Source organism: Panthera leo, chromosome A3 (genome assembly GCF_018350215.1).
Source record: "Panthera leo isolate Ple1 chromosome A3, P.leo_Ple1_pat1.1, whole genome shotgun sequence".
NCBI classification, from domain to species: Eukaryota; Metazoa; Chordata; class Mammalia; order Carnivora; family Felidae; genus Panthera; species Panthera leo.
In genome coordinates this window covers 139007256-139077117 of record NC_056681.1, presented here as the reverse complement: position 1 = coordinate 139077117, position 69862 = coordinate 139007256, and the positions used below count along the sequence as shown (strand labels likewise).

Here is a 69862-nt window from a genome sequence, read left to right as displayed (position 1 = left end):
TGGAAGTGCCCGGAACGTGCAGCCGGACCCACAGTTGAGCACTTCAGGGTGATTGCTGGTGTTCACTTATGTATATTTTATTCAGAGAATAATTCAGTCACTCTTGACTCATTCCCTCTAATTTCAAACTCAGGGTGTAAATAATTTGAGTGGTTGTCTCTATTTTTTTTATTATTATTAATAAGCATCTTTAAGTTGTTCGAGAGCACAGGGAACCTGGTGGCTCAGTCGGTTGAGTGTCCGACTCCTGATTTCAGCTCAGGTCATGATCTCATTGTGAGTTCAAGCCCATGTCGGGCTCTGAGCTGACAGCACAGAGTCTGCTTGGGATTCTCTCTCTCCCTCTTTCTCTGTCTCTCCCTCTCTCAAAATAAATAAATGTAAAAAAAAGTTATTTGAAAGCAAGAGTCAGCAAGCCACAAGCCGTGGGCCACATCGGATCCGTGGACAGTTTTTGTAAATGTGGCTTCATTAGAACATGGCTGCGTTCGTTCATCTGGACCTTGGTAACCCGGCACCATCGGCTGCGGTCTCAAACATGTTCTTATTCTGCCTTCCAGCCATAGCATTCAGAAAACATTCCCTGGGCATTTGCTGTGTACAGACATGCTAGGGGCCGGGGACACACAGGTGCCTGGAATGTGGCACCCTCCCTCATCTGTGGAGAGGATGAGTATCCGCTCGTTATTCCCAGCATGCTCGTGCCTCCCATTCCAGGCAGAAGGCCCCGGTAGCCCAGAGAGGCTGTTCCGCGCTCTGCCCTGCAGGATGTAGGGGTGGGCAGGGGAGCTGGCAGGTACGGTGTCCCCAGTGGAGCACGCCAGGAAAGCAGAGATCTTTGGGGGGGCAAGATGCGTGGACGGGGCTTCAGGTGGCTCAGTCTCGGGCTACAAATCCCAGACAGGCGGGGAGGCCAGGGAGGGGCCCAGGAGTCAGGGGGTAAGTGCGGGGACTGCTGGGCTTCCTTGGATGTCATGTTGTCGTCAGCCCCCTCGTTCATCCATTGGGCTGTTCAGCACAGATTTGACCACTTTCTAGGCTCGAGAGTCTGAGAGCTAGAACTCACATAACACAGTCCTTGCCGTCCAGCCACGGACACGTGGGGAGAGCAGGGCAGGGGGCCTCAGAGCACAGAGTGGCCGGCTGGTTCTTCCCGCGGAAGGGGACTTCCTAAATCTCACCGAGCCTCACGCGTCCCAGGAAGAGTAACTCCCCTTCTGAAATGTGACCTGCACGGGAGTGACAAGTAGGTAGGAATGTGCAGAAGTACATGTGAGAGGGGTGCCTGGGTGGCTCAGTCGGTTAAGCAGCCGACTTCGGCTCAGGTCACGATCTCGCGGTCCGTGAGTTCGAGCCCCGCGTCGAGCTCTGTGCGGACAGCTCAGAGCCTGGAGCCTGTTTCAGATTCTGTGTCTCCCTTTCTCTGACCCTCCCCCATTCATACTCTGTCTCTCTCTGTCTCAAAAATAAATAAACGTTAAAAAAAATTTTTTTTTTTAAAGAAGTACATGTGAGAGAAAGACGCATGAAATTCTGGGCACCCCGGGGGTGGCTCGTGAGCCTCTGCTTGCCAGGAGGGTGAAGAACACCTCTGTGTGAATCAGAAGTTTCTGGAAGAGCTGAGGGCCTTACACCCCTTGGACAGGTGGAGGCTGAGTAGACTGTGCCTCGGCGGCTGGAGGATTTCTGGGGAATTTAAGTGGGAATCGTCCTCGTCTTTGAGGGCAGCACACTGAGATCCGAGCGCCCCGGGCATGACTCAGCACAGACACTTGGCGCTGACTCTGGAAATCCAAAGTGTCTGGGGTAAGCGACATAAACCAGGGGTATTGGATTTTGTTCAGAGTGAAGGCCAGGAGGTTAAACAGGCTCAGTGAGGGGGACTCTCAGCTGGTGTGACCCCAGCCCCGTCCTGGGTGCGGCATCCACCTGTGGCTTGGCCAGGGCACACCGATTCCTGCACCCGCCCTCCAGCAACCATGTGGGACAAGGGACAAATCTGAGCCAGAAAAGAGGGATTTAGGGAACACCCCAGATGCTGTCCTTGGCAGCTGTGACACCCTTGCCGGCGCTCTCTGCCGGCCTCAGCCACCATTGCAATCGTGAGGGGGCAGGGGAAGCCCCCTCTGCTACATCTTCCCTTTGGTGCTTTTCCCGCTTCCAGGCTTCCTCCCCCCAGCAGCCCGCACCTGCCTGCGCCTGCTGCGCCTGAGCCCACAGATCTTATTTTTATTTCCACGGGAGCTCCTAAAGATGCCTGTTAATATTGCAACTTTCTGGTCAAGAAGCTCACGTCTGATAAAGAGTCTTTGGGCCACGGTCTCTTAAGTCAGCCTAAGGGAGTAACTTTAAAAGTGGAGATACCAGGCTTCATAGAAGTCTCTTCAGGGGCACCGTGAGGGCCGCCTCACGCTCGCTGAACCTCAGACGCTACGTCTTGAAGAACAGAGTCGTGGGAGTCGAGAGTTGAATCAGCAGCCTGGGCTCATAGTTTGTTGACAAATTGATTCTGTAGAGACGTCCAATGTGAATTCGCGAAAGGTCAAGGAAAAATCTGTTTGTTTTTCCATTTATTTGTGAACACTCAAAAGTAATTTTTCCAAGGGAGGAAAGCCTGATCTGTTCCATGACTTCCTCAAGGGCGCCTCGTCTCACCTGAGACAAGAATAAATGGCCGTGTTGGTCATCACGCAGTGGCCGTGACACTGTATCTGTTCATCCTTACCGTCACAAAGGTCACAAAGGATTCCTGCCTGTGCACCTGAGCACAGCATCAAAGGAAACTAGTTGATTCTTCCAGTTTTATTCCATGCAAGTTTCAGTATTTACCCCAGAACTCCAGTCCCACAGCCAGAGTCCCAGCTGCACCAGGACATACCGACTCCTCCTCACAGGGTACCCGGTTCCATCTGGGAGACAGATCGCACTGGGAAGAAAGCGTAATGTATCTAGACAGATAACTTTTTTGGTAATTTGGTTATTTTGTGTAAAAGCCTGAAGTCTACCTTTTACATACACTAGTAAAATTTTACAGTGTACTAATGTCTTCAAGCAAGACATGTCAGCCCACAGAGGCCGACATCATGGCACCCTACAAGGTGAGCGAAGGCTCTGATTTGGAAAATCACATCCTTGTCTGAGCTCCGGACGTGGGTTACGGTGTGTGCCTTAAAACCATGCAGAGTTTGAGCCCATGTTGCAGGGTTAACGAGCTGCACAGCCTGGAGTAGATGACCTCTCTACACCCCGGTGTCCTCGCTTAGGAGGTGGGAGAAACCACAGCTCGGGCCCGTCTGTTCCAGAGCCCGAGAGCCAGGGCACAGGGCTTGGTGCTTCCCCGCTGATGGGAGTCCCGCATACGCCCACCACGTCACCTGCAGGTGGCGGCTGGAGGTGCCAGACCTGAGCAGCTGCAGCCACGAGACACCTTGAACCCAAACCCGGAGGTTAAGCCGCATCAGCCTGGACCACAGGTTTGCTCTGGGCATGGCTCTTCAGATCAGACACCAAGGCCGGAGGGAGGTTGGCCTGTCTGGGCAGTGAGCCGCGTGCAGAAATGGGTCTTTTCCCAAACTGGACCTGATAAATGCCTGACAAGACCTTGAAGAAAAGTGTCAGAGACGTGAGGGTCCCATAATAATTTAGTGAGTGTGGAGCGTGTGCGCTCGGGCGAAGCTGGAAGGCCACAAGGGGCAAGTCCGCGGCAACCACACCGTTAGAGGGTTGACTGGCACACACACTGAGCATAGCACCCCATCACAGGCGGCCTGTTTGGTGTCGACATGCTCTGTGAAGCAGCCCAAATTTGGAGAAATCTATGCTTACTCACCCCAGGCCTTCCCTGTAAAACACTCTCAGCGCCCGTCCTGACAGGTGTGGGAAGCAGCCCAGAAACTCATTTCCAGAGCCTCCCACCAGGAGTGCCTTGCACCAGCCCCCAGAGTTGTTATCTTTTCTCGCTCAGCGTCAGTAATATGCCAGCAGAAAGGTCAATGACCTCTGTCTGAGAGGTTTTCTTAGAAGAAACAGAATGTTCTGGAACACAGTGACGACACGGAAAAAAGAGTGTGGTGCCACTTGGCAGGTGGATGTAAGCCAACCCGAGGGGGGCATGGGGCACTTGGCATCAGTGAGCCTGTGAGTGGCTCTCATGATGGAAGGTTCCGGAAGCTTCCAGCACATCCGATAGAGTGGGTGGATTCAGGAGGGGCTGGCGCCTGGGTGGCTCTTAGGGGCCTGCTGTAAGCCACGCCACGGGAATATCGTCACCCTGGCCAAAGGGCTGCCCCCAACCCAGGAAGAAAGACATTCTTCAAACCGATACAGGCCCAGCGATGCTTCCGAGAGTTTCCCATGTGATTTACCACAACCGTGAAGCTTGTGGAGTGCAGGCGCCACTGGCAGAAAGCAGTGGCCACACATTCCAGCCGGGAAGCCTGCACCTGACTCGTGGGGGAGGCCGCCCACGCCCAGCTCAGGTGAGGCCAGGACAGCCTGGGACAGGCTGACTGGGCGGGGGCCTCTAGGTGGTGAGGCAGCACAGAAGCGCAGTGAGGACGGAGAGCAGGAAGCAGAGACCACCGATCCTGGAGTTTGTGATCGTAGCAAAATACACAAAACACGAACTTTACTGTCTTGACCCCTTTGAGCCTGTGGCTGCCACCGTCTGCCTTCAGTTCATGCTGCTGCACGGCCATCGCCACCCTCACCGCCAGGCTGGTGCATCACCTCTGCTGGACCGCGCCTGCCAAGCGAGCCACCCAGGAGCCCCTCAAATATAAGCTACTTTGAAATAAGACTTGCCCTACGTTGAAGACCCAACACCGACTAGGTCCCAGCTAGTGGCAGGAACTTAACGCATTCCTGAGACTCAGCATTCCCATCTGAAAAAGGAAATGGTGGCACGTGTCCTGTAAAGATGTCATAAGGACTTCCTATGACCACACAGGTGCCATGTGTCCTCAGTGTCTGTTGATAATTACTGTTCATGTCTGGGCACCTTATCACAGAGGAACCCCACTACCCCTGTATCTTGTGCAGTATGTTGTCCTGTAAATTCTCTTAACGGGGGGGTTGTTATTGCTTCCTGAGCGAGTTACCCCATTTTGCCACAGGGAAGCAGATGGCTGCACCACAGGGCTCACTGGGGCGCCCTCCCTGCTGGACACACAGCCCTTCAGTCCTTCAGGATGGCCTGGGCCCTCAGCATTGTGTCCTACGCTTCTCACACCTAGAAAACTAATTTTTGAAATATTATCAAAACTCGGCAGGGAGACTTCTGAGTTACAGAGGACACGCGATGCCGTAACGGGCTATTACGTAACGACCAGAAATATCTGTGAATCAAGTCTGCACATGTCTCAGGGAAAGAACTTCTCTGTCACAATGTGTGAAATCACCAAGCAGAGCAAGCGAGAAAGCAAATTGCACATTTGTGGAGCCGATGCGAGCTTTTATTGTAGGTGTGAATTTACTCTCGATTTTTAGCAAGAATCAAATATTCCACATTATCTTCTTCATGTCTTGGCAAGTCAATCAGTAACGACTAAGGCTACAGAAGATCTTTTTTTTTTTTTTTTTTTAATTTAACGTTTATTTTTGAGACAGAGAGAGACAGAGCATGAACGGGGGAGGGGCAGAGAGAGGGAGACACAGAATCTGAAACAGGCTTCAGGCTCAGCTGTCAGCACAGAGCCCGACGCGGGGCTCAAACTCACGGACCACGAGATCATGACCTGAGCTGAAGTCGGCCGCTTAACCGACTGAGCCACCCAGGCGCCCCCAGAAGATCTTTTTAAAATCCCTTTTATCTTTTACAAAAGTATAGATTGTTTTCTAATACATAATCTCGTGGCAAAATTTCAAGCCGTAGAGGTAAAAAACAAAGCCCTTTGAAAAAGTGTTCCTTTTCCTGCCCCTTCCCCCGACCCTCACACCTTGCACACCTAGAAATGGCTGTGGTCTCATTGCTGTCTGCAGACGTCATTCTGGCCCTTGTCTGAAATGCTGAGGGCAGCGTGGCCGGGTGCCTTCGAGAGGGGCCAGGGCACAGGTGAGTCAGCAGTGGCCTCCCCCAGGCAGTGAGCCCCCCGAGGCCGGGCCTGTGGGTCTCCAGCAAAGCTGAGACTGCAGGGAGGTCCCCCTGCCCGCTGCCCCTGCCCCCTCCTGCTGGCACCCCACGCCCTGCCTGGGGGAGTCGGCCGCCTGAGGGCACGGCTGCACCACCCGCCCCCCCAACCCACCCTCCACCCCGACCGCCACTCAGGTCATCTCAGCCCTTCCTCAACGGATATCTTGCGCGCACACGTCTGAGTATTTGTCACTGGGATAAATTCCAGATCTGGGATTGTGGGTCCACAGGTGTGGGCTGGAGGGTTGGGAGCCGGGAGCCCAAAGCCAACACTTAACCCAGAGACCCCCGTGGGGAGCAGTGTGACAGACGATGCCGCCTGTGTGAACAGGCCAGTAGCGAGGGCCCGAGAGCACAGGCGACTTGATACTCCTGATGCAAATCGAGGAGTGCAGGGCGGACCCGGTCACCCGGTCTGCCCTTGGTCCTGTCTGCACTAAGTGGGCACTGGGTGCTTTCGCCCGAAGGGACCCCTGGGTGTGGAGGACCCAGGCCTCACCCGGAACAGATGTCCCATAAAGCCTGGTTCCGCCTGGGCCCGAGTGGGGCCAGAATCGGGTGGGGCACCCGGTGACCCCGAGTGCGGGTGGACGTCGCGGTGGCCAGGCCGCTGGCCCCTCTGACTGGCCAGTTAGGAGGAGAGGCCGGGCCCCGTGTGGACCGGCTGTGCGAGCCGCCTCCCTCCAGAAACAGAAGGGGGGAGGCCGGGGGAGTTTCCTCCCCTCCCCAGCTGCTTGCGTGCCTCCGATGCACAGACGTGCGGCCAGCTCCTCTCCGCAGAGCCGTGCCCTCCTCTGCCTGCGCCGCCTCTGCGACGGGCTGTCTCCCACGTCCGTGGCGCACTGCTGCGGTTTCGAATTGTTCCCGTGCAAACGGCATCTCTGTGCGTCTCACTGGCTTTTGCAGAGCGACAACAGGACCCATCAGGAGGCAGGGGTGACTCCGGGTGGAGGTCCTGTGACCGGCACCCAGCTGTCACTGTGGAGACAGAGAAGCATATCATCTGCGGGGCCGGCGTCCGTCCCCACCAGGGGCCCACCAGAGCCCGAGTGGGGAGCTGCCCGACACTCCGGTGGCCTGGACGTGTTTCGGCCACCCTGGGATTGCTGCCTGCGGCTGTGCCCCGTAGACGGCACGCCCTCGGGGAGAGAGCGGGTGCGGGCGAACCCCGGGGGTGCAGCCTCGCAGACCACGGGAAGACCCAAGGCGTGCTCCACCTTCCTGCCACCAGCCCCCTCCTCTGGATGCCGGAGGTCAGAGTCCCTGGGCCTCTGCTCTCTGCCAGGTGGAGGCGGGGAGAGTCCGGGGACCTGCCCTGAGCAGCGGGAATATGTCACCCGCAGGCGGAAGTGACAGGAGTCACAGAGTGCCCATCCCGGCAGCCTGGTCCTGGTGACGGTGAGCAGCAGGGCCCCCGACAGACCTCACGGAGCGTGGTTAGAGCAGTGGAAATGGGGGCCGGGTGTCAGCGCAGCAGAATCTGGCTTGCCCTAATTGCATTCCGTCCCTCTGTGACGCCTGGCCCCTGGCACGTGTAGTTGGTCCCACCTTCCCTCGGACAGGAGAGTCTAACCTGCCTGCGGGTCACGGGAAGTCACACGTTCCACGCACAACTCCTGCTCGAAGCGGAGTGTGGGTCACGTGTGCTTCTGGAGGGAGCGGGGGGAGGGGCCGGGACTGCGATGCCCGGTCCCCACCTCCCGTCCTCCGCGGCCAGCGAGCTGTACTCACCCGACGGCACCCGGGCGAGGGAGGACCTTGCTGCCCCTCGGTGCAGCCAGTTGTGGGCTAAGCCATGTCCCCTCAAGAGTCACCCGTCACAGTCCCAACCCCAGCACCTCCAGATGCGCTAGAGACAAGGTCCTTGTGGGGGGACTTAGTGCAAGTGAGGTCTTCAGAATGGGCCGCATTCCCAGTGGGGCCGCTGTCCTTATGGGACTTGCTGTCGCGGACGGACACCCACGGAGGGACCTCCACGCGCAGACGGCCCAAGGAGACGCGTCAGGGGCTTCCTGCCCGCACCCAGATCGCAGACCTGCAGCCCCAGGGCCGAGAGGAATGCGTCCTGTTGTTCAGGCTGCCACCCTCGGTGACTTATTACTGCCGCCCCAGCAAACCAAACCAGACTTTCCTGCCTCCCCCCTTCAGGCCTGCTCGAACTCAGTCCTTTCACTGAGTCCGTCATGAGAACACGTAAGGTCCTTCGCAATCTGGTCCTGATTTCCCTTCCAGGATTGGTTTTACGAGACTAGTCTCCTGGCCGCTCAGGAGATCCAATCAGTTCTTCACATGTCACGCTCCCGTTCCGTCGTTCATCCACACATTCATTAATTCCGCTCATCCATCCGCCCGCCCGTCCTCCCTCCATCCGTGCATCCCTGCCTCTACCCTCCCTCCCATCGCGCATCCCTCCCTCCCCCCCCCCCCCATTCATTTACACTTACTCATGGTAACGTATGCCAGGCTTTTCTGGGCACTATGGACAGAACCAGAAACAAAATCGACTTCTCTCAGAGCCCTCCTGCTGTTCCCTTTAGCCAGAAGTCTCTCTCCCCCAGATGGCTTCCTACCCGCGCATTGTCTACCGCAGCAAATTTTCCTTGTCACAACTGCAGTCAGATACCCTCTTCTGTGTTCCTGAGAGTCACGTCCAGGATTCTCATAGAGAATGTACCACACTCCACAGAAATGATACTCTCACGTGTCTCCCTAACCAGATCAAACCTCTGGTGAATGCAGGGAGGACACCTTACTTCTGTTCACACCTGCCCAGCGTAGAACTCCGTCCTAAAGATGTTTGCAATGGTTAATGGTTAATCCAAGAATAAATGCATCATTTATTTAACTGAGTCAATATAAAAAATTCAGCTGTACTGTATTCTAAATTAGGCCTTCGTTTTTGTGACCTTTGCAGGCTTTTTTTTACTATCATCATACACACACATGCACACAGACCAAAACTAGCTGGAGAGGCTGTATATTCTCTCACACTGGAATTTGGTCAAAACGACATTGAATATGCAGTTTTTGTTCTGTTTTGTTGTTTCCCTAAGTTGATTGAATTGACCGTTTTGCCCTCGTGTGAGCTGTGCCTCTAGGTCAGTACGAACAAACACCTCATCACTTTTCCCGAGAAAAAGCCGTGTGCTTGAAGATCACTAGTTGCTGATCTTTACATCCTCGTCTGGAAATCTTTCAAGTGCATTTATTGACCTTCAGTGCTCGGATTAGAGAAATACACGTGGAGAGGGAAGGTGTGCATCTTACTGCGTATGGATGCCAGAGCCTTTTATATAAGCTACTAACTCTGAACCTGGCTGAGCCGTTGTGTTCACCAACGCAACATTTCTTTAAAATTCCAGCGTCTTTCTTCTCTATCTCCAGGGAAAGTGTTCTTTTTCACATGAGGAACTCAGCCCAACAAGAGAACAGGCCACACCTGATAGTCTCCCAACCACGTCCCTCCTGTCCTCAGACAGGACCTGGCTTGAATTCATCACCTTTCCTGTGGGCCCATCTCTCTGCAAGAATGACGGTGACAGAAACTCCGATGTGCTCTCCCCACACAGCCCTGCCCGCCCCGTGCTCTACAGTGTTACCAGCACAAGGACGTGGTCTGTCCATCCCCTCTTGACAGGGTAGCAACAACGCTCGCAACAGGCCGCGGGTCATTTTGTACGTCACCCTCCTAATGACCTCCGGCAAGGGCAGGCGTCCATTTTTTTTCTGGAATAGGAAGCCAAGTTGCCTTCTGTTACACTGGGGAGGGGTAGGTGTGACCGTCCAAGATCCCAGGGTCCCGGCACCTGGTGAGCTGCCTCTCGCCCATGGTCGAGGGGACGGGACCTCTTCTCAGGACAGAATCATTCTGAGATCTTCGTGAAGGTGGGGACCTGGAAGGACACTGGATGCATTTGATTGTCCCCACCCGCCATTCCATAAATGCACTACATGTGACAGGGACAAATCCGCTGTGCCACACACATTGTCACTGAAGACAAGCGTAGGTCAGGAAGCTGCACGTTGCAGTTATTAATGTGGCAACACGTTCGCACAACCTTCGGAGACTTTGGGATGCCTGTTTCTGCTGGATCGTTCTGGGGCCTGATTTCTACTCAGGTCAACATTGGCAAATCATATTTGCACCATTACTTTCAAAGTACCTTAGAAAGACTTCATGTCAACAAAGTGCATTTCCAAATTCCAAAGGCCCTCACAGTCCCCAAAATGACTGGGCTCTGAACTCAATGGGAATGTGGGGGTGCCACGTCTCATTACTCAGGGTCCTAGAATATTCTACGTGAACACTGACAACACTCTTGCCCTGGGGCTCCCAAAGACCACTAAAAATGATCTAGGGCCTTTCCAACCTCACAGGGAGGCCTCTCTTGTTGCTTTACTTTAACAAATGCCAAAGTGTTTTCCTTATTGCTTCTTCAGTGTGTGATGCACGATATGAAACTGAGTTCCTAAGAACATTTAACAAACCAGAAAACCATGGTGCCCCCTTAACATCCACTAGTTGTTCTCTTATCCCCGTAGCAATGTAAATTCACTGAAAAGTAGGAATAATTCTGCAACCTTCCCGTGTCTCTCCTCTCTGGGAAGATTGTTTGTCTGACACCAGCCCCCAGGACAGGGCTGTGAGGACCCAGCTTAAAGCAGGTGCTAGTACGTGGGGAGAGTCCAGCCCCGGTCTGCGAAGGTCTAATGTTTTTGCTGAACGTGATGAAGCTGTGAATACCCCCAGGAGAGCTGATGGGGAATGACCATTAACTGGAAACTACTAGAAGGTTCAGCGGACCGCGGACCCTTCTTCACCCTCCGTGCGGCATCTGCGCAAACTCCACAAGCCTGACGCCAGATGAGGCCTCGTGCCAAACGCTGCAGCCACCCAGGCACCGGTTCCTGCCTCAGAGCATCTCAGGCCCTTCGCAGACGCCCTGCACATAGCACCTGAGCTGTTCACTAAAGCAACAAATTACTTACTGAGCCTCTGTGCCTCCTGTGCACATCCTCACTTCCAGGGCTGCAGCCAGCTCTGGGCCCACAGACGCCGACCATCCGGCCCCAAAGTCCTAGATTCTGCTGCTGCTGCTGCTGCTGCTGCTGCCCCGTGACGCCCCCACAGGAAAGTGGGACCAGGCCGGGCCCCGGCTCAGAGCCCGCAACTGGAGGCGGCCACGCCAGGGGTTGGGGAGCGTTGGCACTGTGCCTGCTGAGCGTCTCGCGCTGAAAGCCTCCTGTCCCCACCTGGTTTTGCACGAATTGTCAGGTGACCCGCTGACCTAAACTTAGGTTTTAACAAACTTGAATAATTACTCAAATTTTATAAGGAAAATTAACTGAGTCTGAATCACAGAATTTTCTTTTCTTTTTATAAATGAGCTTATTCTAAAATGATTGTAGGTTTACATCAAAGTTGGAAGACGGTCGGAGGCCCCCGTGCCCATCTCACCAGCCCCCCTGGGGCCACTGACAGGCCTGTGGAAGCCGCATCCTACTGACCGAACCACGGAGCCGCTCTGCTTCCTCGTCTCCCTCAGCGTCCTTGCTGGGCCTCAGGACCCAGCCCCACACCAGGCTGCAGTGATGCTGTCACTGAGTGCCCTTGTCCCCCCCCCCCACCTCGGGGACAGTCTTTCCTTTAAAAAAGACTAACTTACAAGTTTATAAATGAAAGAACACGCAACACAACACAACTAAAGGTAAGAGGCAAGAATGGCACTCGGTTCGCAGCAATAAAGGGGGTGGGTGGCTTTGAACCCAGAGTCAAGGTGAAGGTGGCCTCAGGGCTGGTGTCTGGGGGCTCCCCTGGGCCCGGAGGAGGGGAGCATCTCACTGCCAGCAGAGCTGAGGACGGGCAGACAGAAGGGTTGCAGGCCTGGTGCGAGGATGGTCTTCAGTGGCCTGATTCTTTGAAAATTAGTGGTCACACATTCACTAAAGTATCAATCAAAGCCCACCCTGTTGGATAGTTTGTTGACACCCAAAGTACAAATAATCGCCCCAGCACAAGTCAGTAACTCGTACGTGAGTTTTCTTAGGACACGACGAGTTCGTTGATGACAAAATCCACAATCTTGTCTTCTGCAAGGCACAGGATGTCCTGTGTTACCCCAGAAGTGCACACGCATCGCGATGACCGTCTTCCTGTTGGGCACAACGAGGGCAGCTGCAGTGGGACAGGAGCAGACACGGGCTGTGGCAGGCCACGCCTGGATCAGGAAGGTCTGGGATGTCACACAAGATGCAGGGAGCTCGGCAGGGGCAAGGAGACGCTGAGGAAGGCTGTCTGCACCGCTCTCCTCGCTATCACACGTGTGTTGTGCCAGACACAACGTACTGACTGCACGCCTGTGTGTGTGTGTGTGTGCACATACAGCTGTCTGTGAACATGCGTGTGTGTGTGTGCTACTGGCTGCACGCCTGTGTGTGTGCGTGTGTGTGAGCGAGCAGGTGTGTGTGTGCTGTTAGCTGCGTGCCTCTATGCGTGCAGGTGTGCATGTGCATGTCTGTGTGTGTACAGGTGTGTGCTTGTGGTTTGTGTGCGAGCATGCGTGTGTGTGCAAATGTGTGGATGTGTGAGCATGCAGGTGTGTGGGTGCATAAGCGTGTGTGTGTGTGCACCCAGGTGCGTGTGTGCGTGCAGGTGTGTGATGTGTGTGGCACAAGACATTGGCTATATTTAGAAATGCGTAATCTCAGAGTTTCAGCGCTGACCTTGGGGGACCGCAGCTAGAAAGAGGTGGGTCCGGGACCAGAGTTCCTCTCTGACTTCATAGTCAGGTTGTGTCCTCTCTGCATGCGAAGACCACTGAAAGTGCACCCTGGGAGAGCAAGGGGTGGGTCCAGGCCACAAGGAGCCACTGTCGAGAGGTGGCAAGGGGACCTGGCCTCCTGGGCGTGGCAGAAGCCAAACTGTAGAGCCAGCGAACCAAGCGGGCGGTGCAGACCTCCGAACTTTCCTTTCTCACCTGCTGTGTCACACCCCAGCCCCAGCCAGTGTCGCCTCCTGCCACCCCCAGGCTCCAGGGTCCAGGGTGATTCTTCCAGCCACAGGGCCTCAATCCGAGTGACCTTTGTCCTGCCGTCTCCCTCCGGCTGTGACCTGAGGATCCGCAGCACCATGTCTCTGCCCCCAGAGCCCCGGCTCCAGCACTAACTGTGCCCACCGGGCATCCTTCCTGGCGGTAGTCCAGCACAGACCCCGAAGGCAGGGATGGCTTTGCAGACCCTCGTCCCCATGAGCCTGGCAGACCTCGGTCCTACTCCCACACAGGCGATGGTGCCCATGATGACAATGACAGGACCCACGCCCAGAGGGTGCAGTCTCCTGCCCCACGTGTCCCTGCGTCCCATGGCTTTTGCACCAGAGGTCAGAGTCACCCATAGTACGAAGGCATGTGGGCTCCAGAGCTCGGGGCTACACCCGCCTCACTGGCATTCGTCACTTCTGGTTTGCATTGTAATGATTTATGTGCGCGTCTTATCTCCACTTCCAGCAGCTTCCTTCACTATGTCCTTGTAGCTTCAGAGAAAGATACTTAGATTTCTTTTTGATAGGAGGGGGGCATTTGCAGAGTAGGCCAGTCGCTGAATCCAGGGCCTCGTGTCCCCTGAGGGTGTGACCCTAGGCCAGAACCCACTCCCACAGCTACCAGGCATGAGCGCCGTCCGCTCCTCCTGGATTTTATCACTGAGTACTTCCTGCCCCTGAGAACAAGGCCCAGGGGCTCGCGCTCACGTCCCCAGCACCTGTGGACGGGGCCTCAATCAGGTAAGAGTGGGTGGAAGGAAATAAGGCAGGTAGCGTCCTCTTCCAACGCCGTTATTTTTGGACCCGCTCAGTGTCATCACTTTGGACTAAATACACTGACCGTGAGAACTGGTCCTTCACAAGGGGAAAATCTGGTGGGTTTTCATTCTGGCTGAATTTTTCACTTTCTGTCAAGTCAACAAGTACAAACCCACAGGCTGGATAGGAGGCAATCTTTGTCATTCCTGTAGGGGCCCTGGGGGCCAAGGGCAGGCCGGCCCAAACCCCCCACTCGGGCATATTGCTGTTCTACCTAGAAGCTAATGAAGACCGGGCACTCGGACCCCCCTCTGCCCCCTGGAAGCAGGAAATACGTGTCCCAGGTGAGGGGAGCCCCCTGGTCGCCAGAAGGGCACGTTCCGGCCCGAGAAGGCCCGTGAATGACTGGCCCTGCCTATTCATACGCCCCGGCAAGAACCCCTTCAGGGACCCGTTCAGGACCACCCCGACCCCCCTTCCCCAAACCCGTTCAGGGCCCCGCACAAACTGAGCTTCCAAGGCTGAGTGCTCCCTGTCTGTCAGCCCCTCGAAGATTTACTGTCATAAACACTGCCTGCCTCGGTCACGTTCTGGGTCTTAAGTTCACTGCTGGGCCTCCCTGCACAAGGGGTAAGATTCTGGTACCCCTCCTGTTCGTCTGTCTCATGCCGGTTTAACCCTCCGTCCCGCTGGCAGACCCTAAGGGTGGAGAAGACTTTCTCCTTCCTATGTCCAGAGAGCCAACTTTTCTCGACCTGATTTAAGTCCCCTGGATTTTTATGTCATCTGAGAATTCGCTCCTCGAGCAACATGGTAACTCAAGTGTGATGAGTTCCCCGGTAACATCTCCAGGCCTGGTTTCTCTGCCTCTGTCCACTCTCACATTCCCCTTGAGCCCCAGGCACCACTGTCTGTCAGAGCCTCTCCTGCGCCCTGTGCTGGTCTCCTTGGTTACAACAAACTGCCACACACTTGGTGGCTTCCAACAGCACGAATCTGTTCTCTAACCTCTGGGGTCCTAAGTCCAAAAGGAGCCCGTAGGGAATAAAATCAGGCTGCCTCACCACTGGGTCCTTCCGGGACTCCAAGGGAGAGTCTGTCCCTTGCTCTTTCCAGCTTCTGGGCACCTGCATTCCTTGGCTCGTGGTCACATCACTCCAGCCTCTGCTGCCATCGAAACCTCTGTCCCCCAGACTTTCCTGCCTGCGTCCCGTGAGGATCCTGGGATTGCTCCTTGCCATCTCCAGGTCGTGCACTCAGTCACGTCTGAAGAATCCCAGGTTCCAGGATTTGGACGTGACGTCGCTGGGGACACGGCAGTCCCCACTATGGCTCTAGAGGTGCTGGTGCCCAGAACCTTCCCGTGTCCTCTTGCAGACGACCCCCGTTATCACTTATCCCAGTTATCCAGCTGCAAATCTATGGCAACCACCCCCAGATGTGTCCCTCAGCACAGACTCCAGCCCAGGCCCCAAAGGCGCATTTGCAAACCCTACTAGCTCACAGCCTGTGTGTGCATCCCACACCCCAAATTCCGTGTCCAAACCTGAACCAGTCCTCTGTGGCTCATGCCTGATTCCCTCCTCCCCTGGCCTCCCAGGGTCAGCGACAGGATGTCCGGGAATCAGGCCAGCAGGCTGAGCCTGGCTGGCCTCCCTGCTCTGCCCAGGGAGCCCAGGACTCTCCTTCTGAAGAGGGCCCCCTTGTCCTTCCTCTACCAGGACTCTGATCATCCCAGACCGTCAGGGTCTCTGTCGTGTTGATCTTGACATTCTCCTGCTGCAACCTCCTGACACACTGACATCCAGGTCACCTTGCCTAATGGCTTCAGACTTCAGTCTTGGCCCTCCTGGAGAAGCCGCGGGCCTGCTTGAGTAGGTCCTAAAGAAGAAGAAAGGAGAAAAGGAGAAAGAAGATGGTGTTCACATAGTAGGAACCCGAGAGACTTCCATGGGAAACAGAGTGTACATCTCCATTAAAGCACCCAGAACAAAGGTCATGACGGTGGTGTTATCGTTAGCGGGAGAGAACTGCTGCGGACACGTGCTGGGCTGAGCACGTTCGTGCCGAGATTGGCAGCCTAGGAGGAGGCCAAGCGCCGAAACCCTTCCTCCCTCACCTTCCAAAGGGAGCGGCGGGCACACAGGTCAGGTGCCTGTTCGGGCAGATCCGCCCGCGGACGGGGTGGGGGGGCCCCGCCTCCTGCACGGATACCCCCTTGGATGGGGTGGGGGGCCCCGCCTCCTGCACGGGGACTCCTTGTTCACCCCACCCTGGGAGAGGCGCCCGTTCACCTTCCAGATGGAGGTAACGGCCCGCACCTGCCAGGCCTCAGCAGCCCACCGGACCACACGAAGGCCTCTGAAGGTCAAGGAGAGAGAGGAGAGAAGGGGATGCCAGCGTCATGAGGGGCTGATTGTAGCCGGCTTCTTCTTTCTCCACACGCTCACCCTCTTTGCCTTTCTTCCTGGCTCGGGGCCAGGGGCTCAGCCGCACGAGGGCCTGAAGGAGGGAACGAACGCTTGTTTCTGACGGCACAGGAGCCTGGCGCAAACCCGAGGGCACAGGGGCCGCTGCGGCTCCTGACGCTCGAGTGGGCACTGGAGTGTGAGAGGGTTTATAGGGCGGCAGCCGCGGCCCCGGGGAGCCAGAGCGTTAGTCTGGGAGGCAAGTCAGAGTCAGGGCTTCAGACCCAAGCTTGTGGGGCTCTGTCGCCGGCGTGGAGACTAGTCAGTGAGCCGTCAGACGCCAGAGGCTCCGGTAACAAGTTGCCCAAAGAGCAGCTCTCGTGGGCGTTGCCCCGATGGCGTGCGTGCTCTCCGTCGATTCTGCCGTTAGAATGAGGGTGCTCGCGGTCCTGGGCGTGGCGCTGCTGGTGGCCTGCTCACACCTCCTCTTCCCCTTCATCCGGACCGGCCAGGACCTCCTCTGGGGTGAGTGACAGATGAAATACGGTCTCTTGACCTGAAGTTACCGTCCACAGTCACCGGGACAGGAAGCGTCACGGGGGACTTGGCACTCAGCTGGGGCCCCCGGGCTGCTCCGTTCGTGGGCTTTCCCCAGAAGGGGACAGTGATTCTGGACGGTAGAAGGGTTAAAATACAATTATGTCCGAGGAGTAACTCGTGTCCTCTGATTCACGATGAGAATCTCCATTTTATCTGCTCATATATGCGAAAAAAGTTTTCTTTGGGAGAAATTGCTCGTTTCTTTGCTATGAAATCACTTTTCACTAAGTAATTCTTATGATGTGTTTTCTGGATCGGGATGTTACAGTGTCAAACCCGGTTGAGAAAGGGATGGGGTGGTTAAAATGATCACAGCTGAAATTCTGCTTTTGTTTGGCTGAAAAAGAAGAAAAGAGAAAAGAAGGCACTGAACTCCTTAAAGGGAATTTTCCCCAACACAATATTGGGGGGCACCTGGTGGGTGCTCCCTGGCTGCCGACCTCAGGACTCAGACCTCCCCCAGCAAGCCCTGGCCTCCCCCAGCCTGGCTGGACTCACTGCTGACCCAGGGCCCCCCCCCCACCCCCCCGCCCCAGGGCTGGAGGGCCCTCCTGCTACCGGTCCACACTCCATGTCCTGCTGGGAGCTCCCATTTTCCCACTTTCCAGGATCAGGGGGCTCCGTGACCATACTGCAGGTTGCACCAAAACCCTCCACAGACTCCTTTGCCCCCTACAAACATGCCCCCACCCCAGGAGGCAGGAAGTGGGGAAAAGATCCATCACAGTTCCGGCCCGCGGTGCTGCCCTTGGGGCACTGAATGCACGGGGTCTGGACGGGACCAGGAAAGATAAAACGGACTCACATGGTCAAGCACCTCAAGATGAAAGTAGTCCCACCGCGGCCTCAGTGAGTCACGCAGCCCAGTGCCCGCCTGTGACGATGCCCGGCAAGTGTCTCGTGGATTAACTGATCTGTCCTTTTATTTTGTGTTTGTCAAGGCCCTAGTTCCGTAAAACCACGGTAACAAGAGTTAGAAGTCACACGGCTAAGCAGACACAACGGTTACGCATGAGGGACGTTCAACAGAATGTAAATACATACGTACACCCCACTTTTAGTTCTAGAAACCACGTTTTTAAGGATCAGGACATGTGGTTTCTGCAGCTTCGCAACAGCAATCTTATTATCACTTCCCCATCCTGAGAGTTTGATTTTCTTTGGCTTAAAGTTTGAATAAATATAGAGATAATGCACAAGGCAGCATCTGGTCAGAACGCTGTACTTTGGAGGTTAATTTATGGTCAGTCGGAATATTTTGAAGCTGGCTTATTAATTATTTACAAATTACTTACAAAATATTTCTCTCGTAATGCACCAATTTTACATTCTTTAATATGAGAGATTATTTTCTCCCGCTGACAAAACCTGACAGCTTTGAAACAAGGTCATTATTCGCTCCTAACTTTCTTTGAAATATTTTTATCGGTCACATTTCACCGGAGCCGATGTAAATGATGATACAGCTCTACTTTTGTGTGAACCTGAGCTCCTACCGCAGGACTCGGGGCTTCGCTGAGCTGGCTGCCTGGATGTAGAGCTGCCTGGGGCTCTGTGCTGGGCACCTCTCCTTGGCGTGCGCATGTCTGGTCACCACCCAGGAGGGCCCCAGAGGCCTGTGTCCAGTCACGACCCAGTCACGGCCCGGGAGGGCCCCAGAGGCCTGTGTCCAGTGTCCAGTCAAGACCCAGAGGCCTGTCCAGTCACGACCCAGCCATGGCCCAGGAGGGCCCCAGAGACCCGAGGTGCAGCTGTATCCAGGCTCACTGTCTCCCCAGGTCTTTCTGTGGAAGCCCCCCCCACCCCCTCCACTGGACGGGAGTCTGGCTGATAAACACTCATGGCACACGTAGATCTGGACAGACACACTGCGGGTCAGCCTGTGACCTGTACAGTTTGAGAGACAGAAGTGAGGCCATGGGCACCCTGGAGTCTGGACCCAGAGTAGGGTCCCAGGAGGGCTCAGCCCAGGGAGGAACAAAGTGGCACACTTTGGTAATCTCTACTGATGCAGGGGGATTTCGTTTTTGTCAAAAATACACGCACGGCCCTGTGGGTCTAAGGAACAGGGTGAGTCCCTTCAGCACACCCTGCCTGGGGTTCCTGGCGGAAGTCACCGTACCCATCGGCACACAGAGGGGGTGCGTTTCCATCATTCCTGCAAAGTCGAGACTTACACACCTCGTCTTTACAGCCCGTGTTCGGACAAGTCACGACAGCAACAGCAGATGAGATCAGGGTGCATAGGGAGGCAGAGAGCTGCCTGCAGGTTGGGAGATCCGGGAATCAGCACACATGCTTAAAAAGGAAAAGTGCGCAAACTTTATTCCTGCTGATTGGGTTTCAGCACCAGGGCTCAGTAACGTGAGGACACAAACTCAGAGATGAGAACAGAACCAAGTCCTCAGAATCAGTCGACAGTGACACGCAGGGGCCCTCACGGTTTATGGCTTCAGAGAAGGAAGACTCGACATTCTTGTCTGACCTTTTTCTTTAAATGAGCACTCTTCGGAAATGGCTGGACCTTCTTCCTGAAGGACTCCCCACGCTCCAGCTCTCCTGCGTGAGATGATTGTGTCCCGAAGAGAACTTTCCGGGGGGATGTACACCCCCTGAGAGCTGTGACTGTTTTTAGAAGGCTGGCGTCTCCAGATCAGACGCCCCACGGAACTCTCTAGAATTCAGCTTTCGGATCTGAAAAGCAGAAGGCAGGTTCAAAGTCTCCAGGTCTGTGATGCTAGCTGAGCCCTTGTTTGCGGCCCCAGGGAGAATGCCTGGGCTCCCCGGCCTGGGGGTCACAGCCGCACCTGCCCCACAGTGCGCTCCCCCAGACCCTTGCGGAGGGAGGGCCACCCAGCACGTGGGCTAATCGCTTCTCCCAGAACCCCAGGGATGATCCACATGGAGTTTCGCCTTCTTATGACATATTCAGAATAGACAGGGCCGGAGCGGAGGGGCAGTGGAGAGGCTGTGTGGAAGGCGCCCGTGCTGGGGTCTCCAGGCTCGAAACCCTGTCGGACACCCCGGCGGGTGGTGGGAATCTGCTGGGGTCTCCGCCTTCAGGAACTTGCCGTCTCCAGACCCACAGATGCTCCTGACTATGGACGCATTTATTTGTTCCTGCAAGGGAATCATTAGTTACATTTTAGGACAGAGGCCACCTGCCTGGCATACTCACCACTTTGTTTCCTGGGATATGCTGGGCTACGTCATTCCAAATATAGACAGTTACCTTTCGAAAAGTAGTTTTATTCCTGGGGCGCCTGGTGGCTCGGTGGGTTAAGTGTCCAACTCTCGATTTTGGCTCAGGTCATGATCCCAGGGTCGTGAGATCAAGCCCCTCATCAGGCTCTGTGTCGAGAGCAGACTCTGCTCGGTATTCTCTCCCTCTCCCTCTGCCCCTCCCCTGCTCATTCGCGCTCTCTCAAAATAAATAAACGTTAAAGAAATAAAAATAGTTTTATTCCTATAAGGTGTGTAATGTTTGAAAACATTCTGATATTCCATTTATTCTTACAAATAAATGCGTTTCCTTTGATGAAGTGTTGATTGTGTGAAGATACGTTAGTGACAGAAGCTCCTCGTGTGCGTCACTGGAAGGAGCCTGCTACGTGATCATGTGGAACCTCACGTTTTAACCGGATTGGAGTCGTAAATGACTCCCTCACTCCGCTGGGGATGCTGTAACAAAATGGCGCCAGCTGGGTGCCTTACAAACAAGAGCCATTTACTTCCGGCGGCTCCGGAGGCCCAAGTCCCAGATGAACAAGCGAGTTGGTGTCTGGTGAGACGGTTGGCTCAGCACCTGGCTGTGTCCTCGCGGGGACGGGCCCTGTGTGGTCCCTTACAAGGGCCCTAGTCCCAACTCAGGGGCTCCACCTCGTGACCTAATCACTTCCCAAAGCCCCTCTGTCCTCACACGGTCACGCTGGGGGTTAGCCTTCAGTGTACGAATTTTGAGGGGACATGAGCATTTAGACCATAGGACTTGTTAAACATTTCGAACATAAAATAAAATAAAGTGGAAGTCTTGTCATTGGAAACAGCTGGTATATTTAAGTATTTTATCTTTTGTGAAACGCACAACTTAAAATAGGAAGATATCAGGAACTCACCACATCACTGATTAGGTAACAAAGTACTCAGAGTTTTCGGAATCAGCAGTGGTGTCTGGACAAGAGAGAAAGGGCGGCCAGACCGACCTTGGAGGAGGTGAGGGGGTATGGGCCCGCTTGGTCCTGGCGCTCTGCTCCACGGCAGCTCTGCAGGGGGAGCTGGTGCCCGATTTGCGATGTGCGAATGGGGCCCCACGGGGTGACCTAGCCAGGACCCCACATTCGGGCCCAGGAGCCGCGAGCTTGTCGCCGCCTCCCGCGGACTTGGTGGAGAAACTGAAGGGGGCAGAGGGTGGCTGACCTCGAATGTGCTTCACCGTGGGGCGTGTCGTCCACAGGGAAGGGCCGAGACTCTGCTGTGACCCGCGCTGTGGAAGAGAGCAGGCGCATGGTGGACGAGGCCATCTACCACACCATGAAAAGGTGGGCTTTCCGGAGGGGGCGGGAGGGGAGCCGCCAGGTCGCCGGGAGAGGGCACGGGTCTGCCGGTTAATTTTCACCACCGGCCCAGCGTCTCCACACCTCAGGAGACCTTGCCTGTGCAAATCCACTTTCCTGGCTTCTCGGGCAAGAGCTGGAAAGACCCATATTCAGCGTCAGATTCTTCCTCCAGCACGTGGAGAAGCACAGTGACGTCCCCGGGACTCAGCGCTGCGGTCCTCGCAGTCCTGGGGGCCGGGGGCTTCTCCCTGGGGGGTGAGACTCAGCCTTTGGGGAGCAGGAGGCGGGGGAGCTGGGAGACCGGGGCCTGGGCGGGGCTGGCAAAGACACACATTCGGTGCTGGATTAAGTCCACCCATCATTCTGGTTTAAGTAGTTAAGAAACACCTCGATTTTAAATATATAATTGACATCAACATCAAAGATATCGTGGTCTCAAACATTAGATGTTCATAAAACACAAAACAACTAAAAAGCAGGTTTTGAGGTTGACTAATAATTATATAAACTGTCAAAATACAGAATGTCACGAGGCATAGTTGATTCCTTTCCAAATATCTGTTTTTCCAGCCAGAAAAGTCCCCTGCTGTCCGTATTGATAGTGAACTAATGTTTACCTCTTTTCTAAAACCTTGAATGAAAGGGGGAAGAAAGAGAAAGCCCACTTCCCCTGCACTCATACTCTGGCGGCGTGTCTGAAACCGCGACAGCGGTTATGGGAATGGCCGTCAGTGGCCCAGCCAGACCCTGCTTGGAAACTGGCGGAGGCAACAGATCCCGCTGAAGTCAGTGTCTGCAGCCTAAAGAGGCCATGACGACCCCCTTGGGATATTTTATTGGAAAGATCTGCTTTTTGAGAACTTTCAAATAATGCTTTATTTGCCTACTCAAGCGGTGTGTCCTGAGGGGCTATGCTCTCCCTACTTAGCAAGGCCAGCCCTGTGCCGCTAGGGTTAGGAAGACGAATATCATCTCATGTCCACACTCCTTCTGGGGAGACACACACTTAATTCAGGGACGGGCACACTGATCATCAAAAAAGTATCGTGGTCGATTAGCGATAAAGAATCAGCTTTGGAGGAACCGAGACGGGGGCAGGTGCGGGGCAACCTGGGGCGGGGCGGGCGCTGGGTGCGGGCGGAGAGACAAGCCTCATTCTGGAGGGGGTGGTGCTGGGTGGTTGGTGCCCCTGAACTCATGCCCTTTGGGCTGGGGTGCACAGACCTGCCCCCAGCGGCCTCGCGGCTCCACTGCGGCCCCAACACTCCTGCCCTCCATTCACAAGCCTCTTCAGGCTAGAAATGCCAACATTTTCCCCCTGACGTATATTGTTTCTCAATTAGGGTTAATGAACTAAGGAGCCGTTAATTTGCTATTTGCTTACTAATCATAGAATGAATTATTGCATTTCAATAACTAATTAAGTTTCAACAAAAATCCCCCAATAATTGCATGGTCGCTTAATTATTTATTATTTATGAAACGATAACGTATAAAACCTGAGTTGCCTAAATAAGGTAATTTCTCAGCGTATTTCATCCTGATCCTTGAAGAGCTTCTAAAGTACTCAGGCTAAGACCGTGGTTCATGTGCCATGTGAGCTCTGCCTCTTCTGTGAATTCTTCTAAAGCGAGAAGAATCCACCTGTGGGGTCCACGGTGGTCACTGGTAGGATCACATGCCTTTAATGTCCTCATTCCACAAAGTGCACAAGCCCAGTGACTGGGTTGCGAGAGTCACCCCGGCCGCCATGGGGTTGTCTTGTGGACCAGGGAGCAGCCTTGGCCCTGCTCATCCCGAAGCAGAGAGGGACACTCAGGGAAGCAGACAGACAGACAGACGGAGGGCAGAGAAGGCAGAGGAGAAAGATCCAGAGTGGGAAGGACAGTAAAGAGAGTCAAGGAAGGAAGGAAGGTCCCATGAACTGACCAAGGGGCCCCCTTGCCCGGGACTAGGACCCCACCATCTCAGGTCTGTTACCACATGCGTTCTGGGCTGGGGCCCCACATACTCGGGGTTATGACCCCATGGACTCAAGGCTATGACCCTGCCTCCAGGGCTGGTTGACACATGAGTGTGGAACTTGGGGCTGGAGCCCACCAGTTGGGGACTGTCACCTGTGTACTGAAGGCTATGACCTCACATACTTTGGCTGTGACCCCACGTGCTCTGGCCGTGACCCCATGTGTTCTGGCTGTGACCCCACATACTCAGGGCTGTGACCCTTCATGCTCTAGTTATGACCCCCGTGCTCTGGCTGTGACCCCCGTCTTCTGGCTGTGAACCCCCCCATGCTCTGGCTGTGATCCCCCCTGCTCTGGCTGTGACCCCCCCCATGCTCTGGCTGTGACCCCCGTGCTCAGGCTGTGACTCCCATGTTCTGCTGTGACCCCCCCCCCATGCTCTGGCTGTGACCCCCATGCTCTGGCTGTGACCCCCGTGTTCTGGCTGTGACCCCCGTGCTCTGGCTGTGATCCCCATACTCTGGCTGTGACCCCCGTACTCTGGCTGTGATCCCCGTGCTCGGGCTGTGATCCCCCTGTGCTCTGGCTGTGAGCCCCATGTTCTGGCTATGACCCCCCCCATGCTCTGGCTGTGGCCCCCTTGTTCTGGCTGTGATCCCCGTACTCTGGCTGTGACTCCCATGTTCTGCTATGACCCCCCCATGCTCTGGCTGTGACCCCCGTGTTCTGGCTGTGACCCCCGTGCTCTGGCTGTGACCCCCGTACTCTGGCTGTGATCCCCGTGCTCGGGCTGTGATTCCCCTGTGCTCTGGCTGTGAGCCCCATGTTCTGGCTATGACCCCCCCATGCTCTGGCTGTGGCCCCCTTGTTCTGGCTGTGATCCCCGTACTCTGGCTGTGACTCCCATGTTCTGCTGTGACCCCCCCATGCTCTGGCTGTGACCCCCGTGTTCTGGCTGTGACCCCCGTGTTCTGGCTGTGACCCCCCCCCCATGCTCTGGCTGTGATACCCCCCATGCTCTGGCTATGACCCCCGTGCTCGGGCTGTGATCCCCCTGTGCTCTGGCTGTGAGCCCAGATGGCTGGGGCCAAGGTGCTGCTGGGAAGTGGCCCAGGTGAGCGACGGGATGGTGAGCAGACAGGTGAGCCCAGAGGCACATGTCAGGGAGAACCTCGGCCGCCCCCTCCCCCGCCCCCTGAGCCTCCCAGGGAGGGTCCTGAATGCCCCCAGCGCCCAATGACTTGCCTTTAAGGGCTGATGACCGTTCCCTGGCGCTCCCAGGATGCGCTCCCAGGGCCCGCGTGCTCGCGGTGGGGAGCAAGTCCTCCTGTCCGTGACGCTTCAGCAGCAGGGGACCCATGGTGCTGGGAGGTGCTGGGTCCAGGAACGTGGACCCGAGGACCCCAACGCTCGTATTGGTGTAAATGGCACGATGCTGGGGCTCACGTCCCCGGGCGCTAAATCCTCCCAGGTTGGCCTTCGGGCCACTTCTGACACTCAGTTTGCCTGGAGAAGGTGCGCCCCGGGCGGCACGGCCTGGTCTGCGGTGTCCCTGGAGCCCATCCGCTGCGGACGCCGTGGCCTTTCCGGCTCCGTGGGGGAGGCTGAGGGAGCTTCCGACGCTCCGGGGGAACCAGGGCGACACCGGGAACCGGGATCCGACGCACAGCTGATGCTGAGCCCGTGAGAGCTCCCCAGATGTGAGCTCAAAATCAGGCATATTTTGCTGCGAATAGAGGGTAGGTGTGCCGCCTCTTCATATGTACTACCTCACTCACCTCTAGAGCCGAGGCCGTCAACCTGCAGCCGTGGTCCGGGTGTGCACTGTGACCCCCGCGACCTCTCGGGGTGGCTACGGAGCGGAGGTGACAGGAGTGGAGGCGCCTCCTCAGGGAGCAGCCCAGGTGCCCAGAGGGGCACACGCCCGCAGGACAACTCGTGGTTGCCACCAGCCTGTCGTGGGCCCGGAACGGCCAGGCCCGCACGCAGGGTAGCCAGCTGGAGCCAGGGCCTCGCAGGGAACAGAGAATCCCCCCGGGGGGAGGGGGTCAGCAGGCAGACCCTGGTCACGGGAGTGGGCAGCACAGGCTGGCCTGGGTGCCTTGGGGGCCGGAGAAGCACAGCGGAGGCCCCCTGTGCTGGAGGCCGGAGGCCTCCACACCGGAGGCCGCACAGCCGGGCAGGGGTGACGTGCGTCCCCGAGGAGATCTCTGAGGACCCCCCGTCCGTGGGAAGCACACGAGGGCCTGCCGCCAGCCAGGGCAGGTCTGTGCGGGGCACGGGAGCCTGGCTGCACGAGGCTGGGGCCCAGGGGGCAGGGGCTGGCGTCCGGTCCTCGCTCCAAGCCGGGCCAGCCGGGTCTGGACGTGAGGACGTGTCTTGTCAACCTCACCAGAAGGGCTCCAAGGGCTTTGTCTCAGCTCTGTTGGTGAGCACTGGGCTCCCGTCACACGCGTGTGCGTGTGTGCATATGTGTGTGTACTGTGCTGGGCTCTGGGCTCCCATCGCACACGTGTGTGTGTGCATATGTGTATGTACTGTGCTGGGCTCTGTTGGTGAGCGCTGGGCTCCTGTCACACACGTGTGTGTGTGTGCATATGTGTGGCATGCGTCCGTACTCCCTCAGTGAAAGCCCACTTCTGGGAATCTGCGCGTGCTCCCCCAGGCCAGCCCGGAAAGTAGCCACACCTTTGTCAGGGGTGAGGGCATGTGTGTGCTGTGTGGACGCAGTCTGGTCCTGGGATTCCACACGAGAAAATGTACATGGGGATCGGGGCCGGAACAGCGCAGCCAGGGGGTCAGCCGCAAGCACAGAGCAGCGTGTTAAAGTGCACTGTCCCCGTGAGCGGGCGGGTGCCCCGAGCGGGGACGGACCCAGGCTGGTGGGGGGCTGGATGCTGTTGGGTCCCAGGCTGGGGGCGCTGTTGGGTCCCAGCAGATGGGGTGGTCTCAACGGAGGCGCCTCAATCGTTCGGGGAACCCCTCCCATGGGATGGGAGGCGGTGTGACCGGTGCAAACTCCCGTGGGGTGCAGCTGCCTGCGTGGGCCCCTCCCGCGAGCAGACGGTGGGCACAGCCCTTTCCTCAGGTGGCCTCTCCAGGCCCGCCCACGCTGGAGGCCGCCTCCCCACCGCGGGCCGTGCCGGCGGTGTCTGTGACCTTGGAAGCCCGTGCTCCGGGCTGTGGCCTGGCCGGGCTGCCGGGGGTTTGCCCCTGGAAGGTTCTGCTCACCTGTTTGCTCAGAAAGGCAGTTAAGAGGCCCCTCTGCCTTTGTTCCGGACAGTTCTCCAAGGTCGTCCGCAGAGCGGCTAAGCCCTGGGAGAAACACCGCCTCCCCACACAAGCAGGAAAGCTTCGATCCCGTGGACGTAACAGGCAGGGCTCCTGGGGGGGCAGGGAGCCCATGTGGAGTAGGGTTCCCGGCCGAGGCTGCGAGGCCACCGCACCTCACGGGCCGCCGTCCTCCCCGGGCATCTGGGAGCAGTGGAGTGCTCGTCTCCGAGGCCCATGCAGACACTGCCCCAAACCCCAGGGCTCAGTACGGCACTCGTGAGTCGGCAGACGGTCCTGTGCTTACAAGCCTGGCACGGCCCTCACTGCACCAGAGCCCAGGAGCCTGCGGGACGAAGTCCTTCCACTCCAGGAAACCTCTGTCCTCACCGTCCCGGCTCGTTCACGGCTCACGTCCCCTGGTGGGCCTTCCTCTCTCTTTGGGCGGTGACGTTGGGTCCCCGAGCACTTCTCCTCGGTCGTCCTCACTCTGACTTCGTCCTCCCCTCGCAAGGACCTGGGGGGCACATGGCCCATGGGACAATCCAGGGAAACAACGTCATCTTACCATCGGCTGACCAGCAAGGCAGATTCTACCTGCAACCCAATCCCCTTTGCTATGCGGCCAGGTGTGTTCACAGGCTCTGAGGACTGGGGTGTGGACATCTTTGGAGGGCCCTTCTCCTGTCCACACAGAGTCTCAGGGGGGCCCAGAAAGCCTGGCACTGATACCATTGTGGCTGGGGGCTCGTGGCTGGGGCCAGGGTCCCTTCTCTGGGGCCAGAGTCCCATGTTTGCAGCTTGGTCCGGTGTCCACAACTAGGGTCCTGTCTGGGTCCAGGGTCCCCTGTCTGGGGCTGGGGGTCTTGTGTCTGGGGCTGGGGTTCCCGTGTCTGAGGCCAGAGTCCCCTGTCTGGGGCTGGGAGTCTTGTGTCTGGGGCCAGGGTCCCCTGTCTGAGGCCAGGTTCCTGTGTCTGGGTCCAGGGTCCCCTGTCTGGGGCTGGGAGTCTTGTGTCTGGGGCCAGGATCCCCTGTCTGGGGCTGGGAGTCTTGTGCCTGGGGTTAGAGTCCCCTGTCTGGGGCTGGGAGTCTTGTGCCTGGGGCTGGGGTTCCTGTGTCTGGGGCCAGGGTCCCCTGTCTGGGGCTGGGAGTCTTGTGTCTGGGGCCAGGGTCCCCTGTCTGAGGCCAGGTTCCTGTGTCTGGGTCCAGGGTCCCCTGTCTGGAGCCGGGGTCCCCTGTCTGGGGCTGGGAGTCTTGTTTCTGGGGTCAGGGTCCCCTGTCTGGGGCTGGGGTTCCCATGTCTGGGCCCAGGATCCCCTGTCTGGGGCTGGGAGTCTTGTGCCTGGGGTTAGAGTCCCCTGTCTGGGGCTGGGAGTCTTGTGCCTGGGGTTAGAGTCCCCTGTCTGGGGCTGGGGGTCCTGTGTCTGGGGCTGCGGTTCCTGTGTCTGGGGCCAGGGTCCCCTGTCTGGGGCTGGGAGTCTTGTGTCTGGGGCCAGGGTCCCCTGTCTGAGGCCAGGTTCCCCTGTCTGGGGCTGGGGCCAGGGTCCCCTGTCTGGAGCTGGGGGTCTTGTGTCTGGGGTCAGGGTCCCCTATCTGGGGCTGGGGCCAGGGTCCCCTGTCTGGGGCTGGGGGTCTTGTGTCTGGGGCTGGGGTTCCCGTGTCTGGGGCCAGAGTCCCCTGTCTGGGGCTGGGAGTCTTGTGTCTGGGGCCAGGGTCCCCTGTCTAGAGCCGGAGTCCCCTGTCTGGGGCTGGGGTTCCCATGTCTGGAGCCAGGGTCCCCTGTCTGTGGCTGGGAGTCTTGTATCTGGGGCCAGGGTCCCCTGTCTGGGGCTGGGATTCCGTGTCTGGGGCCAGGGTCCCCTGTCTGGGGGTCTGTGCAGCTATGCAGGCCAGTGTCTCAGCTTCTATGAAAAGCTGGATCCCCTCAAGTGCATGATGCCATCATGTGGTTAAAAAACACACTGGCAGGTCTAAGCACAGCTTTTTTATATTAAAGTTACATGTCAGATACCTTTATGTGTGCGTTCGGGTATCTCTAACATACACGTTGCAGACGTGTGTGACTTTTGTGTCCCAATACCGGGTCCTTCCCTTGCTGGCTGTCGGCCTGAGGCCAGCTGCTCTGGTCTCATGGGCATAATTGCAGAATTTATCCCCTGCGTCTTTGTGAGGAATTACTGAGAAGAAAGTAGTACTTAGCACAGCGCCTGCCACACTGTTTTCACCCAGGAAGCCCTGCCCATTTGTGCTTATTATTAACAAATGGAACACAGAGGTGGCCCACTGGATGGCAGCAAGGGGGACGACTGAGCGAGAATTTGGCTGTTTTTCGCCAAGGCCTCAGCGTCGGGCCTTCCTGCCAGCTCCTGCTTCCACCTGGGGCCTCATGATGCCACCCTGCAGGAGCCACCAGGCGAGGGCAGCTTCGGCACAGAGGCCAGCCCGGCCCGCCTGCTCCTGGGGCCCTGGCCCCCAGATGCCGTGGGCAGAGGGGCCGCACTGACCCCCTGTGGCCGGGGCTCCCGGGATGTGAGAGGCCAGGAAGGCCGGCTGCCGGCGACACCGATGGCACTTCGCGTTAGGGTGATTTCGGTTCGAGAACAAAGGGCGTGTGGCCGTGTCGTGCCCTGTGGCGGCTGATTCTTGGCCCCGGGACCTCGCAGGGTTGCAGGCACGCAGCGCGGCTCGCTCACCGGCTGGAACACGGCAAAAGCATCTCAGGATCTGGGGGAGAAGGTGTATCTCACACAGTGTCGCACAGGCCCTGTCCCCTGGCTGAGCCCTGAGTCCGGCGAGCGGCGTGTGTATCAGCCTGACCTGCAGCCCGCACAGTGCTGGCCGCGTGGTGCTCCACGGCGTCCGCTGAAGCCATCAGCGACGGCCGGTGAACACGGCCACGCAAGAGTAACCAACCCCGAGTCTCCTCTTGTGCGCAGAGACCTCAGCGAACGGGACAGCCCTTCTCCGTCACAGCTGCTGTCTTTTTCCAAGCTCCCCGAGCCAACCAGCCGCGCCGTCTCCCGAGCGGCTGAGATCATGGAAGCTTCCGTGCAGGCCGTGAAGACAAGAGTCTACGGGAAGCTCGGGCGATCTCAGCCTCCCACCGGTGAGCTCCCCGAGGTGCCCCCCACCCGGAGCCACGGCCCCTGAGGAGCAGACCCCAGGCTGGGCGGGGACTTCGAGGGTGCTTCTCACTCCGCTGCACACACATGGGGTCCCCGCTCGCTCCCAGGACTGACACTTGGCTCTTAAATAAACAGGCTCAGGCAGACATCACATTGTGTCTGCGCTGGCCTGGGAGGTCGCTGTTGCTCTGCCGTCCGAACTGAACCTGCCAAGGAGCTCAGCCTCCTGGGCGTCCCGCGTCATGGTGGAAGGAGTGTGGGGAGGTCCACAGACCTGGTCAGAACTCGGGGAGCTCCCAGGAGCTCAGGGGCCAGCAAGGACGGTGAGTCATTGCCTGTTACTGGTTCAGAGCCTTGGAGAACCAGGGTGCTCGACCCTGAACTGGGCACCACACTGGCTGCCGGCTTGCCCGGCTGTTGGCAGAACAAAATAGACTTGGGCTGAAGCTGCATCGGGTGAAAGCACCCCGCGGGTGCAGGGCCCTGCGCTGATGGCCGTCGTGACCACGGGCACATTTGTGAGCCCTGGGGTGGGCAACTAGAAGGCAGGATTTTTAAGAAACAAACTTACCCAGACTTTTCCAGTGTGGTGCGGTGAGCTACTGGGTCCCTTAATCCGAACTGGCCGTAGACACTTAACCCGAAGTGGTTAGTCAGTATCTACAACAAGACAGGCTTGGCTGAGTCGGGGCTCACCAGAATTCTCAGACAGTACACTTACCAGGTTCGACTGACTTCATGGCAGCCAAAGATTCTTCTGACGTGGTTTTGTGTCAAATCGTGGGACTGAGTGAGGGCTCTGAGGGCTGTAGGCCCCATCCCGTCCCCAGAGCCTTGCTCAGCCGCGGGGTGCAGGGGTATCAGGAGACGGGGCAGAGGGGTTTGGCCCAGGCCAACATACAGAACTGAAGAACCCATTAATTTAGGGAGTTTCCTATGGCTGCCATTGTCAACAGCGTGGACAGGTGTAGACAGTGTAGAACGTGGGAAAAGTAACTGAGGCCACGCGGCCCCTGGGACCTCGTCAGCGCGCAGCGTCCACAGCTGCGTGCAGGTGCCCTGCTTCCCGCTCTTTGCGCACGCTGGTTCTGTCCGTCAGCGCAGCCACGATCGTGGTTCCGTGTGGCGGGCTTGGTCACGCTCCCCACGCCAGAGCGCTTCCTGTTCTGAAGGCTCTGTGCTCACGTCGTAAGCCGCACACGTTCCCGTCGGCTGGGCAGAAAGCGTGGTCGGAGGGTCACTGAGCCGCAGGGACTGCTCGGGGCACGTTGACGGTCAGGAAGCCGGTGTCATTTCTCCCCAGTTTACATTACAAGGGTGCATTCCTCCTTGTGTTTCTCTGCTGATTACCTCAGCTTCACGGGTGTGTGGTTAGTCAGCTTATTAAGGCGTTATCTTGAAGATTTGTATAAACCATCTTGGAGAAGTGGCCAGTGATCCCTTCTGCGAGCAGACAACAAAGCAGTCCTTGCTTTGATTTGTTCAATAAGCAGCAACAGAATTGGGGAGAAAGTGAGTAAATAAGGGACAGGTTTCTGGGCCCCTAATCTAGAAAGATTCGGGAGAAGGGATCCAGAAATCAGTGCGCAGAGAAAAGAAGGTTCTGTGGATGGACACACGGACGCTGCGGGCACACCTGACCAGGGCAGGCTTGGAGGAGGGACAAGGACTGCGCTTGGCCATCTTCCATCACCGCGAGGGTGTGACCGGCACGTCGGGGAGGTGACCCCACTAGGTGGCTTGTGTCTGGGGGCTTGGAGCTCTGACTGGCTTTCCTGAACGATCACAAAGCAAAAATAGGTTTTAATAGGCCACCTGCTGGCGGTGAGAGGCTCAAGGGGATTGTTGAGAGAGCGACTGGATTCACGGAGAAGGAAGCCCTCGCCCCAGCGCACAGCGTGGCTTCCCTGTGAGCCCGAACACAGGGGTCACAGACACCCTGAGAGTGTGGGACAGTGCCCGCCGCATCGGTAGGCTTGCCGTGACAAACGCGTTGCTGCTTCTCCTCAGATGTCCTACCGGAAGACGTGCTGAGCACCATCGCGAACCTGTCCGGATGCCTGCCTCACATGCTGCCCCCCACGTGTCCAGACACCTGCCTGGCAAACAAGTACAGGCTCATCACGGGCGCCTGCACCAACAGGTATTTCCTTCCGGTCTTCTCGGCTGGATTCCGACACGATGAGCGGCCCTCCTGAGGGAGGTGGCAGACCACCCGGGGTCGTCTCCGCCTCTGAGCGCCGGATCTCTCTACCCTCCACCACCTCACCTGCCCACCCGTCCACGGGTGTCCCCTGGACGCCACCTCCGTCCCATCTACCAGTGGCCCCTGAACCCGGCCCCCGTCCTGTCCACGGGTGTCCCCTGGACGCCCCCCACCCTGTCCACCGGTGTCCCCTGGACACCTGCCTGCAGGACCGGTGAGGGGACGCCCAGCCCCTGGACAGCAGGGCCCACAGGAGGGCGGGGGAGAGAGTGGCACACAAGCACGGGGGACAGTGGCGTGGAGGGGAGAGAGCAGGGGAGAGTGTGACGGGGCTGGGGAGGCCCAGGAGCCACGGGTTCAGCTGAGACCAGACCCCGGAAGCACAAGGGCCGAGGGCGGTTCCGTCAGGCCCAGACGCAGGGCTGGGTCACGGGCGGAGGAGGAGAGCAGCCGCCAGGCACCGGAGGGCAGCACCGCTGCGGCCTGGCCCCGGGGCGGGGGCTGGGAGAAAACGGCCGTCAGCCATGCGTCCGTTCGTTCGCTGGTTCGTTCGTTCATTCCTTCTTTATTCAGAACACTTTGAGCGCCCAAAGAGCCAGGAGCTGTGACACATGCTGGGGGATGTGACAGCCTGGTCCTCACAGCTGACAAATGAGGCCACGGGCCCCAGTGGGTCCGGCGTAAACAGGAACAGCTCCCATTTTTAATACATGAAGGAAAGGAAACGGGGACACCCACGTGGCTGGTCAGGCGGGGCCCGTGCACACGGGGCTGCTGTCGGAGGCAGAGGGTGATGCCCGTGACCCAAGCCATCAAGGACGACCAGATGCTCGGCGTCCCTCCCCGACTCTGCACGCCACTGAGGGCGTCCCTGGGCCCCCCCCCCCGGTCCCCCCCCAGGAGGGCCTGGGCCTCTCGCCTCTGTCTCTGAGGCTCCTTCTGTGGAGGCAGGGCCCCCCTGGGGAGCCCTTGCCAGCTCCATCCGGGGGTCTTGTCTGGCACCTCTCCTGGTGCACCTCTTTCCTCCGTGACGCCCCGGCTCCTGCTGGTGCTGGCTTTGCCTGGGGTGCAGGCTGCGGAGGGCGGGAGCCTCCGTGACGCCCGGGCCGGTGAGTCCTCAGTGCACACGGGAGACACCGCTCATGGCTGCTCCGGGGTGCGTGTCTGTGCCGCAGAGACCAACACGCGTGTGCTCACATGGGCCCCGGGTCCCATCAGCTCCACAAGGCTTGTGCGGCCCCCCCGGGCGTGATGCACACTGGGGTGTTCACACCCGGGGAGTAAAGGCTTAGCAGCTATTTCTTTCTGATCCGTATTTTCTTAACTGGGAAAGCGTATTTTCCTTTTGGGTAGTTCTGGTTATTTCACTGAGTTTCTACATCTTTTATCTCAGTTTCGAAAGCAGCTTTGTCGTCAGCAGGAAGCCGGGACTGCTGTTCCTTCGAGGTTCGCCGGTGGTCAGACTTCCCTACAAGGTGGCAGAGTTAAATCGCGGACGTGTTGGCCGTTACCAATGTCATGCTTCCCATTTGTCCTAAATTTCACCAGTGCTTCTTTCCGAGCTCTTGGGGTTGGCTTCCTGCTACGGTCTTTCCTCCACACTCGAACTCGGACACGCAGTGGGCGTTTTTGCTTCCCTTTTTCTTCCTTAACCAAGTCCCTTCTTATCCTATAGCTGCTGCCAGGCAGTGAACAGCGGTGCTCTGGGCCTACTGACGGCGGTGCGGTGGCCAGAGTGACCTGGGATTTAACCGTACAAATTCTAAGTCTCCACACGGTGGGTTTAAAAACTCTCCACTTGTACTGGTTTTCTTGCAGTGTAGACCTCACGTGTGTGGGGTGTGGCTTCTAACCTTCCTTTTCCCTCTGCTGAGAATATCCCAACTGCTGGGCTGCGTCACGCGAAATCAGCCAGCCCAAGTGGAGAAGGATGTCTACGGTCTCTCTTCTGTTGGTGTGACCTCATCGGTGCCACAAGCGTGTTGCTCACGAGGAATCGAGTGCACGCCCGTTCACGTGGCCCTTCTCTGCTCTCAGCTGGTCCTCGGGCTCTGGCAGCCACCTGGGTTCCCCGCGTGTGGCGGTGTGGGCATGGGTGCTGCTTGTGTCTCCTACAGTAAATCCAAACGTGACACGTAGGACGTCAGAAATTCACACACGTGCTGTCCGGTTCTGGCTGCTGCGTGTAGCAGGACCACCTTGATGACTCTCGGAGGCAGTCCGGGCTCTATTTCTGTATCCATAAAATGGGAATGATACCGGCAGGGCTGATTTTGAGAGATGCGTTTCTAGAGGTCCCTGCATGCAGTCTACAAGCTCGAGGACAGTAGGTGTTGCCATGATTGTTACCATGCAATGACCGTTCCACATGTGACCAGTTGGCTCTGGCCGAGGGCACCAGCCACAGAGGGCCAGAAACATCCTTCAACGTGAATTTTCCCGAGAGCAGGGGGAGGCCCCTACGATCAGGCAGCTGTGACGTATACTGCTTCTCAAGGTGACAGTGACACTCTTCACGGCTCAGGCTTGGTTAACGTCAAGTTAAAGATGACAGCCAGTAAACCTGGCCCTCAGCCTCTCTAACCATCCGGCAGAGGCGTGGAGATTGCAGACGACGTTTCCATCCACACGGTGACAGAGACACAGCCCGTTACTGGATTCGTCTGCTTAATTCCCAGGCCTGCCTGATGTGCGTCCTACACACGGACGTACAGAGAGGTTGGGATCAGGTTTGCAGGTCGTCATCCTACCAAAGGCTGGCATGCCAGTCTCCTTTACGTGGTAATTCTGCACCAAGCTTCATCCGTGGAGACTTTCTCTCCTCAAAACCCATGAATTCATAGAGGAAACCATAAACTCTGAAGGCGAAACTTGACACATACATTGAAATTATAGGAAGAACCCCCAAACGTACCTAGGTTTAGTATGTATTCTGGTATATATATAATTCTCTGTATTAATTTGCCAAAAAAAGTTGTCAAAAACCAAATTAAGTGTCGGATCTGGCTTGCCAACATATGTGGCTATACGAACACCAGGCATCTGAAGACTCACGTCCCCAGGGCCCTTTTCTTCTGGCCATTTGCTTTGGGGTCATTTTCACACTCGCTTTTTCTTCTCCTTTGTGTTTGGGCCGAAGGCACGAAATTGCCCAGTGGAAGTGAAACCTTGAGGATCTCAGTGCAACTGAGGGAGCTGTTTGTGTCACCTTCACACCATCCTCTCCCTCAAACGCCTGCATTTATCTGCTTGAAACCAGCTGTTAGATGGGTCAGCGCCCGCGCTGTCCTCAGATCCTTTACTGATACTGACGCTTGAATCCAAACAAACCCGAAACGGAACAGCACCCCTGACAGGCACAGGCCACCCCCCGAGGCCCCACGGACGCTTGTTAGTCTTTAAGGAAAAGTAGACGGTGCTGGTGTTGGTTTCTTGATGAAATATCGAGGAACACAACGTGGGCACAGATGTCTCCACTATAAGTAAGGTCTCCAGAGTTTGGGGAACACATTGAGCGCGTACCAATTACGGAAAAGCCTGTTCCTCCGGGAGGGTTCAGTCGTGCCCCCTCCACTGCCCTTCTCTCACGCTCACGGGTCTTTGCTGCCGCCCATCAGGGAGCTCCAGCAGGGGCCCCTGCACCGCAGGCCGAGATGGTCATGCTTCCAGGCCGGCCGGCAGGGCACCAGGCCACATGGGGTGTGCAGGTCAAATGCACACCCTTGCTGAGTGTCCACAAAGGCACGTGAGTGCCCCCTGGGTGGTCGTGATAGCCCACAAGCTACTGAAATAGAAAAGTCACTCGGCACAAACATCGCAGCCTAAGCAGTTAACGTCTCATTCACATCTTCTTTCTGCCCATTGCTTCGCTGGATTATTTGTTTTTCGGGTGGGAGTTTGGTGAGTTCTTTATAGATTGTGGATACTAGCCCTTTGTCCAATATGCCATTTGCAAATATCTTTTCCCATTCCGTTGGTTGCCTTTTAGTTTTGTTGATTGTTTCCTTTGCAGTGCAGAAGCTTTTTATCTTCATGAGGTCCCAATAGTTCATTTTTGCTTTTAATTCCCGTGCCTTTGAAGATGTGTCAAATAAGAAATTGCTGCGGCTGAGGTCAGAGAGGTTTTTTCCTGCTTTCTGCTCTAGGGTTTTGATGGTTTCCTGTCTCACATTCAGGTCCTTTATCCATTTTGAGTTTATTTTTGTGAATGGTGTAAGAAAGTAGTCTAGTTTCATTCAGCATGTTGCTGTCCAGTTCTCCCAGCACCATTTGTTAAAGAGACTGTCTTTTTTCCATTGGATATTCTTTCCTGCTTTGTCGAAGATTAGTTGGCCATACTTTTGTGGGTCCAATTCTGGAGTCTCTATTCTATTCCATTGGTCTATGTGTCTGTTTTTGTGCCAATACCACGCTGTCTTGATGATTACAGCTTTGTAGTAGAGGCCAAAGTCTGGGATTGTGATGCTTCCCACTTTGGTTTTCTTCTTCAATATTACTTTGGCTATTGTGCCATTTGTCCACAAAGGCACGTGAGTGCCCCCTGGGTGGTCTTGATAGCCACAAATGGCTTTGTGGCTTTTGTGGTTCCATACAGTTTTTAGGATTTGACCAACAGGCACACGAAAAGATACTCAACGTCATTCCTCATCAGGGAAATACAAATCAAAGCCACACTGAGATACCACCTCACGCCGGTCAGAGTGGCTAAAATGAACAAGTCAGGAGATTGTAGATTCTAGCGAGGATGTGGAGAAACGGGAACCCTCGTGCACTGTTGGTGGGAATGCAAACTGGTGCAGCCGCTCTGGAAAACAGTGTGGTTTCCTCAAAAAATTAAAAATAGAAATACCCTATGACCCAGCAATAGCACTGCTAGGAATTTACCCAAGGGACACAGGAGTGCTGATGCAGAGGGGCACTTATACCCCAATGTTTATAGTGGCACTCTCAACCATAGCCAAAGTATGGAAAGAGCCTAAATGTCCATCAACTGACGAATGGATAAAGAAGATGTGGTTTATGTATAGAATGGAATACTACTTGGCAATGAGAAAGAATGAAATCTGGCCATTTGTAGTAATGTGGATGGAACTGGAGGGTCTTATGCTAAGTGAAATAAATCAGGCAGAGAAGGACAGATATCATATGTTTTCACTCATATGCAGATCCTGAGAAACTTAACAGGGGGGAGGGGAAGGGGGGGAAAAGTTACAGAGAGAGAAGGAGGCAAACCATAAGAGACTCTTAAATACTGAGAATAAACCAAGGGTTGATGGGGGCTGGGGGAGAGGGGAAAGTGGGTGATGGGCATTGAGGAGGGCACCTGTTGGGATGAGCACTGGGTGTTGTATGGAAACCAATTTGACAATAAATTATAAAAAAAAAAAAAAATCTCATTTGTAACTGATTGAAAGAGCACCCCTCCAAGCCATTCTTCATGGGATTCCAGTAAAGAGAAACCAACTGTAACAAATCTGACACCTTATTGGAGCGCATACCAATCTCCCCACGCTGACTTATGGCAGCTAATTAAACGCATTGCTGTCCCGTGTCACTCTGCAAATTGAACCACTCCAGTGTGCTGGAGATCAACGAAGGACTGATAATCAAATTATCCCCACCCACTGTCCCTGCAGACACACAAAAGTGCCCATCCCGCCTCCTGCTAGGTGCTCCCGAGGGTTCCCGGGTAAGGCAGCCGCGATGCGATGGATGCAATAGAACCCTTTTCCCTAAGTCAGGAGCCATGTGGCACCATCAGGAGAAGCTGTGTTCAGTCTGTCCTTCGAATGTGCTGACTCCACTGCCCAGATCAGAAACCACTCGCAGGAGCTCCCGGTTCTCTTCCCTCTTAGAGCATCGGAATCAGTCACATTTATGTCAGAATGATCCACATACATGATGTCCTTAATAATGATAATTGTGTCAGAACACAACTAATTTTTAAATACGTCTATTTCTCAACACTCCGCAAACTAAAAAAACCACTCGGCGTGTCACGAGTCTCTTAGACTTTGCTACTTAGGTGCTCCAAGTGCCTACACATCGGATGCACGAAAGGATCGTTGAAGTCTAGTCCCAATGTTTGCCCACTCAGGTCCTTCTGCCGTGTGACCTCCTGAGCCAGACGCTTGCCTACTGCCTTCAAATGGCCACCTTGCTCATTTCTCTTGCAGAGAGCACCACAGGGCCGCCCCAGATGCCGAGTGACCCCACGTGGATCTGGTTGGTAAATGCCAAGGGAGCATGAACAATTTTATACCCAAATTAGCCGTTAAAAAACAAAGAACAGATTTTTCTGTAACAGAAAATTCCCATTTCCTTTTGCTCTTTGAGCCAGTGTTTCCATTCTAATTCATCCATCACTTTTCCCCAGATGTAGGCTATCTCATGATTCGAAGCCTCACACTTGTTTCCGCAGAGACCATCCCAGGTGGGGAGCCTCCAACACAGCCCTGGCCAGGTGGCTGCCCCCCGCCTACGAAGACGGCATCAGCGAGGCCAGGGGGTGGAACCCCCACGTCCTGTACAACGGCTTTCCGCTGCCCCCCGTACGTAGCTCACCGCGCCGTGTCCCCACGATGCTCCCCGGCCACCCGCCACCTCGGAGGAAGCCAGCCTGCTCAGGGCAGTGGGCTCGGAGAGTCCCCGTCCACCCTCACGACCCCTGTGCTCCAGGGCACAGAGAGACCCCAGTCACCAGCCAGGGAGCACAACAAGGCAGATTTAAGTTAAAGTTCCTCTAACTCTCTGCTCGTCACCTCATTTCAGTATTTGAAAGAAATCCTCTATGCATGGGCAGGGGAGGAGGTGTATTCAAAGATTCTTAAAGTTACGTAATTCACTCATTCATGCAAAACCATGGATGGTTGCCGCTTTAGTCCCAGAGGCAAATTATCTGCTAAGCAAACTCATATCCAATCCACTGATCAATGTGGTTAAAAAAATGGATATTTGACCCTCCATTTGACTACTTGCTTCCATGAACAAACCAATCTGCTTGGTCCCGTCCTGTATGTGACAGTGGAATTCTCCAGAAACATAAAAGGGACGCCCTGTTTAGTGTGAGAAGTCAGGATCTGACCATGCCAGCTTGGGGACCGCCACCCCGTCCCCAGGCTCCCCTACGGAAACCAACAGCTTCCCTGGGAGGTCTTCCGTTGGCCGACAGGCAGGAGGACAGGAGCCGCCTGGTGTCAGAGCCGCACCGTGGGCTCCCTGTGGTTGGCACAGGCCCCTCTGGGTGTGCTAACCCGTACTTTTCTCTAGGTCACTTGCAGCCTCCATTCAGCTGCCTGGGTAATGAGGTAATAACACCTTTCCTGTCCTGCACTAGCTGCCAGACCTGTCGGAGCCCTGAGGCTTTCTGAACTCTCAGTGTTAAGGGCAACCCCGCCAGAATTATACAGCTACTCAGGTCAGAGCTCAGGTACCTTTAATGGGATGTATTAGTTTCCTGCTGCTGCTGTAACAAGTTAGCACAATTTTAGTGGCTTAAACTACGAAAAGTTACAGAAGTCTGACATGGGTCTCACTGGCCTCCAATCCAGGTGTGGGCTGGGCTTCGTTCCTTCTGGAGGCTGGGGATCCGCTTCTTGGCCCCCTGGCTGCCAGGGACACTGCCTCCTTGGCTCTTGCCCCCCAAAAGCTGCATCCCCTCTGCCTACAGTCAGGAGAAGCTCTCCGATTTTAAGAACCATGTGATTGCATCGGATCCACTTGGAAACCCAGGGTAGCCCCCCCTGTCTTGTGGTCCTTAGAGTAATCACATCCACAAAGGTGTCAAGGCCTGGGGAACAGCCCTCCGCGGCCCTGTCCTCTGAGTCATGACCTCTGTCACACCAATGGCTAGATGTGTAATAAATTACCTAATTTAATCCCCACAATGATCCTGAAATATCAACATTTCATACTCACATACAGATAATGAAACTAAGACTCAGGGCAGTTAACTAAGGCCCCCCCAATCACCACAAACCAATGCATTATGCTGAGGGCAGCCTGGATGTGTCCACCCACCCTAATGCCACAGACTCGAACTTCTGAGCGCCAGCCATCCGTGAATGGGCACAGCCTCCTGTCCTGTGAACGAGCACGGCCCTATGACCCTCAGGGTTCCCCAGTGTCCTCTTTCTCTGCCGATGGCCTTCCCACATGACAAGCTGGTCTCTTTCGCCCAGGTCCGGGAGGTGACAAGGCAAGTTATTCGAGTTTCCAACGAGGCCGTCACGGAAGATGACCAATATTCTGATCTCCTGATGGTGTGGGGCCAATATATTGATCACGACATCGCATTCACCCCTCAGAGCACCAGGAAAGTTGCATCTGAGGGAGAAGCTGATTGCCAGTTGACCTGCAAAAACCAAGACCCGTGTTTTCCCATACAGGTACAATTTTAAACTTCTTCGTATTGGTTACAAAAGTAATAGATGTCGTTTAAAAAATCAAACAGAAGTGTAAAACGAAAGGTCAAAACCTATGGATGCGGCCAGAAATTGCCTGTGCGTGTATGTACATAACGTGTCCTTATGTGCGTACAGGAGCCTCACGCACAGCTCGTGTGTCACACTACGTGCGTTGCTCCCAACTTGGTGTGGGTCTCCGAGCAGTAGTTATAGTTCTCCCCGTGTCATTAAGTGGACAGAAACGTGATTGTTTAAGACTTCGACAGTCCTGCAGTGTGCGTCATAACTTACTAACGATTAGCTTCTTCATGAGCATTTAGGTGGTTTTAGGCTTTGTTGTTTTAAAATGCTGTTGCAAATAACAAAGCGGGCGCACACCTGGACGTAGAGCCTGGGGCACGCATGCGCACCTAGCAGGCACGCCGGCAGGGCTAACGGTACAGAGCTGGGGGAGCACAGAATGCCTCCACAGATACTGCAAATCTGGTCTCTGTAAATATTGTGCTAATTTCCTCTCTTACTAGCAAGGGAAGAGACAGTGCAGGTAAGGGTTTAATCACTTCTCTTTGGAAAACATCCTCAAAGGTCGGGGGTAGGAGGAGCACTTTCTACCCAAGAGCAGACTGTCTGGGCCACGTCCCCTAGGTACCACACACCTTCCTGGAGCAGCCACTCCGGGGCCACGCTGTGCCCGAGCTTGGTGGGAGGTCCAGATAAGAGAACCAGAAGTTTGGACCCTTTGGGCATCTGCAGAGGAGGCCCCAACAGGCCAGGCATCTAAACAAAACAGACCAAAAGGAAAGATTGTGGAGAAGGGGTGAAAGGGCACCATGGGGACTGCACCAATCACAGCTAAGGAAACTCCAGCCTCCTCCGAATGTCCTGACCCTTGGCAGGAAGGGGGAGCTGGAGGGGGACAAGTGGGCGGGGCAGGAGACAGGAGTGGGCGGGGCAGACAGCAGCACCGGTGCCCTAGGGTCCCGGCCCCCCGAAAGCTTTCAGGGTGTCTGCAGAGGCCCAGTGACCCGGTCTCCCCTTTCCCGGCAGCTACCCACCAACGGCTCGGGGACCTCAGGCCGGTCCTGTTTGCCATTTTACCGCTCCTCCGCGGCCTGTGGCACCGGTATCCAAGGCGCCTTCTTTGGCAACCTGACCTCGGCGAACCCGCGACAGCAGATGAACGGGCTGACCTCTTTCCTGGACGCGTCCACCGTGTACGGCAGCTCCCCGGCCTTGGAGAAGCAGCTGCGCAACTGGACCAGTGCGGAGGGGCTGCTCCGGGTCAACACGCGCCACTGGGACGCCGGCCGCGCCTACCTGCCCTTCGCGCGGCCGCCTGGGCCCACGGGCTGCGCGCCCGAGCCCGGGACCCGCGGGACGGCCCAGGCGCCTTGCTTCCTGGCCGGGGACGGCCGTGCCAGCGAGGTCCCCGCCCTGACGGCCCTGCACACACTGTGGCTGCGGGAGCACAACCGCCTGGCCGTGGCGCTCAAGGCCCTCAACGCGCACTGGAGCGCGAACACCGCCTACCAGGAGGCGCGCAAGGTGGTGGGCGCCTTGCACCAGGTGTGAGAGGTCACTGGGACGCCCTCTGCTAGCGTGAGCAACGGGAGCTGGGCGGGAGACGGGGAGCACGGGAGCCCCGTGGTTCAGGAGTAGAGCTCCGGAAGGAGCTGCGTGCTTGTGTAAGCGGAGGGAGCCCCGTGGTGCGGGAAGGCGTGGGGGGTAGAGGGCGGAAGCCCCGTGGTGCAGGAGTAGAGCTCCGGAAGGAGCTGCGTGCTTGTGTAAGCGGGGGTGAACCCCGTGGTGCGGGGAGGGGTGGGGGGTAGAGGGCGGGAGCCCGTTGGTGCAGGAGTAGAGCTCTGGAAGGAGCTGCGTGCTTGTGCAAGCTGGGGGAGCCCCATGGTGCGGGGAGGGGTAGGGGGTAGAGGGCGGGAGCCCGTTGGTTCAGGAGTAGAGCTCCAGAAGGAGCTGCGTGCTTGTGTAAGCGGAGGGAGCCCCGTGGTGCGGGAAGGGGTGGGGGGTAGAGGGCGGGAGCCCCGTGGTGCAGGAGTAGAGCTCCGGAAGGAGCTGCGTGCTTGTGTAAGGGGGGGGGGGGGGGGGGGAAGCCCCGTGGTGCGGGGGCGGGGGGTAGAGGGCGGGAGCCCCCTGGTGCAGGGGGCGGGGTAAGAGCGCGGGAGACCCGGTGCTGTGGGGGTGGTGCTGGAGGGTGGAGCCGGTCGTGGGAACCTGATGCCCACGCTTACGTGGACCCGCACGCGGTGGAGGGCAGCTCACCTCCGAGTCACGTTCCCGATTCACAGAGGGGAACACGCAGTCGGCGAAATAAAAGAAGTGATAACCACGTAGGGCCTGTGAAGGGGCGTTTAGGCAGATTTGGAGGACGGCAATGTAATGTGACCCGGAAACCCGCCCCCGTCTTATGGCAAAGTCAAACAGCCCGTCAGACACGCTCTCACCTTGAACAAAGTGGCCTCCGACGCAGGCGCAGTCTAGCAGTTCTCAGACAGGGTCCCGTCGGGGGCGTCCCGGCCCCCGCTCTGCCATGGCGCGTGTCCCCTTGTTTTCTGTGTCGTGTCGTGTCTGTGCCCCTTCCCCGAACGCACGCTCCGCGGGAACAGACGGTGTGTTTCCCAGCTGTCCCGTATGAGCAGGGGTCCAGGTCCAAGGGCAAGAGCGAAGTAGAGCCCCGCCCATCACCCCGGAGCCCCTCCCTGCGGCTGCCCAGGACGTTACAACGTTTCTGAGGCTCACATTTCACTTTCAAATTTCCTTCTGTTTTCTTCAGTCAATAGCTTTTCTTCGGGGTTTTTGCAAATGCCTTGGAAACCTTAAAATAATGATAGGTTGCATTGAAAGAGTTGGTAAAACCCTTGCAGGGGCATAGGCTGCGTCCTGGGGGCCCCTCAGCCCCGGACAGACAGCCCTGTGCGGGGGGGGGGGGGGGGGGGGGGGGGGGGGGGGGGGGGGGGCGTGTGCCCTGCCCCAGGTCGCGGAAGGGGCTCCCACGAGGGGAACCTACAGGTGTAGAACAAACAAACAAAAACCTTGTGGAGAAGTCACTTTGAGGCCTTACTGCAGGGCAGGGCGAGCTGAGACCTGGTCCATCAGGGGGCTGCACCTGTCTCTCCGCTGGGTCCCGTGATCATGAAGGGCACCTGGGGAGGGTCACAGGCCGCGTCAGTCCTGTCCCCTTAGAGCGATGCATCTTCCAGGTTGGACCAAATCAGGACGAGGCCTCATTTACAAAACCCACACATGGGTTCGGCTCCTGTGGCGACCCCTGCCGGCCCCTTGCCTTCGTGCTTCTGTTACAACGAACTAACGACCTGACAGACACAATTCAGGGGGGGAAGGAGCGACAGGGTGTTTCTCTCGGCCTAAATTTTAACCGGCGAGAGCCCTTCAATCCCACGTAGCCCTCGGCTTGCGCGCCGTTTCCTTCCCGCTTCCGCGCAGGGAGTCGCAGCGCCCCGGACCCTCTCTGTAAGTAACGTGTCTGCCACGTGGACACCACACCGCACACCCAGCACAGAAAACCATGGCTGTTTCCTGTTCTCACGGAAACTCCACGAAAGAGGTTCTCCAGATAAGGAAGCCAGTCCAGAGAGGCCCCCGGCCCTCCCAGAGTAGCGCAACTAAGAAGGAGGAGGTGGGATTCGAACTCCCGGCTCTGAATCCTGAGCCTCTGGTCTCAGGTTCCGCAAAACGCCTGGACTTCTGACTTGCGCTCTGAGTTCAGGCGTCGCCGGAGTGCCCACGGGTGAAGCGTGGTGCAGTGCCACAGCCCTTGTGTCTGCGTGGTGTGCAGCCACGTTTTGTGTGGCCTTCCCTGCGGGGTGTCTGGGGGTGTCGCTGACACGCGCCCCGTCCCGTAAATGCCAGAGCTGTGAGGTCGCTACTCGCATCCGTTCAGCTGGTTACCTGTTCCCTTGCCTGGATGGCACGTCCCTCCTGGAACACCTCTGCCCCCGGGCATGTGCAGGAGGAAGTCCTCCCCTGTCTCTGGACGTGGCCCCGGTCTGGCCCCCGGGCCCTGCTGGAGGCGCCCCGCTCAGAAACTCCTGTTTTCCCTTCTCCGTAGATCATCACCATGCGAGACTACATCCCCAAAGTCCTGGGCCCCGAGGCCTTCCAGCAGCACGTGGGCCCCTATGAGGGCTATGACCCCACCGTGGACCCCACCGTGTCCAACGTGTTTTCCACGGCCGCCTTCCGCTTCGGCCACGCCACAGTGCACCCGCTGGTGCGGCGGCTGGACGCCAGCTTCCGGGAGCACCCCGCGCTCCCCCCGCTGCGGCTGCAGGACGCCTTCTTCAGCCCCTGGAGGGTCCTCAAGGAAGGTGCGCCCCCTCCCGCAGGCTCCCCGGCACAGGCGCCCACAAACCCGTGGTGACGGCAGGCTTTCCGCTCCTAGCACATTTGGCCGAATTCTGTGTGGTTATCGGCCTTTGCGGGGAAAGTCAACACCTCGAAGCTTTTTAAAGGCTCCACCGCTCATCAGAAAACCTCCTCCCGGATTCTGAAGCTCTTCAGAGTCCGCAGGGTGGCCACCTGAGGTGCAGCCCCCCTCCACCTAGTGTTTCAAAGCTCGTGTAGAAACCTCGTTAGCACACGTTCGTTACAAGTAACACCGTCCTCACTGGTGCACAACGTGAGAACGTCAGGACTGCTGGTTCCTTCTCTGGGTCCCCTTTGGGCCTGCAGCCTGCCCTCTACGCTCACCAGTCAGTCCCCCTGGGGGGCCCGGCCAGGTGCTGACCCACCCACACGGCAGAACCCAAGCAGTACTGGGAAGCCCTCGGAGTCACGTGAAGGGAATTCGAGAACCTGAAGGGCTCATCCGTTAAGAACAAGCAGAGCTGGCCGTCGGAGATGCCGTGGTTTTCCCAGGACTCATGAGACAATCTCGGCCTCTTCCGTGTATTTTACAGGCGGGTTGGACCCCCTCGTGAGGGGCCTTCTCTCGAGACCAGCCAAGCTGCAGGTACAGGACCAGCTGATGAACGAGGAGCTGACAGAGAGGCTGTTCGTGCTGGGGAGCTCGGGCATGCTGGACCTGGCGTCCATCAACCTGCAGCGGGGCCGGGACCACGGCCTGCCAGGTCTGCCTGCTGCCGGCTCCTCCCCGGGCTCCTCCCCCGACTCTCCTTGGGCTCCTCCCTGGGCTCCTCCTTGGGCTCACCTCCTCAGACTCATTTCCCCAGGCTCCTCCCCGGACTCTCCTTGGGCTCCTCCTTGGGCTCCTCCCCCGACTCTCCTTGGGCTCCTCCCTGGGCTCCTCCTTGGGCTCACCTCCTCAGACTCATTTCCCCAGGCTCCTCCCCGGACTCTCCTTGGGCTCCTCCTTGGGCTCCTCCCCCGACTCTCCTTGGGCTCTTCCCTGGGTTCCTCCTTGGGCTCACCTCCCCAGACTCACTTCCCCGGGCTCCTCCCTGGCTCACCTCCCACCTGGGCCTGTCTTCTCAGAAGTACATGCGTTGCCAACCTTTTTCCAGTCTCTAAGAAATGGGCTTTCCAGGCACCCTCGTTCATCCACTGGGAGCTCATTCAGCTTGCTCAGAGGACAGGCCCGCAGGGCGCCCGGGGCCTCCCAGTGGGGCAGGAGCAGGGGGTTTAAAAAGAGGAAGAGGGAGATGGTCTGGCCTCCCAGCAGCCCACACGAGGCACAGCTCCAGGGGAGTCAGAGGCGGCTGTCCTGCCCGCCCCCTCCCTGTCACCGTCCCAATCAGCACACAGCCTTCTGCTGCCTCCAGGCCGTCTCACCCCAGCAGTCTGATTCCCTGGCCACTGTGTGGGTGGGAACCCTCTTCCCGGGAGGCTCCTAGCTCCCCACCCCCACCTGCCGTGCCCACTCAGGCCCCTTACCTGTCCCAACCCTCGCCGCCCCAGCCCTGAGACCCTCTGGGATGCCCTCCATGGCCTTTCCTCTGGGGTGCCCATAGTTGGGCTGTCTGGCCAGCCTTTGGTAGCCACGCAAGGCCCCTGCTGCCTGCCACCCAGTCTCTGTGTGTAGACACGCCTCCCCTGGTGCCTGGGGAGCCCCTCCGGGTCAGGGGCTACGCCTCACGTGTCCCCTCTCTGCGTGTGTTGGGGACTCACAGACCGGCCGTGGGAAACCAGGCCTGCCTGCTCAGAGCCCCCCACACGTGTCCCCTCTTACCTCCCCCTCAAAGGCCAGGGAGGTGAGTTATGATCACAGTAAAACGTGGCGTCTGGGGTCTGGCATTGTTGTGCCTCCCACTGGGTTTATGAACTAACCCTTCAGGAAGGCCCCGACGTCGGTGCCGGAACATTCCGGCACATCAGGTGGTGGGGTGGGTTCTCTGTAGCCAGGCGTCCTGGACGGGACCGGCGAGCGGTGGCTGCGGTGAGGCAGGCGGGGCGGATGCTACAGCCCCTCCCCCTGCAGGCTACAACGCGTGGAGGCGGTTCTGCGGCCTGCCCGCACTGGAGACCCGCGCCCACCTGCGCACGGCCACTGCCAACGCCAGCATCGCGGGCCGGATGATGGACCTGTATGGTCACCCGGACAACATCGACGTCTGGCTGGGCGGCTTGGCGGAGACCTTCCTCCCCGGGCGCGCACGGGGCCGCTGTTCGCCTGCCTCATCGGGAGACAGATGAAGGCCCTGAGGGACGGAGACCGGTGGGTGCACCCGACCGGGCCCTCGTGCGGGAGGCGGCCCCGGGTCACCCCAGACGGGGCTCATGCAGGCCAGCACCCTGTGAGCTGCCGCGGATGCGTCCCAACCGCCCGGCCTCACGTGTGAGCAGGTTTCGCGTGGAGAGCGCGTGTTTCTGGCGCCAGAAGCCCGCCGTGGGGTGTTCTCTGACACGTCTGCCCAGTGGGGCAGACGGACGCTAACCCGGGCCTGAGGCCCAGGCCCGCGAGGGCGCCCTCTGAAGGCTCAGCCTCGGCCTGGGCCCCGCGAGGACCCCGAGGGTCCTGGTTCTGGGCCCGGCATGGCGGGCGTGAGGAGTCTGGAAGCACGCGGACCGCAACGGCCGCCCGGTCCCAGGCCCTCTCCTCTCGCGCAGGTTCTGGTGGGAGAGCAGCGGGGTGTTCACGGAGGCCCAGCGGCACCAGCTGGCCAGGCATTCCCTGTCCCGGGTCATCTGTGACAACACGGGTCTCCCCAGCGTGCCCCCTGACGCCTTCCTGGTCGGAAGATTCCCGAGGGACTTTGAGTCGTGCGAGAACATTCCAGGCCTGAACCTGGATGCGTGGAGGGAGGTCCTTCCTCAAGGTGACGTAAAGCCCTTCTTAACTTCTGTCGTGGCACATGCATTATTTGCAAGGATGGGGGAGGTGGGCGCCCCACACGTGAGCTGCACATGGGACCCTCGAGTCGGGGTGGGCAGGCGGACAGGTGAGCGCATGGGCCTTGGGGGCACAAGTGTCCGCTGGGCCTCAGTGGTGCCGTCTGCAGAGCTCTGCCCAGTGCCAAGAAGCTGCATGGCCCGCTGGACTGTGGCAGAAATGTCTCTGGCTGGAAGGTGGGAGGTGAGGGGGGTCAGGGGGGTGAGGGGTGAGGGGGTGAGGAGGAGGCAGGAGGTGAGAGCCCTGAGAGGCGCCAGGGGACAGGAAAGCTGGGTAGGCCTCCCAGGGAGGGGTTGATGCAGGAGGAAGGTGTGGGCACAGCGTCCTGGACGCCATCGCTGTGTCTGGTGACCAGGGAGCAGCGTGTCGAGGGGCAGCAGAGCCTGGGGGGGGGGACCTGGCCCGGAGCCGGCGTCCTGAGGCGGGTGGGCTTGGCTCTGAAGCCAGTGCTCCTGGTCGTGCGCGGCTGGACCAACCCGTGGGACGTGGGGTCCGAGTGGCGGGCGGAGGCGGGGCGGAGCCGGCAGTGAGCGCTGAGGGCACCCGCCTTCCGTCCCTGTGCAGGTGACGCGTGTGGCCTCCAGGGCGGAGTGGACAACGGGGACTGGGCGCTGTGCGGCGAGCCCGGGCAGCGCGTGCTGGTGTTTTCCTGCCACCACGGGTTTCGGCTGCACGGCCCGGAGCAGGTGGCCTGCTCCCCCCGGGGCGGGCGCTTCCAGCCCCCCGTGTGCAGAGGTCAGTGCTCCTCAGCCCCCGCCTCACCCCCAGATCTGTGCCCGTCAGACCGGGAGTAAGCACAAGTGTGGCTCCTGGAAAGGCGCCTCTGAGCGTAACGACCCTCCCAGGTGGCGGGGAAATAAAGCGTCTCCTGGGTGGGGGTGCCCTCGTGGACCGCTTTCTAGATGCGTCGCGACCGTCACGTCGGCACGCGGGTATTAGGGACAAGTCAGTGACTCACGGGAGAAGGTTCTAGAGCCACATTCTCGAGTGAAACTTGAAGGAGGGAGGTGCCTCCTCTCGGAACGCCCTGGGACACACTTGTCGCCCGGCTTGCGCACCTGGGCATGTGGGCGCCCCCAGGTCACCTCCCATCCGTTCGTCCAGCCTGGCTGCTGGCAGCGGTGCGGGGGGAGGGGCGCGAGCGCAGGTGAGGGTCCCCGAGCGGCCCTGCGGAGGAGCGGGCAGAATGGCCGTCTGCAGCGGATGCCTGTGTGTGGGTCCCTGAGGCCGGGGACTCCTGGTGACCGCAGGCCCGCTGGCTGAGAAGTGACCCACAAACCGTGCGTGCACCCCACCGGGCCGCGGCGGCCGGGGAAGCGATGCCGGAGGCACGCAGGCTCCGCTCATCGGCCCACGACCTTGGCCACGACTGCCCTGGGAGGAGCCTGGCGACAGGCAGGGAGCTGCTGACGGCCCAGCGGGCACAGGGGTGCAGCCACGCAGGAGTTTCAGTTCAGGAAGAGGAAAGCGTTCTGGAGGTGGATGGAGGCCGCGAGAGCGAGCTTACGGCCACGGAAACGCTCGGCTAGAAGTGGTTCACGTTGCGGACGTTTTACCTCGGTGACGAAGATGCCGCTCCGGTCTCGGAGGCCAGCGGTGTCTTGTCCCGGAGGGCTGCGGTGGTCACACAAGAGAGACTGACGGAGACCGTGAGCGCCAAGGCCGGGCTGCTGTGCGGTCCTGTGCACCTGCTTGGCGAGGGCCGGGGTCTGGGAGGGGCTGCGATCTGGGAGGGGTCGGGGTCCCCGGAGGGGCCCGGTGGCTGGCCCCAGAGTCGTGTCCAGGGAGAGCCCTGAGGAGCAGTCGCCAGAACAGGAGCAACCAGGTGAGACCCTGCCGGCTCGGGGGAGCGTATCGCCAGGCCCAGGGCTGGACCGGAAAACCCCCGTGCCCAGATTTGCACGAGCAGGGCGTGAGCGGCGAGGCTGGAGGACACCCCGCGCCTCATCGGACGTGGTCGGGGGGGAAGCCAGAGCTTTGCCCTCGAGGTTCACAGGAACCCACGGTGCCGTGGGTTACACCCTTTTTGCCTAAATACCTAGACGTTTTACGTGTGGATTCAGGCGGATGTTAGCCCTCGTGACCCCAGAGCTCTATTCCTGACGTCCCGCCTCACACCCATCGGGTGTTTCTTCTTCCTTAATGAGCTGTCTGCCCGGCGCATGCCTGGCTCGTGCTGACCCCTAGCAGTGAACGTCACTCGGTTCTGAACCCGGTGGGGTGAACCCGGCAGCCTTCGGGGGGCGTGGCCTGCCGTGTGGACACAATTCCTGGCTCACGGTCGCCCCCGGGCGCCCAGAGCTCCTGAGTCTGGACCTACCTGCCCGGATACCAAGACCCTGGTCGGGCGGGGCGGCTCTCAGAAGCCTGCTCCCGGTCTAATGATCCTGCCCCCCGCTGGCCCGCGCCCCCGCTCACCCTGCCTGGGCCGCCTCAGTAGCTTTGTCATCTGCCCCCAGACCAAGGGCTTCTGTGACTCCGCGTTTGCAGAGGCGACCTGACCGAGGGGGGTCACCCGTCTCCGTGGCTTCTCCGTTCCGGTTAGTCACAGGCACAGCGAAAGCACAGGCAGATGCCCAGCGTTACCAACATAGCGAGTCCAGAGCCGGCGGGTTGGATTTTGGTGCATCCACACCGGGAACTCTCGTGCTGAATAAATTAGCAGTGTGTCCACTGACGTGAGATACTGTCCACAGATGCACCAGGTGAGATGCACATCACAGAGCAGCTGCACAGTGGGAACCCGCTTGGGGCGAGAGGAGCTTGTTTGCAAATACTTCCAATGCCTTCGTGAAGACGACGACTCATTAATCTCGGTTTCAAACTTGGCACAGTGAGACCGGACGAGGAAGGAGAGGGTGTTAACCTTTTATTTACACGACCTGTGTTTTGTCCTCCTGCGTTAACAATTAAGATACAATATCTTTAAACAAATTCCGGAAAACTCGACGCGGTGCAGCCAGTGGTAGAAATGTGCTATTTCTGTACGTGGTGTTTTTCACCTGATCTGTGCCCTGCACTGTGAGTTTCTAAGTCAAGGAAAAAACAGCCTTTGAACACAGTGCAGAGTGCTTTTCCTCGTGGGGTGAACTGATGTGAACGTCAGAGCCACCTCTGTCCTCGGTGAACCACGGCGGCCACGGCTGCAGGGAAGAAAGAAAGGCTTTCCTGAGGATGCAGTGCCCGGGTCAGACGAGACACGCACTCTCCTCGCCACTCAGCCCTACTTTTCCACCGGCCCATCCACACGAAAGGCTGGTGGAAAAAGCGAACCTAGAAATTAACTGCAATGAGACTCTCGTGAGGGCTTCGAAGTCGGGAATCAAAGTGGATAAAACGCGGGGTGTCTGTGGCCCTTTGCTCTGTTGTTGCCCAGAGGGTGTGTGATCCATGAATACGAACCGTGGCTCCTGTGTCTACTGGACAGGGAGCCCCGGGTCAGCACCCTGAGCTCGGGAGGGGGAGACGCACCCGGGCAGGTAACGGTCCAGGAATCTAGGACTAGGCAAGCCTGAGACCAGCGTGGGTCTGTCCCACACGTTCCGTGGCTTCCCCGGGGCAGGGAGAGCAGAAGGTGCAGGTCCCCAACCTGGGCAAACATGTCCCTCGAGATGCACACCGCAGCCCTGACCCCTGGCCCCTTGGATGTGCATAATTACACCCGTTTACATGTGGGAAGAGCCCAGCTGGGGGGAGCCCGCACCCTCGACCTCCGTGTCAGGAACAACCCCGCCCCGCACGCCCGGCACACGGCCTGGTCGTGCTGGGCAGCGTGGTCACAGAGTGGCCGACCGGCCCTTGAGCTGACCTCACAGGCGGACGAGAAGAGAGCAGGTGCTCCCACAGAGGCTCCCCGAGAGGGACACGCCCCACAGGGCACTAGGGGTTCTCGTCTCCTCTAGGCAGCAGTCTGGGGGGCCTGCGTCGCGCCCAGGGTGAGGACCGGAGCTGGGGAGGGGACGCCACAGGGGGCCGGGGGAGGAGGCGGCGCCTGAGCTCCGTGTGCTTTGTGCAGACGTGAACGAGTGTGAAGACGCGGCACAGCCCCCCTGCCACCCGTCGGCCCGGTGCCGGAACACCAAGGGCAGCTTCCGGTGCGAGTGCACAGAGCCGTACGTGCCGGGGGAGGACGGAACAACGTGTGTAGGTGAGTCCCGAGCGCGTCTGCAGTGCACCTTCTGGAGGCCCGCAGGGTCATCCTGCTAGATGCGTGTCCCGTGACGTCCTGTGTGCGCTCCCGGTGCCGCGTCCGTGACTCTGGGTGGGAGCGGGGACCAGCCAGTACCGACCTCAGCTTGGCTGCGGGAAAGACACGACACTCGTGAAGGGCGAGGTAGCGTGGGGGCACCGCCCCGTCCTCTCCGGCACTGGGGACACCTTCCTGTCCTCTCCAGTGTGGGGGCACCGTCCCTCCTCTCCCGGGAGCTTCCGCTGTGAGGCTGGCATCGCGTTTCATTCTCAGTACGGAACAGAGAGGTCCAGTGACTTGCTGGGGGTCACACAGCCACTCGGTTGCAGATCCAGGTTCCTAACTTGGCGCCTCGCCCCCGTGAAGGAGAATCTGCAGGGACAGATTTTGTTCGGGTGGGGGCGGGGCACCAGGCCGACGGAGCCCAACTGTAAACACGCCCGGCCACACAGTGCGGGCTGTGGGGGAGGGGAAGCAGCCGGAGGGCGTGGTCAGGCTGGGGGGTTCCTGCAGAAGCAGCGAGTGTGGGGGCGGGAGGGGCCCCTCGCTGCAGACAGACTCCAGGCGGCACCCTCGTCCCCGAGTGCATGCAGCAGGCACCGCCCGGGCGCCCACATGAGGCGCAGGGTGGCGGGGTGGCGGGACCCTGCCGTCCCCGGCTTGTGAGGGGTCAGAGTCCCGTAGGGGAGGGAGCAAGGCACGAACCCACAGTCTCACAAGCCGCGTAGAGCCCGCCCTCGTGGTAAGTGCCACAAAGGGGCGCGTGACGTGCAGGTGTGTCCGTGAGGACACTGGCCCGCCCAGGGGTTCAGGGAGCGTCTCTGTCACAGCGGGGTGCAGGCGGAGGTGAGGGGTGGAAAAGCACTGCGGGTGCCAAGGCCCTGGGGCAAGACAGTGGGGATGATTGGGAGGAGGGGGGACAGGAGAGGCGGTGAGGGCAACGCGGAGCAGGCCCTTGTCCCCTTATGTCCCCGTGTCGGAGGGCGGGACGCCTCCTCACACCTGCGCCCCAGGAGACGGCTGCCGTGGGCCAGGCCGAGGTGGCGGCAGGACGTGGGCGTTGCGACCAGAGGTGGACGCGAGGGGCGAGGGACAGGGATGTGCAGGGAGCCTAGGGCGCTCCGCAGGCGGGCGGTGCAGGGGCCCGGCCAGCTTTGGGACCAAGACGCCCATCCTGGCGCCCGTGTGTTCGCTGCGAGCGGCGGGCGCGCTCACGGTTTCCGGTCATGAGGGCCGACTGAGGGGCTGAGTGCGGGCGGGCGGGTCGAGGCCCCGTGGACGAGTCTGAGAAGCTGTGACTCGAAGGGCCCCCTGGACAGGAGCCAGTCCCGCCCCCACACGCCGCCCGTGCAGAGCGCTGGTCGCACGTGCCCGGCTGACCGCGTGGTCCCATCGGGGAGCCTCACTGGGCCCGGAAGCGGCAGGCGGGGCGTCAGCCGCTGGAGGGCGTCAGGGGCAGGTGCAGGGAAAATCCAGTCCCTACGCTCTGGGGCCCCGGCACCCCGCTTTCAAGGCGAGGGGGGCCCCCCACGGGAGACACCCCCGTCCCGCCACCCCGAGGGATCTCCGTCCCCGACAGCCACATCCACGTGGCAGGTCTTACTGCGGCGCGGGCACCGGGCCTGGGCCCTGCCCACGGGGACGCGTCCCGCTGCTGTCGTGGCCGGGTGTGTGTGTGTGCCCACGTGACCCGCTGTGACTGCCTCCGGCACGCTAGGAGCTGTCTGCTCCGGACGCCCCCCCCCCCCCCCCCCCGCCAGCCTCTCCGAACGATCCTGTCCCAGAGGGTGTGCTCTCAGGCGGAAGGACCCCACGTGCGCACGTGTTCGGTGAGGCGGGGGCCCGGTATCGGGAAAGACGGACTCTCACCTGGGTCACTCGGCGTTGTTACCCCGTCCTGGGTGGGTGGGGACAGAGTGCAGACGTCCGTCTACCAGAGGCTCCCCCCTCGCCTCCCCGTGACGCGGCCCCCCGCTCCCTGCGCCACACCCACTGCCCACCGGTGTCCACGACCACGTACAGGCTGAGAGACCCCAGGTGCCACGGGAAAGCTGGGCCACCGGGCACGCTCACGTTGTGGGCAAAGGACCCTTGTGTTGGTGCGTTTTGTGCACGATCGTTAATGGCCACACGCGTGTGCGGGCTTTCCCCGCATCAGGGTAGGTGAGAGGAGACCCCGCGGCAGCCGCACGGATCCTGGGACGGCATCTGGAACCCAGTCGTGCTCAGCTAGCTCCGGGGTTGCTTTGCTCGGAGCCCTGGGACGGGGCCCTGTGCTCGCTTGCCTGGTGGCCCCGACATCCAACACACACGGGCTGGGCCGGACCGCAGACCTGTCACCCGTCCTGGGGGCTGAGTCGGGGATCCGGGTGTGGGCAGGGCCGTCCCCGGCGGGCCCGTGCGTGGCATCTCCTCCCGGGTCCTCACCTGGTTCCCTGTGCTGTCTGCGTCCTGATGTCCCTTCCTCACAGGACGCCCGTCAACGGGATTGGGGCCCGGCCTCACGACCTCGTTCGACCTCAGTTACCTCTTTAGGCCCATCTGCGTGCAGCCGCTCTGAGGCTGGGGACAGTGGCGAGGGCGGGTGGACATCAGGCAGGTGGGGTGGGGCCCCTCCCACACAGGAGCTGGCTCGACGCAAGGTGACAGGCCACAGACCACGGCGGATGCGTCTGGGAAGTCCATTCTTGGCCATTTTAGAAAAATCAGTGGGATCGGACGAGTCACAGGTCCCGTGTATCTGCTTGGCCGGCACGGAGCCCAGCAGACCTGGGATGACCCACACGTAGGCACAGGACCTGCTCCCACACAGGAGCCGGCGGGGGACGGGCAGAGACGCCCGCGCCCTCTCCCCCCGGCAGACACATCCTGGGCAGGTGGTGAGACCCGGGAGGCGACGGGTCTGGAGAGGCCACCTGTTCTCTCCCCGCTTCTGGGATGGGGAGGTGGAAGTCAGGTGTGGGCCGGGCACTTCCCGAGTCCCGTCACCGAGCCCTGCACATCCCCGGCGACTCCTTGCAGCCCCCTCCTCACCCCCGTCCAGCCACGGCCCCTTCCGGTCTGCACCCATCAACCCTGCTCGGTTTCTTTGCCGAATGAACAGCCAGCCCGTAGCTGGGGCGCCTGCTGTGTTGGGGCCCCACGGCTCCCCCTCGGGGCTCCGACCACGGAACGGAGTTCAGCCTCCACCTGCTTCTGCGAGAAGGGGCACCGAGGGCTCGAGCTCGCGGCGTCACATTGCACCTCCCCCCCCCACCTGCCCGCTCGGCCCCTCTGTGAGCGCAGCACGAGCACGCGGGGTCCCCAGCACCTCTCCACGGGGCTCACGCGTCTCTGCCTGTCGGTCCTGGCGGGAGGGCCTGTTTCCTGGAAAAGGGCAGGCGCCCCTGCGCTCTCCCCAGCTCTCCCTGCACCTCACATCGGGGGGAGCCCGTCTGTGGAAATGGCTGCTTCGGGCAGATTTGTGCCCCCAGGTGCACCATGCCGTCGCGAGCAGAGGCGGGCCCCCTCGGGACCAGGGTGGGCTCGGGCTCCCGGGCACACCGGCCGCACGCTTGGCAGGCCGGCTCGCTAACCCGCTCCTTCTCCTCAGACTCCGGGAGGCTCCCCAAGGCGTCCTGGGTCTCCGTGGCGCTGGGTGCCCTGCTCGTCGGCGGCCTGGCAGGCCTCACCTGGACGGTGGTTTGCAGGTGGTAAGTCCCCGCTCTTCCGCCGAAGGAGGCCATTTCCTCCCCGCGGGCAAGGCTGCTGTGTTTCAGGGGCCAGGGTAGAGGGTCAGTGCCCCAAGCCCTTCCGTCCCCAGAGCTGTTCTGTACAAAGCATTAGACTTCCTGGTTCTTGATGACGCTTCAAACAAGGAAAGCGGGACAATGGCCCTCACGCCCCGGGAGTCAGGTGTCTGTGGGCGGAGACCCCGGGGATGGGGTTCTGGGAACCTTACAAGGTTGCAGGATGCTCTCTCGGGAGCCGAGATTCGCCCCCCGCCCCTGGTTTCTCAGAGAACAAGGGTCCTGTCTTCAGCCACGTCCGCCACTCCAGGGCCGACTCCTGGGAAGTTGGGAAGTTGGACTTTTACGCCGAACCTGGCAGCGTGGTGGGGCCTCAGAGGCAGATCTGGGCGTCTGTGCGGCGGACGGGTCCGCGCCCCTGAGCCGCTCTCACTAGCAGCTCTCAGGAGTCAAGCTCAGACTCTTGCTGAAGTTTCTCACGTGCGTAAAATGCACGAAGCCGTTGCTCGTGCCGTCTGGCCGCCCCCTCCACACCCGCGTCTGCCGCACCTCGTCCACCACAGCCTCCCGCGGTCTGTCCCTCCTGCCGCTCGCCCTGTGGCCCCCGAGGCCTGGCCCCACGGCCCCCGCGGCTCCCGCGTTGCTCTGCGTCCCTCCCGTCTTCCAGCGATGCGGTGACCTCCACGCGTCGGCGCCTCCGTGGCTCCTGCCACGTCCCGCCACGTTCAGAGACGCCTGCCCCTGACCTGAAGAGGGACATCTCCCCGTGTTCCTACACCCTGCAGAAGCAGGTTTTAAACAGCCAAACCTCATAGCCACGGCAGACAGGGGTCACCGTTGTGAGGCCACTGCTATGCTCCACGGGTGTCACCGACCAAGGCCAGCCACAGCCCTGCTTCTGTCCCGGGCAGCTGAGGTGAAGCCCCCCCTAGCGTGATGGCCCCCCTCCGCCCATCCCCCCGCCGAGATGCTCTGGTAGACCCGGCACCATATCCTTTAAGCTCCAAGACCACCTGTGCCTCGACTTCTGTCCCTGAAGAGTTCACTGTGTGTCTGGTAAGTGGTTTTTAAAGGACACGCTTTGCAGCAGATTCGTAACGTCCGACAGAACTAACGTTTGCCGCGGTTCAGACGATACCGCGAGGGATTCCTTCGGGTCACCGTGAACAGGAAGACCAGACATCACGGGTCACGCGGGCCGGTAAATTTAGCTGCTACCTCGTCTAACTTCTCTGTCGGTCGCCTGAGTCTTTGTCATAGGCTGACGTGCGTCCCCCGGGGTCACACGCTGAAGACCCAACCTCCGGTGTCTCGGAACGTGACCACATGTGGAAGCGGGGTGGCTGTGGATGAAACTAGTTGAGATGAGCTCATGCTGCAGTGGGTGGTCCCAACCCAGCAGGACTGCCGTCCTCACAGAAGGGGGATGGGGACAAGGACGCACACAGAGAGAGGCCGGGTGGAGACGAGGGCAGAGATCGGGGCGTCTACAAGCCAAGGCTCTCCAGCCTCTCCAGAGGTTGGAGCGGATGGTCCCTCACCAGCCCTGCCGACATTATGACCTCGGGTGTCTACACTGCAGAACAGGGAGAGAACAGATTCCCGTTGCCCAGTCCCCAGGCCGCAGCACAGTGTTACTGAAGCCCCAGAAACTCGTATGATAGTGTCGGTCTGTCCGTTTCCGGAATGTGTCACTTGTCCAGGCTGGTCGGCCGTGGAGTAGCCGCGGGAACCCAGGGGGCTGCGCGGGGCCGGGGCCTGTCCTCCTGCCCCTGCCTCCTCCTAGTTGACTCTGGCCCGACTGTGGTCGCACCCTCAGGGCTGTTCTGACTGGTCACGGACCGCTCACCGCCCCCCACCCCCCGCTTACCTGGCGGGGAGTCCCTGGAGTCGGGTCCACGGAGCGTCTCCAGGTGTAGGACAGCGGGGGCGGGAACCTGTTGTGAGAATCACTTGCTCTTAGAGGCGCGGACGCTGGCGTCAGTACCCCCGCAGCGAGCCGCTAAGTCAGCGGAGCAGTAGAAACTCGAGGGCCCGTCAGCAAACACCGCCAGACGGGCTGGGCGCCGCTCCCGACCTGCCAAGTGTCACGCGGCGAGCAGCCGACGTTCCGTAATTGAGCGCGAACGTGCGATTTTGTGTTTGCGAACATCGCCGTTAAGACACCGGCCCTGGTCACTGGGTTACGCCCGTAGCCCCCACACCAAGAAACTGAGAGCCGTCGGCCCCACGAACACCTTTCCGGGGAAGTCTGGGGGGAAGCATCCCCCGAGCCTGACGGCCGACTGCAGCCGGGAGAACACCTGAGATCACTCGGCCGAGCGGCTCGAGGCGGATGCTGACTTGCAAACAGGACGGCAGTTCACGCAGGAAACGGGCTCAGACCGCGGCCGGGGTCGCCGTGGGGACCGGGCAGCCACACCCTGGGCCACGAGGGGGTGCAGACCTGCCACGCCCAGAAGCGCCCTTTCCACTTGCGGGGTCCACTCCCCTCCACGCCCCGAAGGCCTTTCACCTTTTACCTGAAACTGCTTTGGTCGACAGCTTGAATTTTCCAGTTTTCGGTCCTCCCTGCGAGGCGGGGAGGCTTGGAAAGGGGGAGTTTGTCCTCTGGATTTGAACCCACACAGGGAACAGAGGGAGGGGGCTCAGCTCCTGGTGGGCAGCCCTCCTGCGACGTCTGGTTAGCGGGCGCTCAGCGGGGGGAGAGGGAGAGTCTGGCTGTGCCCACACGGACGGCTCTGTGTGCACGATCCACAATCGCCTGGCACCTGGGCCCCTGCTTCCCGCCCAACCCCCGCCGCCAGGCTGGGTGGCCTCGCCTGGCGCCCTCCAGCATGCTGCGTGGTTTGAGCGAGTGTCGCGTGTGGCGGCTGGCCACACGCCTGGGACGCCTGTCCTCCTGTCTTGGCCTCTGCTCCCCACGGAGCAAATTCAGTGACTTCCCAGAGGGTGTAGGCACGGGGCCTCCTTGCCTCCGCTCCAGCCGGGCCAGGGGCCGAATCCGACGCTCCCTCTCTGTCCCGCACTCCCCTGGGCCCTCTGCAGTCCGGGCACAGGGGACCCAGCGGGAATAAGTGCCCAGCCGGCTTCCCAGAGCTTTCCTTCCAGGAGACCAGACGCCTTCACCCACGCTACCCCAGGGAGGGTGGACCCCCAAGGCTTGTTGCTGTCATGTCCTGAGTCCTGGAGACATCATAAGTGACCGCAGGAGTGACGGGCTGCCATGCGCCGGGCACAGCTGGCGGGTGGAGGACGTGTCCGAATGTCCTGCTGAGTCCTCACTGACTCACCATCAGCGACACTTCCTTCCTCCCGGATGGTCGACACTCCCCACGCTCTCGCTCAGGTCCTGGGGACCCGCCCGCCACAGGAGGAGGCTGGGCTCGGAAAGCCGCGTTCACAGCCTCACGCTCCTGTCTCTCCGAGCCCGCACCCACCTCCCGCCGCCTCACCAGTCCCGTCTGCCCCCACGTCCCGGGAGCAGGACCCATGAGCCAGCTTCCCGCTCGCTCCTTACGGAACGCGTTGGGATCATAATTCCGTGACAAACAAAAAGGAGGATGGAAAGGGAAACAGTCCGTTCTAATGCTCTGTCCGCAGAAAATTCTGTTTTTCTTCCCCTGAAAACCTGTTTGTGAAACTACTCGTTCCGAGAACATGAGGTCTGACGAAGGGAGTTGGTGTGGTGGCCTGTGTGTGGCCGTCGGGGGGTGTGAGTGTTCTGCACACGCGTGCACACGCATGTTCCCACTCTGAGGTGACCGCAGCGACCTTCTAACGAAAGGACCGTGTGAACCGAACCCACCACCGCCTTGTCCCTTGAGGCCTTCACGGCTGCCCGCATGCCCAGCGCTGTTAGGCAGAAATGGGTTGTGGGACCGGAGCTCCAGTGGAAATGGCAGGATAAACACAGGACACAAACAGAAGGCTGGCAAACGGGGAGGCGGAACGCCCGGGGGCCCGGGGCAGGTGCCGGCGAGAGGGTGTCTCTGGGAGCGGGCCTGTCTCCGTGGGACGTGCGGTTTGGACAGGGGGCTGTCCCACGCCTGCAGCCACACATCCCAGACAGAGGGGTCCAGAGAGCATGTCCCCTCCTGGCAAGTGGTGGCCACGTGCTGTGCTGTCCCAGATCCGTGGCGGACATGCCCACACCCCTGGGGCACCCACCCGGCGGGAGAGCTGGGCCGCGGGCAGAGGCGGAGGTGGTGGGGGAGGGGAGGTTGAGGCACACAGCCTGTGAGGCTCGTCTGCCCAGGTCTCTGGTCCTTCTGCCTCTCAGCCGCCACTGGTCCTTCCTTTCCCGGCGCCCCAGGCTGCAAACCAAGGTGGTTAGGCTGACGTCTTTCTTCATATCCACGTAGACGCACATCACTGGGACCGGCCCCTCCTCCTGGGGCCACCTCTGTGCCTGAGGGCCCAGTGCGTCCTGTGCTCACGTCCATTCGTCCTGTGGCATTTCCTAGTTTCCCTGTGACCCCTGTGCCCCTGGCTGCTGGGGAGGGTGTTGGGTCCCACGCTGGGGACGCCCCTGCTTTGTGAGGGGGGGGCCACGGCCAGGACTGGCCCCAGCAGGAGAGGCGCACACAGCGCGTCGGAGACGGTCATGTTCAAACGCAGGGCATCCTCAGTGAGCGTGAGAATTGTAACGTCAGTGGGAGTGGGGGTCTTGCCCGTAATCCCAGTTTTCCGCGTACGGATTGTGAGTTTCTGAACGCGTTTCTGCACGAATTAAAAGTGCCGTCAGATAGGGGTGGCAGCACCGGGCTCGGGTGTGGTGGCTGCGGCCGCAGGGCTGGCGCTGGCCCCGCTCTGTGGCCTCCTGACGTCCCTCGTCTGACCGAGGACAGTACAGGCCACGCTGTGCGAGAACGTTCTCGTCGCAGTAATGCCGCCAGGCTCCTCCCCTGAGAGGTCGGGGTTGAGGGGGGCTCCCCGGTGCTCCAACACTCCCTCCAGTCACGGTGGCAGCACGGCGTGTGGGGCGGGCCCTTGGGGTCCCTGTGAGGAATGACAGTCGTAACCAGTGTGTGCTTGTCCACAGGACACACGCGGGCCGCAAATCCTCACTGCCCATCGTGCAGACAGGAGGAGCCTGCCTGCCGGGTCCTGGAACATCCCCGGAAACGGGGGCGCAGCCTGGTGCCTGCACTCGGGGCGCGGGGCAGGTGGGTGCACACCGGGCGATCGTGGGTCCCCGCGTGGCAGGTGTTTCCGTTCCGACCAGGAGGTGCTCCCCACAGCGCCCGGTCCTCCCCATTCTGCACCTGCCTGTGTGTTTTCTCCCACAAACCGCATTTACAGGAGAATGTGAACTAGTGAAACGTTAACCTACTTTTTAAAAAGCGAGGGCAAATTAGAACGAGTGAGCCAGAGTGGAAGCCGTGAAACGCTTTTGTTGTGCCAACTGAGGCCTGACGGCGGGCGTTCACCCCAGGTACTGGCTCAAGACGCCGCCAAGAACAGGAGCTGAAAGGAAACGTTGACTTCTACACGCACTTTTAAAAAATGTTTTAATGTTTGTTCATTTTTGAAAGAGAGAGAGACAGAGCGTGAGCGGGGGAGGAGCAGAGAGAGAGGGAGACGCAGAATCCGAAGGGGGCTCCTGGCTCTGAGCTGTCTGCACAGAGCCCAACGTGGGGCCTGAACTCACGGACCGCGAGATCATGACCTGAGCACAAGTCGGACGCTTAACTGACTGAGCCCCCCCGGGTGCCCCTAAATGTACTTTTTAAAAAAATGGAATAGCTGTAAGTAGCATCTAGACTTGTTTTTTACTGTTTTTACTCTGTACGTGTGACCTCAACAGATGCATTAAAAAGTCACTTCTAGGGGCGTCCAGCTCGGTCAGAAGAGTGTGCGAATCTTGATCTCGGGTCATGAGGTCGAGCCCCCACATTGGGTGTAGAGATTGCATAAACATAAATAAATAAGACTTTTTAAAAACTCACTTCGCACCCCTGCACCTGTCAGACCTAGGCGGTTGGCGGGCCCTTGCAACAGCCCGCTGTCCTGTCCCTGGAGATGCTCCCTGCACACCTGGGCCCCTAATTAGCCCGGCCAAGACCCGAGGGCCGACGCGGGTCCCCCGTCTGTCCGTGTGCTCAGTGCGACTTGTCTCCCACAGGACCCGGCCTATGGATCGCAGACCCTCCTCTGCCGGTAGTAACCACAGGCGCCTGCTTGGAAACCCCGCGTGAGAACTTGCTTCCGGCTGATTCCTGGGAGCGCACGGCCGTCTCGGGGCATCTGGGGCAGAAGGGCACCCTGGAAACGACACGGCCCGGGCCTTTCCGTCCTGCAGGAAGCGAGCTGCTTCTGAACACTCAGAGCCGCGTGTCACACACACGTGTGCTGCCCCTTTGTGGGACGGTGATGGGACACAAGACAGTAGACCTACAGTTTACTGACTGGGGCATTCGAGGCTTCAAAATGGTTTCGTGTTCCCCAAATCACTCCCGAGGCTGTTTTCCACATCAGGGCCCGTCTGGCCTGTGGTCCAGTGACACTCAAGGGCGGACAAATAAATCCTCCCCTGACAACCGTCTGGCTGTGCGTGTGTGTGAGCCCGCCTGCCGGCTCCTCCTGGGGCTCCCGGACGGGGATTCACCGGCCCCTTCGTCCAGCCGGACAGACGGGGAGGCGCCGTGTCCACTGCGTTCAGGCATCGTCTCCCCCGCTCTCATCCTGGCTGCTGTCTTCTTCCTTCCACCCCGCTGCCTGCCCGCGCACCTGTTTCCTGCTTGTGCGTTTTTCCAGTGTCCTGTGCCCAGGTGGCCTTCGCGCCTGTGTCCTCTCCCGGCTGCCCTCCTCCGGGTGGGCCTGGAAGCAGGGCGACTCTCGGGGTCTGTCTCACCCCCGAGGGGTCGATGGCACAGTGTCCTGGGGCCCGGCCCCGCTCTGGACACATGCTGCCTGCCCCCAGCTCCCCTCACTCAGCCAACAGCCTGGAGGCCCTCTAAGGCCCCGGACCTGCTGGCGTCGGGGCACCGGTCATCCCCACAAAGCAGCTATTGTCATCGCCCTGCTTTTCCACACCGAGCGACCAAGCAGCAGCCTGGGTCCCTCCACGGTGGCCAGTCCCCCTGGGCCCAGCCGGGAGATGGGAAGAGCACAGACGCACCTGCCCGGGAACCTGGGGAGTTAGTGACTGAGGGACACACTCCTGGACACCTCTTCACGACGTGCCGGGAAGGAGGACACGGCAAGGAAACTGCCGACCGTCTGCGGCCCTGGCGTTCGGAACCCGCAGATCCTGTCATTCCCCACGGGTGCTGGGTCTTCCTGTGTCCCCAGACTCTCATTGCTGTTAATATGAAGTTAGTGACGACGATTCAGCCACAGTCAAGCACCCCGGCCAGAGCCCCCTCACCATCAGACGTGGGGGGCGTAGTGGACCCACAAACATTGCACACCGCGTGCTCCCCGGCCTGTGGACGGAGCCTTCCGGACAGGCTCTGACTCCGAGCGGTTTCCGTAAGGAGATGGGTGGACACGGATGGACAGTCCGCTGCCCCTCAGGGTCCCAGCCAGCCACCAACAGCGCGACTCGTGCGCGGCCTCCGCTCCAGGCTCTTGTTTTGGGCTTTCCCCCTCGGGGCCTGTGCGCGTGGGGCCGGCCTCGTAGGCGGTGCTGATGAACAAGTAACGAGCCCGAAGGACGAGCCCAGCTCACGCGGTCCCGACGGCTCTCGGTCCGACGACCCCTCACTGGCCCTTCCGGTGCACACGTCCGTCCCGGGCGAGCCTCACCGCCGACCAGGGCCCCCCGTGGGGCAGGACCAGGCTTCGTGACAGGGCCTGGAGCAGTTTTCCCACCAATGCCCCGTTCTCCTTGGCCGACGGCTCTGCCTGCCGGGTGCCGTGGGGAACGCAACCCACCCCGGCTGCTGTTTTCCAACCAGGCACCCGGCACCTTAGCCCCGGGGTTGGAAGAGCCTGTTTGGCCCAGGCACGGATGGAGCTAATCGCCTCGGGAGGGGCCGGGTGGGGGCCGCCTAAGGTGACCCAGGGCAGCGCATTCCTTAGGGGACAGGGAGTGTCTGCATTACGGGAGCCTCCGTTTTCCTGCCCGTCGACGTTGGGGTGAGCCCTGCAGGGACACCAGTGCCACGGGTGGATGGGGGGGGCCAGGGGCCCCACTTCCTTCCAGACCTGGGCCCTGAGGGTTATAGCGCACGGGGGGCGTCTGAGCGGCCGCAGCGAAAGGGCCTCCGCCAGCACGTGCCCACGGGGACGGGAGGGGGACCGGGACACTGCGGGGAGCACAGAGGCAGCAGACAGCAGCACGTCCAGGGGTGAAGGGCCCAGGGTCGCAGCCGCATCCCAGGACCGGGCGGGTTGGCCGCAGCCAAAGGGGGGTCAGACATTCTAGTCTAAAGCAAAAGAGTAATCGATGAAAAAGCCGTTGGTGAGGCAAACAGAAAGGTCGTGGCTGTGATTTCACTCCAGCAAAATTGTTGATGGATTTCACATCTTCTGTTTTCTTAGGGGCCTCTTAGAACCTGTTGTGCAAACACTGCATTCTGCAAATAGTTGTCAGTCTGCAGAAGGAACAGCGAGTGTCGGTTGTTCTGATGGTAAAACAGCCGAAAACAAAAATCGAGGCCTTAGCAAACGACATAGAGAGTGTTTGCACGTCTGTCACATTGACCTTCGCCGTGGACACAGGTGATGTGGGCAGAGGTTCTCCCAGCTCACTCCCTCCCCACCTCAGCAGGGAGAAACCGAGGCAGCAGGCAACGGCTTTCCCGGCTCCGTGGGCCCGAAACGCACTCCCTCAGACTCGCTGTGTCAGCGACGGCGTGGCCCTTGCAGAGTGGGGCTCCCCCGACGGGAGGGACCCCGGCCTGGCACAGGCGACCCCGGGCCAGTCCTCAGCATGGAGCTCCGGCCTTGGCCTGAAACCAGGTCAGGGCCCAAATGTGAAGCCGATGAGTTTGAAAGCGTCAGACCCTGTCCAGACGGCTGCGGGCGCAAAGGGGCTGCGGGAGCACCAGACCCGCTCGGCCTCTGTGGGCAAACCAGCCAGGGACAGCGGCCCAGCCCACGCGGACCCTGTGGCCCCACCTGTGTGCCTCAATGTGCCCCCCTGACCTCCGAGCACCCTGACCTTCACATGTCCCAACGCCCCTACACACCCTAACCTCCAGGCGCCCCCACCTCCAGGCTCCACGACCTCCAGGCGCCCCGACCTCCAGGCGCCCCGACCTCCAGGCGCCCCCACCTCCAGGCGCCCCCACCTCCAGGCTCCCTGATCTCCAGGCGCCCCCACCTCCAGGCGCCCCGACCTCCAGGCGCCCCCACCTCCAGGCTCCCTGATCTCCAGGCGCCCCCACCTCCAGGCGCCCTGACCTCCAGGCGCCCCCACCTCCGGGCACCCCCACCTCCAGGCTCCCCGACCTCCAGGCGCCACCACCTCCAGGCGCCCCGACCTCCAGGCGCCCCCACCTCCAGGCTCCCTGATCTCCAGGCGCCCCCACCTCCAGGCGCCCTGACCTCCAGGCGCCCCCACCTCCGGGCACCCCCACCTCCAGGCTCCCCGACCTCCAGGCGCCACCACCTCCAGGCGCCCCCACCTCCAGGCGCCCCCACCTCCAGGCTCCCTGATCTCCAGGCGCCCCCACCTCCAGGCACCCCGACCTCCAGGCGCCCCCACCTCCAGGCTCCCTGATCTCCAGGCACCCCCACCTCCAGGCACCCCGACCCCCAGGCGTCCCCACTTCCAGACGCCGGGACCTCCAGGCTCCCCGACCTCCAGGCACCCCCACCTCCAGGCACCCCCACCTCCAGGCACCCCCACCTCCAGGCACCCCGACCCCCAGGCGTCCCCACCTCCAGGCACCCCGACCTCCAGACGCCCCGACCTCCAGGCGCCCCGACCTCCAGGCACCCCGACCTCCAGACGCCCCGACCTCCAGGCGCCCCGACCTCCAGGCGCCCCGACCTCCAGGCGCCCCGACCTCCAGGCTCCCCCACCTCCAGGCGCCCCCACCTCCAGGCGCCCCCACCTCCGGGCGCCCCGACCTCCGGGCGCCCTGACCTCCAGGCGCCCACTGCACCTCATGTTACCCCCAGACAGCCCTTGAGGGAGGCAGGTGTATCTGGGAGAATAGTCCTGAGGGTTCCAGCCCCGCTCCGGACTCCGGCTGCAGTGCTCCCCGAGCGGTGTGCCAGTTACCAGGAGCTGTAGCAGGACCCGGGTGTGCTCCCCCGTCCCTGGCCAGGACGCCGGCCGGGTGCTGGGCTCTGTCCTGTCGGGGTGGCTCGCATCTGGGGCCAGGCTGGAGGAGGCCACGCCCAGAGGGTGGAAGCAGATCCCAAGCCTTAGCAATTAAGATCCTTGGCAGGATTCATTTCCTTGTGGGTGTGGGACCGAGAGCAGCTTTCGGTGTCGGAGAAGAAGGGTTGACGTTGGGGGGTTTTGGTTTGTGTTTATTGGTCTTGGGGGATTTTTGTTCTGTTTATTTCGATTTGTTTTTCTTTTTCCGTGGCCAGTCAAAGCACGCCCACAGCTGGGAGAGGCCCCTCCCTGGGTCCCCGCCACGCCCCTCCCCCCAGGTGGATCCCAGCGAGGCAGTGATCTCACCGGAGGGCAAATGACAGCAGAGGGAGGGCCTCTGGCAAGAACAGGTGTCCACAGTGAGCTCAGAAGCCCCGCCCCTGTGCCGTTGCCTCCTGCGCTTAAGGTAGGGGCCAGGGGGTGACCCCACCAGAAGGGGGCGTCGGTGCCCCGTCCCACCCTTCCCGCCGCCCCAGGGGCCACTGAGTGTGAGAGTGTGACGGCCGATGGCACAGCCAAGGCTCAAGCCCACACGTGCTGAGCGTGGGTCCGCGAAACGGCCACCACTGTGCTGTGGAAGCGGCTTTTTCCCCAGCCAGGGGCAGGAATACCCGCGGGCGGGCGCCCCCACCCAAGAGCAGCCCAGCCGGTGAGCAGGGCCATCCTCGCACCTTCAGCCGGGCCCCCGCAAAGGCGCCTCGGGTCTGGACCCGCCGGCCTCCCACGGCTCCCGCTCAGCCCTGCTCGCACCCGACGGGGTCCGGTCGGTGCCCGCCCAGCACCCGGCCCTGCGTTTCCCTGCCTCGGGGACGGCCGGCTGCCCCTCGGTGGCTCGGGGCTGGTTCGTTCACGGGGACTGTGCAGATAGATGGCTGGAGGGCTCTGCAAAAGCGGGTGGCGTTTGCGAAGGACAGAGCTGAGCGGAGAAGCAAGGGCTTTGGGATCCCACTCCCTCTTTTGCAAAGTGTTGGAACGTCGCTGATCTCTCCGTCCTCCCCTGCACCCACCCGAGGGAGGGGTGTTGGACGGGGGAGCGGGTGCAGTCCTGGGACCTGGGGCTGGGGGGTGGGGGCAGGGTCTCTTTCCGGTGGCTTCCACAAAGGAGCATTAGAACAGCCTCTGTTAGCAGGAGGCCCCACCTCGGGTGTGGGGAAGTCGGCGGGGCCGGGGTCTCATGAGGGCTGGGAGGGCACAGGCGGTGGTCCCGCCTCAGGACCCCCCCCCCCCACCGGGCCCCAACTCCGGGGAATCGGTCCATTCCGAAACACAAGAGCGTTTTCTGCACAGTTTTCGTGTCTTGAGCTCATTAAGCAAATCAGGACCCTGTCTTCCCAGCCAAAGTTCCTCCTCATTTCTGGACTGTGCGAGGCTCTTCGGTCACACATCCCACGGGGTTGCATCTGGGGTGATTGCGTTCTGCTGCGGCTCTGTGTACTTTTATAAAGATACTCCTTTATCCCTCATTTCAAGATGTGAGGTATAAATAAAAAAGCATTGACGACATTCAGTGGAATGTCATTTTACTTATTTTCGGCCTACATTACTTCCTTAGAAAACAGCAGACAATAGCAGGAGCCTCTTGGGCAGCTGCGGATAATCCTTTTCGCGTTAAATGGTTTGCTACGAAATTCTTCTTCTTTATACAACACTTAGGACGCTGTGTTGATTTTTAAACTGTGCAGATAAGTTCTTTTAGCTGTGAGATTCATTTCAGGATAGCAAAGACGCACTATACAACACTTGCTGTAACAAGGCAGGGTGGAAACTTCTGGCTTGAAATTTTAGTCCTAATTCTCACTAAAGTACAAATGACTGATATTATTTCCATGCCTCAGAAGAGGCTGTCATGGGGGCTCCTGGACGGCTCAGTCGGTTAAGCATCCGATTTCAGCTCAGGTCATGATCTCGTAGTTCATGAGTTCGAGCCTCACATCAGGCCCTGTGCTGACAGCTCGGAGCCTGGAGCCTGCTTGGGACTCTGTGTCTCCCTCTCTCTCTGCCCCTCCCCTGCTCACTCTGTCTCTGTCTGTCTCTCTCTCTGAAAAATAAATAAACACTAAAACAATGTAAACAACATATTTATAAAAAGAGAATAGGCTATCATGGGGGAGGTGGCAAAGAGGGCGGGGGGTGAGTTTGGGGGTCCCAGAAGCCACGCTGGCCACGGGCCACCTCTCCCCCAGCACCTGAGGGACAAGTTGGTTCCCTGGAGAGCATCACTTCCTCCTCTCAAAGCTTCGGGCCTAGAATATGAAGAAAAACATTCACCCGAAAAGTCCTCGGGAAGGAAAACCTTCGAGGAAGCAGGACCTCGTAAGAGCATATCCTGGTTCCCCGAATGGAGAGTCTGTTTCGCAGCCCGGGAAACGGCCTCCGCTGACACGGCACCGCTGGGGCTCCGCTGCGACTCTCGCCTCTGCCCCGGGCGGGTGAGGGCGCAGGGCTCGGGGCTGGAAAGTGAAGGTCGGCACGGGGACGGCAAGGGGGCAGGAGGTGGGGGTCCGGTGAGCAGGTGGCTTCGCGGTGCCCGCAGAGGGTCCCCAGGCCGCCCCGAGGTCTCGTGAAGCCCCTGCCGCGGAGCTCCCCACGGGACCCCACACGGCCTTGCCGTCTGAACCAGTGATCCGTTATCAAACATGTTTTTAAAAGCAAAAAATCTGAGAATTTTGTAAAAGCTTTGACCCCCCCTCCCCGCAGTAATACGTAAATCAGAAAACAAGCAAAGTTTGGAGCCCATTTTATTGCATTGCGTGAAAATTGATACCCGTGATGCAGACAGAATATAAAATCCATCTGGACAAAGACGCCCCCTTTTTTCTCATGGAAATTAAACCATCACTTATGGAAAGAAGTTTAAATGAACTGTAAGATGCGCGGTACGGGACAAAAGGTAAATATCCGCTATGCTCCAGAGGGGAGGTTGAGGAGGCTGTAATCACTTGTGCAGGAGGGCGGGCGGAGCCCCTGTGGCCTGGGGCCCACGGCCAACCCACACACCACCCGCCTTGGAAGTGGTTTCCCGGGCCTCCTGCGGTGGTCCGGCCTCTCGGGACGCGGTCCCATCGGTAAAATCATGATTGCCTGAAAACAGGCATAGACTTCTCTGCGGAGGGCCACACGATGTCTTGGGCTTAGAGGGAGCTGTGGTCTCTGCCACGGCAAGTGGCCGTGGACAGATGAGCACCAACAAAATTTCATGCCCAAAACAGGCAGTAGGTGACATTGGCGGGGACACCACCGTCGCTGGCCCCAGGGCTCGGAGTGCGGACTTCGTCCATGGGTGGGGCTCGCAGCTGGTGACCCACCTGAGCACGGGGTCCGAAAGCCGTCCCGCCGGGCGGAGGCCACGGGGAGACCCTTCTGCCGGTGGCAAGAACCCAGCAGGGACCGTGGTGGTGTCTCACGCTAACCCGGGCCCCACGTGGCCGTCCCGGGACCAATGGGACGGACACGACGCCGTGAAGGGAGCCGGAAGAGTGGTGGCCCCGGGGCGTGGCCGGGTCGGGTCGGTCCTCGGATGAAGGACTTCGGTCTGGGCAGGGGGGATGGAGAAGCGGGGAGCACTCGGCCCCACCCTCAGGAGTGCTCGCGTCCACGGCCCCGTGTGCAGGGGATAGGCCCAGCTCGCCTCCAGGGAGAGGACAGCTGGCCCTGGGGACGTGATCCTGGGCAGAGGGGAGATGGGCAGAGCAGCCCCCGGACCCGTCCGGGCCACGAGGCTGACACCACCCTCCCCGCGGCCTCCTCTCTGCACGCCCTGCCCTTTCTTGGGGCAACCTGACCCTTGCCTGGACCCCAAACATCCGCAGGCCTCAAGGCCGTGTCCCCTGCTCATCTGACCGTCACCCAAGTCCCCACCCAGTGACCAGACGGGACG

General features: G+C 59.5%; 1 protein-coding gene across 1 annotated transcript; it reads left to right on the top strand.

Moving 5' to 3' along the window:
• Positions 1–16709: 16709 nt before the first annotated feature.
• TPO (thyroid peroxidase) lies at positions 16710–64798 on the top strand. The gene is given in 17 exon segments (XM_042930349.1): positions 16710–16861; positions 21390–21474; positions 29663–29832; positions 31862–31994; positions 38479–38608; positions 40238–40444; positions 41510–42028; positions 44547–44805; positions 45397–45567; positions 46875–47033; positions 47036–47111; positions 47504–47712; positions 48351–48521; positions 51802–51933; positions 55568–55667; positions 60748–60871; positions 64487–64798. Coding segments are annotated over 17 exon segments (3087 nt in total). The 5' UTR covers positions 16710–16731.
• The last annotated feature ends 5064 nt before the right edge of the window (positions 64799–69862 follow it).